The sequence below is a fragment of the Pelodiscus sinensis genome, chromosome 6 (genome assembly GCF_049634645.1).
Source record: "Pelodiscus sinensis isolate JC-2024 chromosome 6, ASM4963464v1, whole genome shotgun sequence".
In the NCBI taxonomy this organism is placed as follows: domain Eukaryota; kingdom Metazoa; phylum Chordata; order Testudines; family Trionychidae; genus Pelodiscus; species Pelodiscus sinensis.
This window is the reverse complement of record NC_134716.1, coordinates 98,861,789-98,933,877: the sequence shown is the minus strand read 5'-3', so window position 1 is coordinate 98,933,877 and position 72,089 is coordinate 98,861,789. Positions and strand designations below refer to the sequence as shown.

The window sequence follows — 72,089 nt, the reverse complement described above, 5'->3', positions numbered from 1 at the left end:
AATAACTTAGAGGAAGGGCTTAAAAAACAACAAATAGTCTAGCAGCACTTTAAAGACTAGAGAACTGATTGCATCTTGTTCCGGAACCAATTTCAGCTGGTGTTCAGAGTTCAGGTGTGAAGCTGTATTAGGGTTAGAGTGCTCATTAAAATTCAATATTACCACATTCTAGTACAGGGGTGGGCGATAATTTTGGAAGGGGATGGGCATTCCACAAATTTCGGAAGTGGCTGTGGGCCAACCCGGAAAGGTCAGGGCCTTGGATAGAAGGGGAGGGTTGAAAACTACCCTATTGGGTACAGTAACCTTATTTTCTGAACCAGCTGCAGCTAGTAAGAACAGTTTACTTTAAATTATGAAACAGATTAAGTGTTTTAACTTCCTTATGTTAGTTTATCAAACTTCATTTTAAATAAAGTAAAATATTGTGTCCAAGACAAAGGTTTCAATGTTTTCTTTATTTATGGGAGGTATGGGGAATCCTTTTTGGGTCTGGGGCCCCTGCCCTACAAAAAATCAGTTGGGGACCACACAAGTACAAAGCAAAATCTCCAAAAACCCCAATGCTCATTGATGTGGCCCCAACTGAGACACCTCATTCCTCTGGTGCCCCAGCCTCACGGGGTGAAGGGATGGGGTATAGGGTCTGGGAGGGAGCTGGGGTGCAGAAGCAGGCTGGGATTTGGGTGTCTAGCCAGGTGGAGGGAGAAGGAACAAGGAAGGGTGCTGCATTTGTCCAGAGGAGAGGGTGCAAGAACAAGGGAGGGTGTGGGAGCAAGCTGGGGGTGCTGGGTCTTGGGGAGGAGGGAAGTGACAGGATTGGAGTGGGCATGAGGGTGAACCTTACCTGGCTTCATGCTCTTTTGAAGCAACAGCTGCAGGCACACTGTTGCGACCACCCTGGAGGGAGTCCAAACTGCCACAGCCACATGGTCCTGGAGGCCAGAGACACTGCTGCCGCAGCCATGTAGTCTGGGGCTGGCCCAGAGGCACCATGGCCACAGGCCGTCCCGGAAGCCAGAGGTGCCACTGCTGCGGCCACAAGGCCTGCCTCCAGGGTCAGCGGTCAAAGGCTGCCCCGGAAGCACTGTGGCCCAGGGCAGGCCCCAGAGGTGCCACTGACACTGTTATGCAGCTTGGGGCAGGCCCCAGAGGCCCCATAGCCACAGGAGACCCCCAGAGGTGCCACAGTCAGGCATCCTGGGGCCACCCGGGAGGTGCCAAGGCAGCAGCACCTCCAGCCTCCCGGCCGGCCCCAGGCCACGTGGCCCTGTTGAGGAGCTCAGCCCCAGAGCTGCCTCCTCTGCAGTAGCTGTGCGGGAGTGGAGGGGTGGGGCTGAGCTCCTTCCCCCTCTTTGCACACACTCATTGGGGGCAGGGCCTGTAATTGCCTCTCAGGCCAGATCAAAGCCCAAAGCGTGCTGGATTCAACCCGCTGAGAGGCTTTTGCCCACCCCTGTTCTAGTAGATGTTTTACTGGTAAACCCGGAATTATGAAAATCTCATGGGATCAGCAGTTCTCAGGAAACATAGAATCATAGATTCATAGAATACTAGGACTGGAATGGACCATGAGAGGTCATCGACTCCAGTCCCCTGTCCTCATGGCAGGACCAAATACTGTATAGACCATCCCTGATAGACATTTATCTAACCTACTCTTAAATATCTCCAGAGATGGAGATTCCACAGCCTCCCTGGGCAATTCATTCCAGTTTCTGACTACTCTGACAGTTAGGAATTTTTTCCTAATGTCCAACCTAAACCTCCCTTGCTGCAGTTTAAGCCAATTGCTTCTTGGTCTATCCACAGAGGCCAAGATTAACAAGTTTTCTCCCTCCTCCTTATGACACCCTTTTAGATATCTGAAAACTGCTGTCATGTCCCCCCTCAATCTTCTTTTTTCTAAACTAAACAAACCCAATTACTTCAGTCTTCCCTCATAGGTCATGTTCTCTAGACCTTTAATCATTCTCGTTGCTCTTCTCTGCACCCTCTCCAATTTCTCCACATCTTTTTTGAAATGCGGTACCCAGAACTGAAGACAATACTCCAGTTGAGGCCTAACCAGCACAGAGTAGAGCAGAAGAATGACTTCTTGTGTCTTGCTCACAACACACCTGTTAATGCATCCCAGAATCATGTTTGCTTTCTTTGCCACAGCATCACACTGCTGACTCATATTCAACTTGTGGTCCACTATAACCCCTAGATCCCTTTCTGCCCTACTCCTTCCCAGACAGTCGCTTCCCATTCTGTATGTATGAAACAGATTGTTCCTTCCTAATTGGAGCACTTTGCATTTCTCTTTATTAAACTTCATCCTATTTATCTCAGACCATTTCTCCAATTTGTCCAGGTCATTTTGAATTATGACCCTATTCTTCAGATTAGTCTCAACCCCTCCCAACTTGGTATCATCTGCAAACTTAATAAGCGTACTTTCTATACCAATATCTAAATCGTTGATGAAAATATTGAACAGAGCCAAAACAGACTCCTGCGGAACCCCACTTGTTATGCCTTTCCAGCAGGATTGTGAACCATTAATAACTACTCTCTGAGTACGGTTATCCAGCCAGTTATGCACCCACCTTATAGTAGCCCCATCTAAGTAGTATTCACCTAGTTTATTGATAAGAATATCATGTGAAACCATATCAAATGCCTTACTAAAGTGTAGGTATACCACATCCACCGCTTCTCCCTTATCCACAAGATTTGTTATTTTGTCAAAGAAAGCTATCAGATTGGTTTGACACAATTTGTTCTTTACAAATCTATGCTGGCTGTTCCCTATCACCTTTCCACTTTCCAAGTGTTTACAGATGATTTCCTTAATTACTTGCTCCATTATCTTCCCTGGCACAGAAGTTAAACTAACTGGTCTGTAGTTTCTTGGGTTGTTCTTGTTTCCCTTTTTATAGATGGGCACTATATTTGCCCTTTTCCATTCCTCTGGAATCTCTGTGGTCTCCCATGATTTTCCAAAGATGATAGCTAGAGGCTCAGATACCTCCTCTATCAGCTCCTTGAGTATTCTAGGATGCATTTCATCATGCCCTGGTAACTTGCAGGCATCTAACTTTTCTAGGTGATTTTTGACTTATTCTTTTTTTATTTTACCTCTTAAAACTACCCCCTTCCCACTAGCATTCACTATGTTAAGCATTCCGACAGACTTCTTGGTGAAGACTGAAACAAAGAAGTAATTGAGCATCTCTGCCATTTCCAAGTTTTCTGTTACTGTTTCTCCCTCTTCCTGACCAGTGAGCCTACCCTCTCCTTGGTCTTCCTCTTGCTTCTAATGTATTTATAAAAAGTCTCCTTGTTTCTCTTTATTCCTGTAGCTAGTTTGAGCTCATTCTGTGCCTTTGCCTTTCTAATCTTGTCCCTGCATTCCTGTGCTGTTTGCCTATATTCATCCTTTGTAATTTGTCCTAGTTTCCATTTTTTATTGGACTCCTTTTTTATTTTTAGATCATTCAAGATCTCGTGGTTAAGCCAAGGCGTTCTTTGGCCATATTTTCTATCTTTCCGACACATTGGAATAGCTTGCTTTTGGGCCCTTAACAATGTTCCTTTGAAAAACTGCCAACTTTCCCCAGTTGTTTTTTCCCTCAGTCTCAATTCCCATGGGACCTTACCTATCAGCTCTCTGAGCTTACCAAAATCCGCCTTCCTGAAATCCATTGTCTCTATTTTGCTGTTCTCCCTTCTACCCTTCCTTAGAATTGTGAACTCTATGATTTCATGATCACTTTCACCCAAGCTGCCTTCCACTTTCAAATTCTCAACCAGTTCCTCCCTATTTTATTTCAGCCTTCTGAAATAAAAAGTTGTCTCCAATGCAGTTCAAGAACTTATTGGATAGTCTGTGCCCTGCAGTGTTATTTTCCCAACATATATCTGGATAGTTGAAGTCCCATATCTGGATAGTTGAACATTTTTCATGTCCTAATATTTTGACTTCATCCAAACTGGAATTGGAAAATATGGTCTATATTATTTTGGATCAGACCTTTCCCAATGGGCCTTGTAGCCCTTCTTGTCACCATAAGCACTGCAGCATCTCTACTGTGATATATCCTGCCCTTTTCCTCTTATAACCTAAGGTTTATCAAGGTAGATGTATTGCATCCTTGATCTATGTCATTACTTTTTTCCTCAGCCTGCAGTCCCTATATCAGTTAACCTGCACCTGGTTATTCATTAATAAATTATTATTTTATTCTGTAGTACCTATATAGCAGCTTTATTCTCACAAACCTCTAGATTTTAGTATCACCAGTGGGTAGCCATTAGGTAAAAGGTCTGTCTTCTAATAGACATCTTAGGGTATAGAATCATCAGGTTTTATATGCTAGATGAAATTTCAGCATGGCTCTCTAAAGCTTGTGAGTATTTCACTTAAGATGATACTTGTAATTTTAACAGGGTGGGCTGATTCCAAACTGCTCTTCTTGATATAGGAATGTCAGCCTCCACATCTCTTCACTTCTCTTTCCAATTTTGCTTTCCTCCCACCATGTACAGGACTGATCTAGAAGCCACAAAATTCTATAGCATCCACCTCATGATGAAGGGGGTGATTCATTTACTAGAGGACATCCAAAGAGTGGAATGACTCCAATAGCAGAACCAGCCATTTGGGGGCCAGTAAGTCACTGCTCCAGGAGCCTTGGCAAATATATAACCAATGGAGATTGCATAATTTCATGAGTAAAATCTTCAAATCCTTTTGCCCATCTCAAACTTAGCAAATTTTTCACTTGTTTTTCACTTTCAGAAGGCTGTGTATTATAAGACTAAATAACTGATGAATCTTTGGGTTAGACAAAATAAATACAGAAATTATCTGCCAGAAGGTAAGTACTGGAAAAAAGTGGACTAGCAAATGCTTCCTCTTTAAAAAAGGAAAACATGGTAGCTAATTGTCCCTACCTACCTCCTTTGCACTCCCCAGCACAGGTTCTCTATTGTGCCTTATTGCTAATAGTTTTCTGCAGATACTGGGCCCAAATCAGACTTAGTTTATACTGATACAAATTCAGAATAGCTCCATTTCAATTAACCATTATTTGGTGTAAATTTAAGTCAATGAAGCTACAGCAATTTACATCAGATGGGGATAATGACCAATTAGATGACCACAGTAGAGTTACTTTGGGTTCACATGGTAATACTTCATATCAGATTGGCCTCAGTCTGTCAGTTTGATTCTTCTAAAACTTTGCATACCTGGGATACTAGGGATGTAGTACTATAGTTGATTAACGGATTAACCAATAAGCATAATCTTCTCAGTTAATGCTAAAGACTACATGCATTTCCTCCCCACCCCCCGCCACCTGCCAGTAAATGTTTTAGCAGATTGCACCAGGTCTGGAATCTACTCCTACTGCGGCTCTGTATTTAAAGTATATTAGGAGCCGAGTGGGTAGGCAGCCCGGCTCAGTCCTGGCTTGTCCCATTCTGGGACCCACCCTCATTGCGACTCTGCATTTAAAGTGTATTAGGTGCCAGGTGGGCAGGCAGCCTGGCTCAGTTTCATCTCACATCAGGTCCAGGAGCTCATACCCACCTCGGAAAGGAGCTGCTGCCACAATGCACTGCTACTTCTGTATCAAAGGCTGCAGCACGGGGGAACGGCAGTCGGTCTGCAAGGGGAGCTGGTTTTTAAACTGGCTCCCCTCATGGGAGTATCTGGCACTCTACGCTGCTGCCTCTGACACAGGTGTGGTGTGGAAGCAGCTCGTGTCTGGGGGCAAAAGCAGCAGTGCAGAGTGGCAGGGGGCTCCTTGGGAGTGGGGCTGGAGTGCACTGGCTGCTGGCCCCACCACTGAAGACTATAGACTAGTCGAATAATGGTTAAGAATTCACAATGTTAATCAATTATTCAATTAACCGATATTTAACATCCACATGAGACAGATATAAAATGTGATAGAATGATTCCATATCAACAGCAGCCTTTCCATTGTTATTGTTCCTTTTATTTTTATTATGGAGTATGATTTTTACAAGCTCTGATTCATTTTTTCCTGCTACTTGAAGAATAATAAAAAAAAGGAATCAGAGCTAAAGACCATTTCCTGCTCTGTTATTTTTCTGAAAAGTCCAGTTTATCTTCCAAAACAGTTAGTCTGTTGCTGACAAAAAAGGGACAAAAAAGGATGACAGTAATCATTCCACAGTAAGATATTGACTGGACAATATGCATTGTGTCACCTGTGAGTTATTCCACTTGGTCATTGTTGTCTTGATTTTGCTTTAAAGACAATGGAAGAAATCTTATATCAGTGTCAAAGCCACAGATGAAAACACAATTCTGTCTTAACTTTCTGATGTCCCTTTTCATCCAAACAGCCCAAATATATTGTTGGCTGAGGTTGTGAGGTTTATTTAGTAAAAGTCTTCTGTAATTATTAGCAGTTTAATTAATGTCTTTAGTTATCCTTTCACTTGACGGTTCTACAATGACCTTTGTAGGGCAAGTGAAATGGGCTGTGACCTATTTTTCGATTAAGCTTAGGAAACAATAAGAAAATATAATTAAGGAACAACATGAAGGAATTCTTCTTTCAGCTCAAGTCAACTGCTGAACTCATATTGACTTCAAAGGGAGGAGGATTGGACTTTATGAGTGGGAGCTAACTATCTTGCCTTCACAACTGTGATTCACAGATATTACAGGGAGCTGCAAAACTGTTCTAATAAGGTGGTAGGCATACATAAGCTCTCTTTAATATTAAATGAATTTCAGTACATTATTGCCTATATAAAATGGAACACATAGCTGGCTAGCTGCTTGTTTCCTGTGGGAACACTGATTTTCACACAAGTGCTCATACACAAAATTATTAGCCAGGAGGACATCAGGATCACAGTAGAGCAGGCACACACTCTAGCAGTGATCACAAAACTGCAGTCAGTGCTGATCACTATAATGGTCCAAAGACCACTTGCTGGCAGGCTGCAGAGAATATGCTGCCCATATGGTGCTGTCTGTCCTTTTTCCTAGTTGTTAAAATGCATTAGAAAAAGCTAAAAGTGAATTAAATACTTTCCTGATATTATTTTCTATGACAAAAAATGCTGGAGTTGTCACAGAAAAGTTATTCATTTACCAATAGGTGAGGTGCAGTCTGCATGAAGGAGGGATGACTCAAGAGACTTTTTTTTCTATTTAGGTATGGCTCACACTACAGACTCTTTTGAGTACTGGCGAACTGCATCATAAGATACAGCAGTGACAAGCATGGTGTAAGAATCTGAATTAGAATCAATGTTTACTAGAGCTGTTGGGAAAAATCATTGAAATAATTGAAAATGTGGTTTTGATGAAAAACAAAAATAACAATATTTCTGTGGGAAGCTGAGATATTTGGATTCATAACTGGTGTTAAATGGGAAATATGGTATAACTGGGAATCCCGACTGATAAAGGAAAATTACAGTTCTCATGAGATAGAATGGTGGAATTCCAGAATCCAAAGAGTTCAGTTTTTTTGTCAAATACCTGATTTTTTTTGTTAAACCTGATTTTTTAAGGTTATGAAGCATTCAGATTTTGACAAATAATTATTTTTTCTGCAGAAAAAGAATACTTTTCAAAAAATGTATGAATAAGAACCCAATTTTATATAAAAAACTTTTCAGCTGATTTTATCTGGCCCTAATGTGTATCCCAATGGAAAGGAATCCTCGGAAACCCTAAACATGTTATTAGACTGAAGTTATTAGACTTAAAGTAGAGTTTAATATCAGAGCCCTGTTCGAAAAGCTGAATTTTGATTTGCAGTGCAGCAGAGGAAAGGCTGATTCTGTGAATTGTTATCCAAGAAGAAGCAACAATATTTACAAATGCCCTAGAAGTTTGACTCTCACAGGGTACGTCTACACTACAGCGCTAATTCGAACTAACTTAGTTCAAATTAGTTAATTCGAACTAAGCTAATTCGAACTAACGCGTCTAGAACTAAAAACTAGTTCGAATTAGCGTTTTGCTAATTCGAACTAGCAAGTCCACATTGAGTGGACCCTGAACAGGGCTTAAGGATGGCCGGAAGCAGTGCCGGCAGGGCATCAGAGGAGGACTTAGAGCATGGAGATGCTGTCTCAGGCTAGCCGAGGGCTGCGCTTAAAGGGTCCCGACCCCCACCCCGGACAGACAGTTCTAAGGGGTGCCCCGCTTGCAAAGCAGTCCTGGCTTGGATTGCCCGGAGTACCCACACTGGGCACATCACACCACTCGGCCATCAGCCCGACTGCACTTGCCGCAGGCTGTGATCTGGGGAGAGGGGGCAATCGGGGGGCTGCAGGAGAGCTTCCACCCCCAGAAGCCCGCAGAGCCAGCCCAGTCCTCCCCATCGGGGGCTCGTACCCCATTCCTCCCTCACCTCCTTCCACTTACCCTTCCCTAGCCCCCCTTCTTATTGATGTACAAAATAAAGATAACGTTTCTTCCAACATTGACTCTGTCTTTATTGAACAAAACTGGGGGAGACTGGGAAAAGGAGGTGGGAGAGGGGAAGAGAAAGGATGGCAGAGGGGAGGGCAACTACAATGATCAGGGGTGGGAACAGGTCCCATATGAAGAGAGGCTAAAGAGACTGGGACTTTTCAGCTTAGAAAACAGGAGACGGAGGGGGGACAGGATAGAGGTCTCTAAAAGCATGAGTTGGGTGCAGAGGGTGCATACAGAAAAGTTCTTCATTAGTTCCCATAATAGAAGGACTAGAGGACACCAAAGGAAAGGAATGGGTAGCAGGCTTGAAACTAGTAAGAGAAAGTTGTTGTTCTTCACAAAGCAAAGAGTTAACCTGTGGAACTCCTTGCTGCAGGAGGCTGTGAAGGCTAGAACTGGAACAGAGTTTAAAGGGACATGAGATCAAGTCATGGAGGTTGGGTCCATGGAGTGCTATTAGCCAGGGGGTAGGAGTGGTGTCCCTGCCCAAGGTTTGTGGAAGGCTGGAGAGGGATGGCACGAGACAAATGGCTTGGTCACTGTCTTCGGTCCATCCCCTCCAAGGTCCGTAGGGTTGGCCGCTGTCGGGAGACAGGCTACTGGACTAGATGGACCTTTGGTCTGACCCAGGACGGCCATTGTAAGCTCAGGGCTCAGGGTCGGGGGTCTCAGTGGACCCCCTTGATTTTCATTCACACCTGCTCCTGGGTGGCCAGGCTGGCAGCTCTCCTGCCCTAGCCGGCCACTTTCCTGTGCCTAGTGCGGAGATCATGGACGAAGTCCACAATGTCCGCACTAGCCCAGGCGGGTGCCCGCCTCTTGCGGTCCTGGGCAAGCTCCCAGCCTGGTCCCGGGAAGAGGGGGTGGGCTGGGGGACATCGGGTGGGTGGCTCTGTGCCGTGCCAGGTGCAGGGTCTGCTGGCTGGGTGCTGGCAGGCTTGCACCTGGCACGGGCACCATAGCCAGCCCGTGCCCCTTTAAGGGGTCCGGGGCCGGGAGGGGGGCATAGAGTTTCCCTGGTGTTGGCCAGAGTGGCCACCAGGGAAACCTGGGGAGGGCTAGCCTCCCACTAGTTCAAATTAAGGGGCTACACACCCTTTAATTCGAACTAGTAAGTTCGAACTAGGCTTAATCCTCGTAAAATGAGGTTTTCCTATTTCAAACTAAGCGCTCCGCTAGTTCGATTCAAATTCGAACTAGTGGAGCGCTAGTGGAGCGGCTATGAATGTTAGTTCGAACTAACGTCCGTTAGTTCGAACTAACATTGTAGTGTAGACATACCTACAAGAAGGTGGAGTCAAAAGGTTTATTTTGCACTTTCAGAAGTTAAGCAAAACTATAGTAGAAGGAGAAGAAACTTCAGCGATACCCTTTGTCATGCAATAGAAGTAGAGCCAACCATAATTAGGCAGGAATGGTGGGATTTTCAAAATAGTTCAACACTGGCATGAATCTGCTCCCTCTGAACTCCCTGGAAGTTTTATCATTTACTTCAATGAGGCAGAATTAGGCCCATGTTGAATGCTTTTCAGAATCTCACCTCAGACAATTAGACGGAATGAGGTAAGTATGGTATGAATAACTGTTATACAGTAAAAGTAAACTTGTCTCTCCTCTTTCCTTCTCACATCCTGTCTTCAGATCTCTCACCTTATCTCTATACTTATCAGCGCTGCAAGTTGTGCCAAGTCAGTCCTAAGTATGGTCACTAGGGGTGTGTCTAAACTACACTCCTCTGCTGACTGAGGGATGTAGATTAAGCACTTTGAAAGTGCAAATGAGCCCAGGATTTAAATATTCCGGTCTTAATTTTCATACTCACGTTCGGGCGCTGTGCTGATCACGCGCCCTTTCGAAAGTGAAAGTAAAGTCTAGCCGTGGCTCTGCCAACAGTGGGGAGCTTTTTCAGCAGATCCTGTACTCATCATTTCCCTTTTTTAAAGCTTGACTTCTTTTTAACCTGCAAAATGTTTTGGCTCAGACAGTGTATCTTCAGCAAATGGTATAGCTTCTGCATTCAAATTCAGAACAATGTGCACTGTTGTAGTTTCCATAACCCTCCTCCAGCATACAAAGAGAGAAGAGTTTGGTGGCATTTACTCAAGGATACACAGTTATTCAAATTATGTTTTTCCCCAATGACATGTTTTAATAGAGCTCTTTTTTTGAGTGTTACTGATTTTGCTTGAGTGCTCATTTTTGGTTGCCTAATTTAATTAGCCACAGTAAGTGTAGTTTCTTTTATTCATATCTAATTCAGTTCATGATTTAATGACACACATTCTCTGCAACTTTGGTTAACTATAAACTTACAGTCATCATTGTTGGGTGGAACAAAAATGCCTCATTAAAACTATTATACTATTTCTGCCCATGTGCATCTTTAAAGGAGATGTCTTGTGTATAGGGATGTGCACATGTGAGAATGAATTCAGTGTTTATGAAAAGCACTAAACTAACATATTTGATGCAAACAAAGCATTGACATTCTCAAATTGAAATATTCCATTTTGTTTCAATTCTGAAAAAAAACCTGTATCCTGTGGAAATTTTGATTTTGTAAAAAAACGAATTTTCTGTTGAAAAAAGATTTAGATGGAAAATTCTCCCATATGCACAACAATAAACTGTTCCACTCCCCACAGACTTTCGTGTGACTTGGTTCAAGTCACTGACTCTCTGTGCCATGGCTCCCCATGTTTAAAATGGGGAAAATTGTATTCTTTTCTGAAAAGGAGTATGTTGAAGATAAATGGATAGACTGTGAGCTGCTCAGACATTATGGTAATGGACACATTATAAACTGTAGTTGGGGACCCCAAACTGAATACAGTACTCCAGAAATGAATAATCAGTTCTTGCAATTTGCTGACAATGCTCCTACTAATGCAGCCCAATGAGCTGTTAGCCTTCTTTGCAACAAGGGCACACTGTTAACTCATATCCAGCTTCTCATCCACTGTAATCCCCACATCCTTTTCTGCAGAACTATAGCTTAGCCAGTCAGTCTCCAGCCTACAGCAGTGCATGGGAGTCTTCTGTCCTAAGTGCAGGGTTCTGCGCATGTACTTGTACTTGTTGAACGTCATCAGCTTTCTTTCAGCCCAATTCTCCAATTTGTCTAGGTCACTGTGGACCCTATCCCTGCCCTCCAGTGTATCTACCTCTCCCCTCTTCAGCTTAGTGTCATCTGTGAAATTGCTGAGGGTGCAATCCATCCCATGATCCAGGTCCTTAATGAAATATTGAACAAAATCAGCCACAGAACCAACCCCTGGGGCATTTCACTTGATACTGGCTTAGACATCAAGCCACATTTCTATCCAAGGGTATGTCTACACTACAACACTAATTCGAACTAGCTTAATTTGAATTAGTTAATTTGAACTAAGCTAATTCGAACTAATGCATCTATACCTAAAAACTAATTCAAATTAGCATTTTGCTAATTCGAACTAGCATATCCACAATGAGTGAACCATGAAACGAAGTTAAGTTCTGGCCGGAACCAGTGCCAGCAGGGCATCAGGTTAGGGCTTAGAGTATGTCTACACTACAGCACTAATTCGAACTAACTTAATTCGAATTAGTTAATTCGAACTAAGCTAATTCGAATTAGTGCATCTAGACCTAAAAACTAGTTCGAATTAGCATTTTGCTAATTCGAAGTAGCATGTCCACACTGAGTGGACCCTGAACCAAGGTTAAGGCTGGCCGGAAGCAGTGCCGGCAGGGCATCAGATTAGAACTTAGAGTGTGGAGTTGCTGTCTCAGGCTAGCTGAGGGCTGTGCTTAAAGGGTCCCGACCCCCACCCCGGACAGACAGTTGTCAGGGGTTCCCCGCTCGCTTGTCTAACTTGATGAGGGACAGCAAAGCAGTCCTGACTTGGAGTGCCCTGAATGCCCAAACTCGGCACATCACAGCACTTGGCCATCAGCCCTGCTGCACTTGCCGCAGGCTGCCATCTGGGGGGGGAGTGGTCAATCGGGGGACTGTCAGGATCTAGGAGGCCCTGCAGGAGAGCTTCCACTCTGAGGAGCCCTCAGAGCCACCCCAGTCTTCCCCATTGGGGGCTTGTGCCCCATTCCTCCCTCACCTCCTTCCACTTACCCCTCCCTTGCCCCCCTTCCTGATGTAAAAAAATAAAGGACGTGTGTGTTCAAAAATAGAAACTCTCTTTATTTAACAAAACTGGGGAGGGGGAATAAAACTGAGGGGAGACGGGGGAAAGGAGGGCAGGAGAGAGGGTGAGAGAGGGGAGGGGGAAACCTGGGAGGATGGAGCTGGAAGGGGGAAGCAAGGAGAAGAAGGGGGAGGGGAAACTCAGGGATCAGGGGTGGGAGTCTCGCCGGGTCAACCGCCTCCCATCACAGCAAGGAAGGGGTCCTCAGCATCCCCGGGGGGATTGGCTGGAGGGTGCGGAGGTTGAGGAGGAAGAAGTGGGGGGGCAGGAGTGGAAGGACAGACAGTTGTTAGGGGGCAGCAGGCACAGGACCAGCACAGGGCACCATGCTCTGCAGCAGGGCCTGCAGGTTTGCATTTCTGGCTCGGTCCTCAGCCAGCTGCTCCTGGCGGAGCTGCAGGTCTGCCCGCATCCAGGCCTCCACACTGAGGTACAGGTCTCGAAAGAACCCCAAGTGCTGGTCCCAGTACTCCTGCTCCATGGTTGTGGTCCGGAGCAGGCCGCGGGTGCGGGAGCATGTCCAGGGCGGGGTGGTGGCCCTGTATGAGCACCTGGTGCAGCTGTAGAGAAAGAAGAGAAGTTGTCAGTTCTCCCTGGGGACACAGTGGATGATGCCCAGCTCCCTCCCTCCCCCTGCGACATGAGGGTGACCGTGCCCTACACCGTCAGAGCCATTGTGTTTGTACAGAGGCCATGGTCAGGATGTCTGGCTCTCCCCGGAACTGGGAGCTGCCCCAAGACCGCACCCATGTCCCTGTGCCATGTATAGTGTGGCCGGGGCGGTGGGGGGAAGGGGAGATGTCCCCTGCCTCCGAGTAGAGGGGGTACGTGAAGGGAAAGCATTCTGCTGGGTCCTGCCCCGGAGTCGGGAGCATGTCAGGTCTCTTCACACACGTGTGCCTATTGGGCCATGTCTCCTGGGTCTTACGCAGCTGGAGCCACCTGCCCAAGGGTGGCATGGCACGTGCTCGCACGTGCACAGGTGGCTGCGTGATCCGTGGGAGGCATGGCCCATGTGAACGGTCCCTGGTCTCCCTCCCCGCTTACCCCCCCCTCTCGGGCAGGGGACAGTGCTGGCACTTACCTGGTATGGCCTCCCCGGATGACCCTGCTGACTCTGGCGCTGGAACTCCTTGAGGTGGCCCCTCCGGTGCGCCCAGGTCAGGGCCCTCTGGTCCTGGCTCGCTGCCTCCCAGGCTGGCACGGACTGCCCCACCCACCCAAGAGTTGGTCGAAGGTGGGGAAGCAGGGGTAGGTGGCAGCCCCTGCTGCAGCACTGCCCCTAGTGGCCCTGGCGTATGCCTGCTGCAGCTGTTTAATTTTCAGGCGCACCTGCTCTTGCATGCGCCTGTGTCCCTTTTGGGCCATGACGGCCGCTATGTGGCCGTAGACGGCCGCGTTCCTCCACCTATTGCGGACATCATGGATGTTGGGGGCCTGCCTCCAAACCTCAATGAGGTCCATGACCTACGCACTAGATCAGGAGGGCGCGCGCAGTGTATGTCCCCTGGATGGCCCCTGGGTGCTGGGGGACTGGGTGGGGGACGGCTGGCTGTCGCTGGCTGCCTGGCTCATCCTGCGGCCACTGGGTCGAGGCAGAGACTGATGGCAGGGCTGGCTGTGGGAAGTGCCGTCTGGCAAGAGTCTAACCCTTTAAGGGCCCCGGGGCTGGGGGAGAGGAGAGGAGTTTTCCTGGTTTGGCCCAGAGTGGCCACAAGGGGGAACCTGGGAAGGACTAGCCTCCAGCTAGTTCGAATTAAGTGGCTACACCGCCCTTAATTCGAACTACTTAATTCGAACTAGGCGTTAGTCCTCGTAGAATGAGGTTTACCTAGTTCGAATTAAACGCTCCACTAGTTTGAATTAAGTTCGAACTAGCGGTTTGTATGTATAGACGCTATGAAAGTTAATTAGAACTAACGGCTGTTAGTTCAAATTAACTTTGTAGTGTAGACATACCCCAATTTATAGTCCATTCATCCAAGCCATACTTCTTTAATATAAAGGCAAGAATGTAGTGAGAGACCATATCTAAATCTTTGATAAAGGTATAGTATGTCCTTCACTTTTCCCATATCCACAGAGCCAGTTATCTCAATTAGGCAATTAGGCAAAAAGATAATTAGGTTGGTCAGGCATGACTAGACCCCAGTAAATCCATCTTGACAGTTCCTGATCACCTTTCTCTCCTCTAAGTGTTTCAAAATTGATTCCTTGAGGACCTGCTTGATGATTTTTTGAGGGACTGAGATGAGGATGACCTGCCTCTTGTTCCCCAGATTCCTCATCTTCCCATTTTAAAAGTTGGGCACTACATTGGCCTTTTTCCAGTTGTCCGGGATCAATCCTGATCGCCACACATTTTAAAAGTTAATAGCTAGTGGCTCTGCAACTACAGCAGCCAACTCTCTCACCACCTTCAGATGCATTCGATTCAGCCCCATCAACTTGTGCATGTCTGAAAGATTAGATACTAATCTAGGATGTTAAAAAACATTGTAGCTCTTGTTGTTATTATTTTCAATTGATTTTAGCATCTCTATAGATTTTAATTGACTTCATAGATGATATTTAACTAAGGGGACTGATAATTGTGCAGAATGCATTGTAGTCCATTGGTAATTATTACTAGTTTAGGTGTATGGGTCCAAAGCCTTAAACAGAATGAAAGGCAGTTGGAAGCTGTGAGCCTTAATTAGGATTTGAAATCTAAAACTCTCTGCTCCTTGGTCAAGCTGTAGCCAGAGGGAGGAGCTATCCATAGAAAATCATAGAATAATAGGACTGGAAGGGACCTCGAGAGGTCATCGAGTCCAGCCCCCCGCCCTCAAGGCAGGACCAAGCTCCGTCTACACCATCCCTGACAGATGTCTATCTAACCTGTTCTTAAATATCTCCAGAGAGGGAGATTCCACCACCTCCCTTGGCAATTTATTCCAATATTTGACCACCCTGACAGTTAGGAATTTTTTCCTAATGTCCAATCTAAACCTCCCCTGCTGCACTTTAAGCCCATTACTCCTTGTCCTGTCCTCAGAAACCAAGAGGAACAAATTTTCGCCTTCCTCCTTGTGACACCCTTTTAGATATTTGAAAACCGCTATCATGTCCCCCCTTAATCTTCTTTTTTCCAAACTAAACAAGCCCAGTTCATGAAGCCTGGCTTCATAGGTCATGTTCTCTAAACCTTTAATCATTCTTGTCGCTCTTCTCTGTACCCTTTCCAATTTCTCCACATCTTTCTTGAAATGTGGCGCCCAGAACTGGACACAGTACTCCAGCTGAGGCCTAACTAGTGCAGAATAGAGCGGCAGAATGACTTCACGAGTTTTGCTTACAACACACCTGTTGATACAACCTAGAATCATATTTGCTTTTTTTGCAACAGCATCACACTGTTGACTCATATTCAACTTGTGGTCCACTATGACCCCTAGATCCCTTTCCGCCATGCTCCTTCCTAGACAGTCGCTTCCCATCTTGTATGTATGGAACTGATTGTTCCTTCCTAAGTGGAGCACTCTGCATTTCTCCTTATTAAACCTCATCCTGTTTACCTCTGACCATTTCTCTGTTTACCTCTGACCATCAGGAAGGCCAGAGCTTTATAAGCCCTGTGAGGAAGTGACCAGGGCAATTGCTAACAGGAAGGAGTTTTGAGAGGAGCTCTCCTGGTGAAGGAGGGAGCAATTTACAGCACCTTGGGGTAAGTGCCTGTCTGGAGTGTGTGGGTGTTTGTGTTTGGGGGTTCTGGGCTTGTGTTTGTTTGTTTTGAGTTTTTAGTGCTGAGCTGTTTGTTTTGAAAGGCTGTGTGCTCAGGCTGGCAGTTGGAAGCTGTGAGCCTTAATTAGGATTTGAAATTGGAAACTCTGCTCATTGATTAAGCTGTAGCCAGAGGGAGGAGATATCTGTAGCCAGAGGGAGGAGATATCAATCAGGAAGGCCAGAACTTTATAAGCCCTGTGAGGAGGTGACCAGGCCGATTGCTAACAGGAGGGAGTTTTGAAAGGGAAGTTTAGAGGGGGCGCTTAGAGGGCACTAATTACTTCTGACCTTCTTTAATGTAAACTTTTTATAATCTAGATCCCAAACACTTAAATAAAAACATTATCTATAATCAAATTTATTCATAGGAGAAAATGCAGATAGAAGCCAGCAGCAGAGTGGGGGCTATCCTGTTTATTGCATTGAGTGTAACATGTATGATGCCACCTGCCCACAGGGCAGGTAATATGTGTGCACCTGGTGCAAGGAGCTCCTGACCCTCAAAGACCAAGTTCAGGCTTTGGAGGCCAGGGTGGCTGAACTCGAGGAGCTAAGGCTGGCAGAGAGGTGTGTTGATGAGGCTTTCCGGGACACTGTAGTACCATCCCACCTAAAGTCTGACCGCCCCAGCGCTGTTGAGGATGAAAGATTCAGGGAAAGAGAGCAGTCAATGGGAGCAGAGGGAAACTATTCCATAGTTGGGCCCTCCTTCCAAAGGATGTCATGCTATCCTCTCGCACTGAGGATATCTCTCCAGGGCTGTGTCCAGACTCCATGCCTCCTTCGACGGAGGCATGTAGATTAGCCACATCGGAAGAGGGAAATGAAGCCGCGATTAAAATAATCTCGGCTTCATTTAAATTTAAATGGCTGCCCCGATCTGCCGATCAGCTGTTTGTCGGCAGATCGGGAGAGTCTGGACGCGATGCCCCGACAAAGAAGCCTTTCTTCATCGACACAGGTAAACCTGGTTTCACGAGGCTTACCTGTGTCGATGAAGAAAGGCTTCTTTGTCGGGGCATCGCGTCCAGACTCTCCCGATCTGCCGACAAACAGCTGATCGGCAGATCGGGGCAGCCATTTAAATTTAAATGAAGCCGCGATTATTTTAATCGCGGCTTCATTTCCCTCTTCCGATGTGGCTAATCTACATGCCTCCGTCGAAGGAGGCATGGAGTCTGGACACAGCCCAGGAGAGGGGAACATCAGTTGTTAGGAAGAGGCAGGTGTTAGTAGTGGGTGATTCAATCATTAGAAACATAGATAGTTGGGTTTGTGAGGACTGGGAGAATTGTATGGTGACTTGCCTGCCTGGTGTGAAGGTTGTGGATCTCATGAGGCATCTAGATAGACTGATGTGTAGTGCTGGGGAGGAGCTGGTGGTCGTGGTACATTTAGGTACCAATGACGTACGGAAGGGTAGGAGAGATGTCCTGGAAGCCAAATTTAGGCTGCTTGCTAGGAGATTGAAATCCAGGACTTCTATGATGGCATTCTCTGAAATGTTTCCTGTACCAAACGCAGGGTCAGGTTGGCAGGCAAAATTTCAGAGTCTCAATGCATGAGTGAGATGATGGTGTAGGGAGGAGGGGTTTAGATTTATTAGGAACTGGGGACACTTTTGGGAGAGGGAGAACCTATACAGGAAGGATGGGCTCCATCTAAACCAAGGTGGATCCAGACTGCTGGCACTAAACATTAAAGGTCATAGAGCAGTCTTTAAACTAAGAAGGGGAAAAGCTGATTTGTGCAGAGGAACAGGTGGATCAGACGGAGACTCTTCTTAGAGAGTCAATTCATGGAGATTCTCTAGTTTAGTCAGAAACCGAGGAGGGGAGATGATGAAGTATGGGCCAGATCAGACAAGAAACAATCACATATACAAGAATCTAATACATCAGGGAAGGTCAGACGAATAAACAGTGGCAATTTTTTAAAGTGCTTCTACACAAATGCTAGAAGTCTAAATAATAAGATGGGTGAACTAGACTACCTCGTATTAAAGGAGGAGATTGACATAACAGGCATCACAGAAACCTGGTGGAATGAGGATAATAAGTGGAACACAATCATACCGGGATATAAAATATATCGGAAGGACAGAATAGGTCGTGCGGGTGGTGGAGTGGCACTATATGTGAAAGATAATGTACAATCAAATGACGTTAAAATCTTAAATGAATCAACATGTTCCATAGAATCGCTACAGATAGTAATTCCATGCTCTAATAAGAATATAGCAGTAGGGATATATTATCAACTACCTGACCAGGACAGTAACAGTGATGTTGAAATGTTAAGGGAGTTTAGAGAGGCTATCAAAATTAAAAAAAAAACTCAGTAATAATGGGGTATTTCAATGATCCTCATAGTGACTGGATACATGTCACCTCCGGACGCAATGCAGAGATAAAATGTCTTGATGCCTCAAATGACTGCTTTTTGGAGCAGCTGCTACAGGAACCCACAAGGGGAGAGGCAATTCTCAATTTAGTAGTGAATGGAGTGCAGGATCTGGTCCAGGAGAACTATTACAGGATTGCTTGGGAATAGTGACCATAATATAATAACATTTTACATTCCTGTGGTGGGAAGAACACCTCAGCAGTCCAACACTCTGGCATTTAATTTCAAAAAGGGGAATTATGCAAAAATGAGGGGGTTAGTTAAACAGAAATTAAAAGGTACAGTGACTAGAGTAAAATCCCTGCAAGCTGCATGGAAACTTTTCAAAGACACTATTATAGAGGCCCAACTTAAATGTATACCCCAAATTAATAAACATAGTAAGAGACCTAAAAAAGAGCCACTGTGGCTTAACCATGTAAAAGAAGCAGTGAGAGATAAAAAGGCATCTTTTAAAAAGTGGAAATCCAATCCTAGTGATGTTAATAGAAAGGAACATAAACACTGCCAAATGAAGTGTAAAAAATGTAATAAAAAAAAGCCAAAAAAGATTTTGAGGAACAGCTAGCCAAAAACCTCAAAGTAATAGCAAAATGTTTTTTAAGTATTAGAAGCAGGAAGCCTGCTAAATCACCAGTGGAGCCCTTGGACAATTGAGATACAAAAGGAACAATCAAGGACGATAAAGTCATTACAGAGAAACTAAATGATTTCTTTGCTTCAGTCTTCACAGCTGAGGGTGTTAGGGAGATTCCCAAACCTGCATCATCCTTTGTGGGTGGTGAATCTGAGGAACTGTCCCAGATTGAAGTGTCATTAGAGGAGATTTTGGAACCAGTTGAAAAACTTAACAGTAACAAATCACCGGGATCGGATGGTATTCACCCAAGGGTTCTGAAAGAACTCAAAGGTGAAGTTGCAGAACTATTAACTGGTTTGTAACCAATCCTTTAAATCATCTTCTGTACCTAATGATTGGAAGATAGCTAACATAACACCAATATTTAAAAGGGCACTAGAGGCAACCCTGGCAATTACTGACCACTAAGCCTAACATCAGTAACGGGCAAATTAGTTGAAACAATGGTAAAGAACAATATTGTCAGACATGTAGAAGAACATAATTTGTTGGGCAAAAGTCAACATGGTTTCTGTAAAGGGAAATCAGGTTTTACTAATCTATTAGGGTGTGTCTACACTTGCTCCCTATTTCACAATTTAAATATCCCATGCTTAATTAGCATAATTGCATCTGGCCACCATCTTGAATTTGTATTATTGTGAAATAAAATGCCCCATGTAGCCACATTATTTCAAGAGAAAACCCTTCTCCTGAAATAACTGTCAATCCTCATTGTATGTTTGGGCAACAAAATGGCAAATGAAATTTAATGCGCATAAGCGTAAAGTAATGCACATTGGAAAAAATAACCCCAACTATACCTACAATATGCCGGGGTCTAATTTAGCTACAACTAATCAGGAAAGATCTTGGAATTATCATGGATAGTTCTCTAAAAACGTCCATGTAGTGTCCAGCGGCAGTCAAAAAAGCAAATAGGATGCTAGGAATTATTAAAAAAGGGGCAGAAAATAAGACGAATACCTCACTGCCCCTATATAAAACTATAGTATGCCCACATCTTGAATACTGCGTATGGATGTGGTCTCCTCACCTCAAAAAAGATATTTTGGCATTAGAAAAGGTTCAGAAAAGAGCAACTAAAATGGTTAGGGGTTTGGAATGGATCCCATATGAGGAAAGGCTAAAGAGACTGGGACTTTTCAGTTTAGAAAAGAGAAGACTGGGGGGGAATATGATAAAGGTATATAAAATCATGAGTGGTGTGGAGAAGGTGAATAAAGACAAGTTATTTACTTGTTCCCATAATATAAGAACTAGAGGACACCAAATGAAATTAATGGCTAGCAGGTTTAAAACTAATGAAAGAAAGTTCCTCTTCACAGAGTGCACAGTCAACCTGTGGAACTCCTTGCCAGAGGAGGCTGTGAACACTAGTCCTAGAGTTTAAAAAAGAGCTAGATAAATTCATGGAGGTTAGGTTCATAAAAGGCTGTTAGCCAGGGGGTAGGAATGGTGCCCCTGGCCTCTTTGTCAAAGGATGGCAGGAGACAAATTGCTTGATCATTGTCTTCAGTCTACCCCCTCTGAGGCACCTGGCACTGACCACTGTTGGCAGACATGATACTGGGCTAGTTGGCCCTTTGGTCTGACCCAGTATGGCCATTCTTATGTTCTTATCTTATGTTCTTAATGTCACCAGCTTTGGGTGTGTTTACTGATGTACAGCTAACTCAATTGCAGTACAGCCTAGTAACAATGCAATGTAAAAATAAGAGCTTGGAAAAGCGAGGTGAGTCACAGAACATATTCAATCGCCGATGTCATGAAAATAAACAAGCAGTTCATTAGCTTGTTATTGCTGGCCCTAAATGCATAAAACTCATAAGGAAAAAAACAAGGCAGGATTATCTCAATCTGTCTTAGGTCTGTTAAAGCCAATCAAAATTAGTGAAATGTGCACCTGGCTGCTGTGAGACAGAGGAATGCAAGTGCAGCAACAAGGCCTGAGTAGACCTACACAGCCTATTTGAAACCTGCTGATGTGCTCTAGTCACTTAACGGCATCTTATAAAACAGCTGGTCCTGAATGTTCAAATATTGATTCAGTTTATGGAAATCTGGTATTACACTATTGCTGTCTCTAGGCAAACAACTTATATAAACAGATCTGACATGATTGTACCATCTGGTTTTATTTCTGGAGTTCTTTGGCTACATTTTTTAGGGGGATAGGGATGATTAATTGGAGTGATTTATAACTCCCTCTTGCTTCCTTCAAGGTGGATGATGACAAAGCTGTAAAAGCTACAAATTTTGGTGTCCAGGATCATGAGGGTTTTTAGTTAATGGTTAACTGCCTGACAAATCTCTGCTGTGCATTCATGTGTGACTACAAATGAGTGGGTGATAAGACCTAAATCCTACATATCGTACAAATGCGCAGTCTGAGAAGGATGTAGGTTTTACAGGCAATGTGTGCTTTTACTATGCCACATTTACCATACATTAGCAAAGGCAAATATGGTGAAACGAGAGGTTTTGAAGAGATAAACAGGTTGTGGACCTTGTGCAAACATCAATAACAGCTTAAGTACTGTAGATGGATAGAGACTGTAGCTGGAGCCTATGAGCAGGGTATAAAGTCTGTGGAATTCAGTCAGTGAAAAGATTGCAATTGCATTCCTCCCTCACTAGCCTGCTTCTTCTGTGTACTGCAAACCCCACCATCCATCCAAGGTCATCTTACAGAATTGCAATTCACTATGAGAGGGTCCATTGTTTGTCTGGCCAACTAATCCAAAAACAGTGTTGATGAACATTTATTTGAATTCTTCATAGTTGTTTGGATCATCTTGTTTTTATTTTCTCTCCGTGAATGTTTATACAAATAGATTTTAGTTCACGCAAATGACTGGGCAAGAAGGCTTTTTATTTATGAATGTAATTCACCCCTGTGAATTACAGAACAAAACTTTGACATCTAAATGCCATGTAAGTCCCCTTATTTTGTTTGCATTTCAACAAAAACATTTTTAGGAGAAAAGATTTTATTGTTTGTTGTTAACTATTTATTACGCATTCTGTATTTACCTTTCACTTTTCTCCTGTTTCAAAAATTTCATTGTGAATTTTCCATCTTTTTTATTGAATTACATTTATTTTTTCTTGTGTAATGAGAGAAGTTGTAGTTCCTGATATATTTATCATTGTCCATTATGTCGTATACTTTTATCCTCTCCTCTTTTATTCATCTCCTTTCTAAGGTAAACAAGGCCAGTCTTATCAAGCCTTGCAATATGCGAAAGGATTTTTAATCCTTTATCATGCCCATCACCCATCTCTGAACCCCATCTACTGAGGCTATATCATTTTAGAGATGAGGTGGTCAGAACTGAATATAATATTCCAGCCAAGGCCACAGCATTTATTTACATAATGAAATGACACTTACTTTCAATATTTTCCATTCTACTCATTACGCAGCCTAACACTTCCTTTCTGCTTCTTTTGTAACCAATACTACAGAATAAACAGAGGTCTAAAAAGCAGACAAAATACTATTTATTTTCATTTAATATTTTTGAATGACTTTAGTGGGACATTCTCTCATGTCTGTATTTTAATTTCTAGATGTATTTCTGTTTGCTTTGGTTTGCCAGTTTTCTTTAAAACAACAGAAAAATCCCATTCTTAGTGTTGTGGGGCCATCACCAACTCCTTGAACTGAAATATTTAGGCATATAGAGTTTAAGAGTTCTATTAGCTTCAATTTGAATCTTCATTATTTGCTCAGATCCCATTCCACTTTAAAGGTTTGTTCAAATCTGAACTTCCAAGGGAACAAAACTCCAAGTTTTATCCAGTTTCCGTCCAGAACCATAAATTGTCCAAATCTCAGATAAAACTCAGTCAAGTCTAGCCCTGGTTGGGGTCTCATTATGTAAGAGATAGGTACAAAACTTGGCCTCGATTTAACTAAAGGTGTTACATTAAACCAATGTAATTAAGTCAATGCAATTTTATACAGAGACCTGGCTTCAATTTCACACATCCCTAAAACTGAATCTGGAATTATAGGAAGGCGCCTTCTTCCATATCCATCCAGTATCCCTGAGGGTAGCACACCGAGTGGAATTTAAGCCACAATGTGTAAGATTTAGGCCATTGATGGTGCATTCAAGATCTCTGCACATACAGCATTCTGTTTTAACCAAAGCTTAAAATATTTTCCCCTCTTACTCAATAGTTTAAGTCTAGATATTATTGTCATTTACCTGGCAGCAGGCTGAGCAGGTGGCAAATGGAGTCGGAGTGAGAGTTCTACAGCTGAGTTAATTAGTAGATGGCAGTTTGCAATGTTGTCAACCTGCCAGTGAGAACTGTCGGTGCTTCTGGCACAAGTATGAAATGATGATCTCCAAGGCTCATAATATTTGTTTCTCATACTGTGGATACATTTTGTTTCCAATAGCATACCTTTCAGAGGCAATTATTACAATTAATATGTAGATGACTCTTTTAATGATGGGAGAATCACAGATGGAAAAAATGTGGATATTTTTATAAAATTGATTTCACAAAATTAAGGGTCCCCAACTCTGGTTATCACAATCCCCCCACAAGCTTCATTTTCCTCTATCCCTATTTGACTACAATAGGCCCACTACACCTTAAGTGGCTTCTACCTCCATCCCTAACATTCCAAGTTCTTTCTCAATCAGCAATTCTCCAATGTGCTCACCAATTCCAGAAGAATTTCTTCTTTCCCTTCTACATCACTGATTTAGCTTTTGCAGACCCTTGGGGCTACCCACTGCCTCAGACCATGTTATTCTTCAGCAGCCAAGGAGCCCCAGAGAACACAGGATTTTTAAAGGGAAATCATCAGAATGGAGTTGAGCCAGCTGACCCATCAAAGGATGTAGTAGAAAGGGGAGTGCAATAAACTCAGTTACTAGTGTACTCTGTGTACACATTTTATACTGATTTATTGTTTGTGTTTGAGCGGTGGTCCACATAGTTTGGTAGAGGGTGCTTTGTAACTCATGGGCTACCACTTCAGAAATAACCTCCAGGCTTGTGGTTACAAGTATGTGTGGGCATATATTTGCAGGAGCAATAAATTCTGTCTACAAGCTTATCCTTTCAGATTATTAGCTACCTCGACATATTAAAAATGGGGTAATAATTTCACATCCAAATAAATGGAGTTTCAAGAACAAATAATTTGTTGAAACTTACTTGCAAGTAAACACTGCACTAACAATGTTGCAAGATCAGTTGATTTCATGAGTCTGTCAATAGTACTGAGTCAAAATCTTGAATTGTTCATGAGATTTCAATGTCATTGATACTAATCATATGCATTATTCCTTGCTAAGTCTTTAATTTTAATTCTAAAGGTAAATCAAAATATAGTCATGTAAAATTATACTAGGTAGAGGCCCAGGGATTGGCAATATTTAGTTCAGGACCAATTTTAGTTTTACTCTCTTGATTTCTTGTTCTGACTAGCATTATAGAAATCTGTTTTATGCTATGGGAAATCTAGACTTTCCAGTGATATATGGTGTTCATTTTAAGTCATAGCTCAGTCTATTACAGAAGTTAAAACAGCAATATTCTGATTTATGGAAGAGTTAATTTAAATCATTTTCAATAATATATTCCCTGTCATTCACAAACCGGTTATGTACAAACCATGTGTGTAATATTTGGTGTGGTTAAGTGTGTGGGAGATATCTGGAAAGTTTAAAAAACTGAAAATAAAATCACTTATTTGTCTCACTTGTAGTCTCCTTAGGTTAGTATTCACAGCAATACACTCAGAGGCCTGTATAGATGGGACACTTTCACATGAGAAGAGATCCGTAAACTTGAGCCTATTGCTTATGTCTGTTTAATTTAGAGAAGCAATGAGGAAGAGGCAAAATGATTGTTGGGGCAGGCATCAGGGGAGCCATAAAGTGCATATTTCTACCTGTCAGATATTAGAAAATATACCATACTGAGAAGCATATATATTGAATGGCAGGTCAGGCAATATTTGCTTTACTGAATAGCAGCACTACTCATGTTCTGCAGCCTATTATTCAGTTCACCCATGAATATACAGAACAAATGGTTTCTGGTTTCATTTTCAACATGGGATGTATGTTTCTAATAGATGACGTCTGGTTGACTATACTGCATAATCATGTTCTATGCTCCCATTGAGCTAGAAACTTGAAATATGAAATACTCCTCCATTACAGAATTATAAAGGCAAGAAGATCACCCAATCTAGTCTCATCTCCTATAAATCACAAGCCACCAACACCCATAAACCAAATTTAGACCAAAGTATCACAGGAGAGTAGATGATAATGTGCCACAGGCACCAGTGCCTGAAACTCCCACAATGGCAGGAAAATGATCTCAGGTTATTGGTGAGAAAGAAGGAGGAGTGACATAACTGATATTTTTAGCATAGGACACCAAAATGCCATCAATGTAACAAAATATGTGAAATATATACCATCAGTTGGTCATGTTAGGTACAAAGTCTATAATATCAGTATGCTGAGAGAACCTGAAGTTACCTGGTGTGTATCAGATTTTAGATAAGAAAGGTGTCAGAGGAGGTAAGTGTGCTGCCCACACTAACATGGCAGTCAGAGACACTGCCCTGTGTTGGATACCATAAGAGCAACACATGTCTATATTTTAAGCTCTAAACCACTGATTCTCAACTTGCACCCCAAGAACTGTGTGTAGCCCAATCAGCACAACTGCAGCCCACAACCTCCTCGGGCCCATAAAGGTAGAATATACTTGTGTGGATACAGCCCACATGTAACCCACAGTGCTAAACAGATTTAGAAACCCTGGTCTGTACTGTCAATGTGGATTCTCCTGAAGGAAGACAGGCCTCCTTTTGAAGTGATGTGATTTGATTTTTGACCTCTATTTTAAATGGCAAGTTCTGAATAGGCATGGTATGCTGGACAGTGACAATACTGTTTTTCAGTGTGATTCTTACATTTGAGAGAAATCACATAATTGAATAAATGGCAAACTTTGTTTGGAGTTTGATTTGAAGAGTTCTGAAAACATCTGCTTTCTGATAGGGTAGTAAAGTAGAAATAATTCTGCTGATTAGTACATAGTTATCTTTAAATTATTTGAATACCTTACGGGTACATCTACACTATGGCGCTATTTCAAGATAATTCTAGTATCCTGAAATAGCTATTCTGCATCTTTTTAACAAGCCCATTATTTCAAAATATAACAGGCTTACTGTTCCGATGTCCCTGTAACCCTCATTCCAGAAGGATTAAGGATGTTTTGGAATAGAAGTTTATTTAGAAATTTGGTGCTGTCTACACAGCATCAAATAAAGAAATAAGCTATTTTGAAATTAACTCAAAATAAGCTATACAATTTGTGTAGCTCAAATTGTGTAGCTTATTTCAAGCTCAGGGTGCATCCTGTGGTCATTGAATTAATTTTAAAACTTTAGGATACTCATAAGAAAATATTTCCTTACTCTTGTATACAGTAACATTTCATGGCTGTAATACTGAAGCTGGAAAACATAGCCTTCTGGTGATGAAAGAGCTGTATAATTGAATTTTTTTCTTTTAAAAATGTAGCTTACTCTGCTAAGTCAATAGTGTGTTTGACAAGAAAATAACAAGCACCTACAGAGAGAACTTAATGTCACAGCATCCATCTGCTCTTTAGCTACAGGACTAGACATGGAAATCAGAACATGAAAAATGTTTCACATCACACTAAGGTATCTCATGAGCTAATTACATTACTGTTTACTGCATTTCTATTTACATTTCCTATATTCTTTGCCTGAGATTCAAAAGACACTTTGCTATTTCAGTGAGTCACTAATACACTCAAACCTACTCATGAAAACAGAACACCAGGTAAAGGAGATATAGTCTAATTGTATCCGCTCCTGCTTCCATAGGTTCCCTTTAACTGTCAGGAAAAAAAAACGTATTGTTGGCTGAATCTAGAGATATTAATTCTATACATAAATCAGATTTTTTTTTTACCCTAATTCTACTTGCTTTGTGCAGCTAAGTCTGTACAAATCTGATAAGCAGCTACACCAGAGGGACTGGTGAAGATTCCCTCAGCAGAGGAAAAGTCTCAGGTAGTCTACAGCATGGCACCGTGATCTATCCAGTTTCCAAAGGGAGGAGCAGTACCACTGCAATTGATGCAATTTAAATCAGTCCCTAGGCTTTTAAACTGTTCTGGTGGCTGTTTCAGCTTCCTACTTGCAAAGTGTCTACACTGCATGTGCGTTCTTGCGCAAGTGAATTTACAGTAAAGCATCGGAAAACAGGGCTTCTTGCACAAGAGTTATTCCTCTCCCCACAAGAATAAGCCCTCTTGCGCAAGAGCTCTTCCACAAGAAGGCAGTGTAGACAGGCAACAGGGGTTTCTTGCGCAAGAAAGCCCTATGGCTAAAATGGCCATCAGAACTTTCTTGCACAAGAGAGCATCCACACTACCATGGATGCTCTTGGACAAAAGCACATCTCTTCCACAAAAGCACAGAAGACCTTTTGGAGAAGACCTTTTGCAAAAGAACTCTTGTGCAAAACAGTTCTTGTGCAAGAAGCCTGCAGTGTAGATGTAGCCAGAGTGAAGACCGCATAGTATGATCTTTCCTTGCTGCTCTTCCCAAACACACAACAGGCTATGTCTACACTGCAGGCTTCTTGCGCAAAAATGGCTGTTCTTGTGCAAAAACTTACGGCGCATCGGGTATGTCTACACTACAAAGTTAGTTCGAACTAACGGACGTTAGTTCAAACTAACTTTCATAGGCGCTACACTAGCGCTCCGTTAGTTCGAATTTAATTCGAACTAACGGAGCACTTAGTTCGAACTAGGTAATCCTCATTGCACGAGGATTAAGCCTAGTTCGAATTAAGGGCTGTGTAGACAGTCTAGTGTGGACAGGAACAGGGGTTTCTTGCACAAGAAACCACTATAGCTAATATGGCCATCAGAGCTTTCTTGTGCAAGAGAGCGTCCACACTGCCATGGATGCTCTTGTGCAAAAGTACGTGACAGTGTGGACACACTCTTGTGCGAGAACTTTTGCGCAAAAATTTCTTGCACAAGACACCTGCAGTATAGACATAGCCACAGACTAAATCTGCTATACTGGAGAATCTGGCTTATAAATGGTAAGAAACCTGATTCCTGCCACCTGGTAGCTCAAAACACACACACACACACACACACAAATTACAAAATACATAAGGTTTCAGGTGTCAATTTTTTTCTTCTGAAAATTAATTAGCATATCAGTATTTTGTGGCCAGCTTGACTAAGCTGCTTTAAACTAATGAAAATCAGATTCATCTGGGAAACGTAACCCAACTAGAATAAATGTTAAGTTTCACTTGAATCTTCTGAGTTGTTTTATTCCCTGTAAAACATTAAATCTGACAAACTGTTTTCACTTATTTCACAGAAACTGTAGCATACCAGGCTAAGTAGAATATTTAATCTGTAGAAACCCATGGTCTAAAAATGCATAGCTCTTTTAATACATTCTCTCCCACTTCTCTAACTTTTTGTCATCTTGTTGGCAACAGCTTCTTTTCTATCAATGTTATTTTAAACAAGAGATAGCTGGTGCCATCCTTCTAGAGTACTGTGGGTCTGTTATCCTCCTTTTTTCTTCAGAAATATGAAGTCTCTAGTGTTTCATCAGGCAGGAGATTTATCTGAGCAATCAAACTTTAAATTTCAGTGTCACTAAGCAATACCCAGCGAAGCTAGTGGTAGTCTTTTCATTGGCTTCAAAGGCAGTGAAGTAAGTCTTATGTAGGATGACCATATTTCCCTATGCTGCATGTGGAATACCTGCTAAAATTACTCTCATTCAAGAGAATTCAATGACAATCAGTCAGAACTATGCAGTACAACTATTCAAATTAACATCACATTGACTGAGAGTCCCTGTTAAAACAGAAATATTACATGTCTTGAGTCTTCTTATTTACTTTCTTATCTTTATGGTTTGCAGGGGAGAGGTGACAAACACACATTCCCGTACCCCTCTCTCACGTGTATGGGGGGGATGATAGATTCACCTAACCTAATCCTCCTTACACATTGCTCTCAGCTTTCCATACCTGGGTGGGTCCCTGGATATCCCTCTCCTGATACTTGGTGCCATGGTTTCTCAAGGCAACACCTGGGGAGCACACAGGGTCATTGGTCTCCCTCCTCCCATTTCTGTCAGGTTTCACAGCAGAATGTGGCAAGCAACAGCTTTTCAGCACTATGTGGGAGAGAAAGGATGGGAGTGACTTCCAGACAAAAGGCGATGGAGGTAGGGGAAGAGATGACCTGGCTTGTGTTTTTCCAAGAGCCATCTTTTTCCTCCTTCCAACCCCCCTGCTTCCCTCTGGCTAGAAGCAGCTTGTCCCTTCTGCCAGCACAGTGGAGAAAGGCAGCTAATATCTCCAGGATGCTGCTGGACAGTCACATAACCCAGCTAACTTTTGCCCCCCGGCTACAGTGTGAACAAGAAGGGAGTAAGCCCTAAAGATTGCACTAAGCACCAGAGCCCAAGGAACCTGATTGCAGGGCAGGGCCTTCCCTACCAATATGAAAAACATGCAGCTGCATAGGGCACCTCAAAATTTGCGGCACCAAATTGCCCCAAATTTCATGATACCAAGGCAGCATATGAGCGCTGGCGGCCACCCCTACTACTGGCCGGCCTCCCCATTCGTGGATTCTGCAACAGCGTTGGTAGCCAGCCTCACCCTTCACCAGGCCCCTTTGCCCTCCCGCAGGCTGTACCCAGTCGCCGTTCTCAGGGCAGCAGTAAGTGGCATGAGCATGGGCTGAAGAACTCTGGAGAAGCAGAGGGAAACTGTTCAGCTAGCTGGAGAGAAGGAGCACTTTGAAGGGGAAACCACTGGTTCTCTCAAGTTATGCAGCCACCCTCTAGTCCTCTGGCCTATCCTCGTGCCACTTGCCACCACCTGCACATCCTGCCTGCTCCCCTGAGACTGTTAGGCGAGCCTCCCTCCCTACCCTGCTTCTGTCTTGGATTGCCAACTCTCGTGCCAATAATAGCAGGTCCGTCTGGTCTGGGAGAATTGGCATCCCTACTCCTGCCCTCCAAAGCTTCTATTCTTCTCTTCCCTCTCCTCCCCCCCCCCCCCCCCTGCACACACACACAGAAGAATCACTCTCCCCACAGGGGGATGGTGTCAGCGTTGGGCTGGCAAGGGCACCAGCATTGGTAGGGATGGCTCTGCTGCAAGGGGGTCAGCGAAGCTAGCCAAAGAGGTGGCACAGCAGGGGAGGATGCCTAAGGGACAAAGCAGCTCACACTCCTTGGCACAGGACCTCAGGAGGGACAGTACATGAAGAGTGTGCTAAGCACCCTGGCTTGGGGAACTGAAGAGTCAGGATGCAGGCAGGCTGGGTTCTTCCCTGCCACCACAGAGCTTAGCAGAGGGGTGGAGAAGATTCCCCATACCAGTGCTGTAGAAGGCTTTGGCACATGCAAGGCTTGGCTCCTCTTGGCTAAATCTCTGGGCTGGAGGATGTTGAGCTTTCCCTGGGTGCCAGCCCAGCCAGAGATAGTGGGGAGGGAAGAAGTTGCCAGCTACTGAATGATCCAACCAGTGGCTGGTTCTCTTCACAGCACTGTGATTGGGATGCACCCCAATAGGGGATATATGAGGGGCAGTGGGGTTAGTGGGGTGAATGGTCATAGCAGGGAGAAGACAGTGAGGGGAGGAAGCTTGTAAAGGACAGCAGAAGTGACACATAACTGGCCACTGCCTGCCTGCACTCACCAGTCTTCAGAACAAGCAGCCATTATTGGCTGGAAATGGGGCGGTGTGTTGAGCCTGCTGGTCAAGAGCTAACATGCAGCAGGAACTGCACTGACAGACCAGCAGGGGGGAGCAGCCGGTCCTGCACAATCCAGCTTTGCCTGATCACCTTCCTTACATACTAACCCCATAGTCAGGCACTGGACATCCTCCATTCACTGCTGCCGGGTGGATGGCTGTTGAGCAAGGATCTGGCTAACTGTTGACAGAAAGAACTGATAGGAGGGGAGAGTCAGAAAATACAGAGCAGTTTGCCTATTTTTTAAAAAGCGTAGGGACACCTGTAAGAAATGTTAAATACAAGGCTATCCCTTTAAAAGTGGGACATCTGGTCACCCTAGTCTTATGTGCATAAAATGCTGCTACAGGCAGTCCCCGGGTTACATGGATCCGACTTACATCGGATCCCTACTTACAAACGGGGTGAGGCAACCCCGCACTAGCTGCTTCCCCCCAGCAGACCAGGGAGACGCGAAGCTAGCGCCCCACCCAGCAGACCAGGGAGACGCGGAGCGGCTTTTCTCAGCAGACACCTCAGCTTGAGAATAAAGGACTGAGGGAAGTGAGGTGTGGGAGAATAAAACTGAGCTCTGGAGAAATGTTTGGCTAGAGTTTCCCCTACAATATGTACCAGTTCCGACTTACATACAAATTCAACTTAAGAACAAACCTACAGTCCCTATATTGTACGTAACCCGGGGACTGCCTGTACTTTAAAATGGAAGAGTAGTTGGTATGCCCAGAAATCTTACTATGCTATAAAAATTCTTCTATATTCTGACATCATGCTGGAGTGCTCAACCATTCAGTCATATGAGAAAGCCAAATACAGTGACATTCTGTTCTTCCTTGACACGACATTGCCAAAAATACTTAGGCCAACTGGATGGGCCCCAAAAAAAAAAAAAAAAAAGAGAGAGATAAGATTAGGAGCTGGAAAGAATGACTTAAAAGATTAAAAGAAGTCAGTATGTATAACTCTGCTAATAGGGAACATGATTACACACTTCCATACAGCACCTCCTAGCCTGCAAACAAGACCAGGCAAACCTCTGAAAAGGTATAATTTTAACAGAGTTATTAATACATCATTATTAATACACCATTATATATCAATCTAATGGGAACGATATCATGCATGATATTATTTCTAATTCCCCCATTATTGTAAAAGGTTTGTTTACCACGGGCTGTTACAGGTGAAAGGGAACTAACTACAAGCAGCCCTGTACATCAATGAGCATTGAAGTTAATATAACTATATTGAGGGTGAAACTAGACCATTATCTTTCCATTACTTTTCTATTACGTGCTGATTAGCACAAAAGTTAAATTAAAACTTTGGCTACTATGGTTATTAATTATCATGCTATTAATTAATGACAGCCAATTAATTTCTTTTCTCAATTGTTTATCCATTTTTATTGGCGATAAACTAAAGAGCAGAGAACTAGTGAAGAAAATTGGCTGATGTAGGTTATCTGCTAGTTCCTTGGTCAAAAAGGTAAGAACTTTAACTTCATTTCTAGCCACACTGATAAACATGTATGAAGTTCTTCAATATTATCTGGAATGAAAATATATGTACAGGAACAGTGTTCAGAGGAAACTGTGCTTCCAGGGAAACAATTGCTCAGGCAGGTTCAGCCTGTGTGTATGTGTGTGTCTCTCTTCCACAGGGTATGAGAGCTCAGGAAAATGGGTGAAAGAAAGGAAAACTACATGTGACGCTACTTTTAATAGGAATAATAACCAATTTGAGAATTGTTGCTTTGTGTTTTAGGTATTCTTAAACTGAGCAGAATTTTGAAACGTGGTTATTTATGTTGAGAATGGATGTGTGGGTGGATCTCTGTATCTGCCTTTCTAAACAAGAGCTGCAATACTCTATCAAAGTAAGAAAAACGGCAGCCTGACAAATAAATGATGTGTTTGGTGTTCTGTCATTTACTTAAGAAATTGATGTCATTTTGATGTGACACGTTTGGTGGTACAAAGCGGGTGGGTAGCCAGCCACTGGAAGTAGGTTTCAATGTGACTTCTCCCTGAGCAAAGGACTTCTCCACACTTCCGTCACACTAGTGAAGAGGAAGATTTGTCTATATTATTGGTTAAATGTTTGGTTTTTATTCCATTGTGCAAACTGATGTGTGACACCTTAAATTCCTTGCCTGGGATAAGTGCCTAAACAATCAGGGTTCAACATGTCAAAGTGGCAAAGCTCTCCTAAAACCAATTTATATTTGGGATCATATAAATTTGGGTTAGAAGAGCTTTGCCACTCTAAGGTATTTAATGGAAATAAAATCAAGCACCATCATGTGCTTGATGGTGGCATGATCTGACCTTCAATATTAAATAGTAATAGTCACATGTTTTGTGCTTTATTTTATTTTAAATATTTTTTGTAGAAAATGGTTTTCTTGACCTTTTTGCTGGAAAATCAATACACAACATTTTTCAAGTAGAAACTGAAAAAAAAAATCTGTTTCCAGCCCAAAAACCTCAGGTTTTTTTGCTGGAAAAATAAAAAAATTCCATTGGGAAAAATATTCCATTTTAAGGTCACTTTAAAACAATCTAATTTTGTGATTTATATAATCTCTTTTCTAGTTTCATCTGGAGAAGTGGGTTGTGCCCATGAAAGCTCATGATAGTATCTTCATGTTTTGTTAGTCTTTAAGGTGCTACTAGATCATTTGTTGTTTAAGTTTTTCTCTTTTCTTGTGGTTTTCCTATTGGTCATCCTGAGTTTTATGTTATTCAGTTGGATTGTTTTATATTGATGAAATGTATATAAAAGGTTAACAAGAGGCCTTCGTTGATCTTTCTTCATTAAACACCATGGCTATGTCTTGACTGGCAAGTTTTTCCACAAAATCATGTGATTTTTTGCGGGAAAAACTTGCCAGCTGTCTACACTGGCCGCTTGAATTTCCGCAAAAACACTGACAATCTCATGTAAGATCATCAGTGTTCTGCGGAAATACTATGCTGCTCCCATTCGAGCAAAAGCCCTCTTGCGCAAATGATTTGCGCAAGAGGGCCAGTGTAGACAGCACAGTACTGTTTTGCACAAAAAAGCCCCGATGGCTAAAATGCGATTGGGGCTTTTTTGCGCAAAAGCGCGCCTAGATTGGCACGGACGCTTTTCCGCAAAAAGTGCTTTTGCAGAAAAGCTTCCGTGCCAATCTAGATGCTCTTTTCCGAAAATGCTTTTAACAGAGAACTTTTCCGTTAAAAGCATTTCCGGAAAATCATGCCAGTGTAGACGTAGCCCATGTTAAAATACTGTCACAGCAAAAAGCTGCAGACTGCCATGAAAAGCCAAAACCAGTTGTGGCGACACAGTAAATATTAAAGACACCCTCTCGAGCTTTTTGTTATCAATAGGCTCCACAACTATAGAAGATGTTTGAATATTTCACATAAGATGCTGATAAGTGTATGAGAAATATTCACCTCACCAAAGATAAAAAGCAGAAATTAAGGAAGGGGTTAGTATACTCACACTCATACTATACTCACACAAGGAAATTAAGTCATATACTCACCTGAAGTACAATGCTGAGTTTTGATCTGGAGTTTGATGTCCTTCCCTATGTGCAGGATCAATCTCTGTAAATATAAATATTTAGTTTTACAGCATAGGGGCCTGTTTTCCCTTTTTGCTCAGAAAACAACTGACCTGAAAAAGCTAAGTGAGGCATATTCAGGCAATGGGACAAGTTTATCTGTGGGGCAACTCACTGGAAATACACCAGGGCTAAATTTGGCCCATTGTGTACAAACAAAAGTAACTAAAATGTGCAAGTGTTACTCACAGAGCTAGATCCAGCAGCAAGTTAGAGGAGAGCAGAGGGCATCAGCTTGAGAGGTAATCAATATGTGTGGGAGGTGGAAAGGAGAAGCAACACCAATGTTGACAGAAAGTCAGAGGGAAAAGGGCTATCAAAGAGGAAAGCAGTAAAATAAAAACTTTCAGGTTCTTCCTGGATCAATCAGTGCATTTTCTCTTTTTTCTTTTAAATCATTTAATTGCTGTGCTGGTGGTAGGAGGAAATGATCAGGAAAGTGTTGGGCACAATCCAAGCTGGGGAGAGGAACCATCATCCTGCCTTGTTTTAAAAATCTGCTGGCAGTTCTGACCATGCAGCACAAACCATGGCCTACAAGTGTGGTGTTATAAAAAAGTACGGTGTACGGCTAGTCATCCAGCTGGAATCACATAGGCTGCCCTCAGAAAGAACTTGCTAGTAGAAGGGATCAGGACAACACATTGCTCCTGCTCCAAGAAACAGTAACAGCTAGTATGGCAGGAGGAAGGGGACTTCTAATAAAGACACGCACACATGTCTGCAGGATTTGGCTGTATGTATAGTGTGAAGTGCTATATATAGTCAGATTCTCAGCTAGTATAAATCAACACAGCTTCACTGAAGTCAGTGGAACTCTGCCTATTGACACCTGTTGAGGCTCTGACCAATAATATCTCTCCAAAATATTTCCAGGTGTCAGAAGATCAAATAATAAAAACACTGAGCACTATAAAAATGAGTATTCTCCACTGCCCTGTATTTTGTGCTGTCATTGGTAAAAAGAGTAAAAAAGTGAAATACAGGTGTAAAATTATTGCAAAATGTGCAGGGCACTAGAGAATTAGTCCCAAGATGTTAGGATAATTTTAGAACCAACCATATTTGACCGGATGAAGGGGCTGAGTTACTTACATTACTAGTTATTGTTTGATTTTTTTATTCCATATTGCAAATTGTTGTGTGTCACCGTAAGTTCTTTGCCTGGGTGAGGTGCTTAAAGAGCTCAGCTCTTCGGCTGATGCAAATTTATACCAGCTGAGACCAGCAAGGCCGACAGCCTCCTTGGACCTGAGGCAAGGTGTGTGTGTGGGTGGGGGGAGGACAGCTCCATGCCCCTGGAAGGATTGGTGCCTTGGACAGAAGGGGCAGAGTGGGGGCAGTCAGCCCTTAGCACCAACTCGATCGCAGTGCACCTCCCCCCTCCAGCCCTTGGCGCAGCACAGATCTGCAGAGTAGCACTCGGGCAGTAAATCAAAGGGACCTGCGCTCAGCTGCTGCAGTAGCAGTGGTGGCAGCCAGGAGCTCCAGGTCCCTTTGAATCTCTGGCCTTTAGCCCCCCCTCTATTAGTGGGCCTGCATGAGACTATGGATCAAAATTGTTATGAAAAGTTATTAATGATTAGTTATTCCGTTTTTACTCAAATCTGCATTAGTGTCAGCTTTGTCCTTCTCTCCAATTCAGAGCTCTGCTTGTCCATAGCAGTTCTTCACATCTGGCTGAACTGTTCTTTTTACACATGAACTGTGATGTTTTAGATCTGATGTGTAATTGCTTTAGAGAATTGTTCAGAATAAAGCACAGAGCTTAATTCACCATTATGTAATTCCAGTTTTAAGCTGGTGCAGCTCCAGTGAGCTCTATCAGTACATTAGCTAGGTAGAATCATAGGGCTAAAAGGAACTGCAAAGGTCCTCTCCTGAGTCTAACCCACTGCCAATATACAGGATTTATTGTGTTTAAGCCATCCAAAATGGGAGACCATAGTCTTCTTCTTTTGAAAACCACCAGTAAAGGACCGGCCACAACTTCCCTGGGCATCTGTTCCATTGTTCTTACAGTTAGGAAGTTTTTCCTGGGATTTCTGTAATTTTAACCCATTGCCTCTTGTTCTGCCCTCTGTGTTGAGAGAGAGAGAACTCTTTTTCTCAATCTCTTTTATAGCAACCTGTCAAGTACAGGTTAGACCTCCCAAAACCAGGACTCCCTCATCCGGCAACATCTGTCAGCCGGTGTTCCTGGACCAGTGAGTCCTGGCACCAGAGCCCCAGTGGTGCAGCAGGAACCATGGCAGGGCCATGGGATGTGGCAGCCATGGTAGTGGGGTCAGGGCCAGAGACACAGCAGATGTAGCAGCCCCAATTGCAGACACAGTACCCGTGGCAGCCCCTGTAGTGGGGCCGGGGTCAGGGACACGGTAGCCCCGATAGTGGAGCTGGGGTAGGGGCAATCCAGGCTGCTGGGCCCACAGCAGCATGGCAGCCCAGAAGGAGGGCAGCTGGGGCTGGCAGCAGGGAGAGAAGGTGGTCTGGAGAGCTGGTAAGAGGGGACCTCCTCTGGTCCAGCAAATTCTCTCATTCGGGACTGGTCAGGTCCCAAAGGTGCTGGACCAGAGAGGTCCAACCCGTACTCAAAGCTCACCATTATGTCCCCTCACAATTTCCTCTTTTCCAGACCAAACATACCCAGTTCCTTTAGCCTTTGCTCATATGGCTTGCCTTCCATCCCTATGATCATTGTTGTTGCTTCCCTCTGGATTCTTTCCACTTTCTTTGCATCTGTTCTATACAGGCAGTCCCCGACTTATGAACTTACAAACGGGGCTTTCTTACCCCGTAGCTCGCAGGCAGTGGTCTGCCACCTCAACCTCCGGGGCGAGAAAAGCTGCTCGCGGTGTCCCTGGTCTGCTGGAGACCGTCCCCAGCAGACCAGAGGTACCGGGAGCAAAGCCGCAGCGGTGTGGGGTCCCGCGCCAGAGCAAAGCCTCAGAGGCGCGGCACCCCGCCACTGCAGCTTTGCTCCCCGTGTCCCTGGTCTGCTGAGGGGAGGGTGCAGCTAGTGTGCCCCCCCCAGCAGACCAGGCTTTTGTTGTGGACCCTGGGGAAGAGCAGCTGGGGCGCTGCCGGTTGGTCCCGCAGCGCCGCTCTGGGCACTACTGGACCAACCCGGCAGCACCCCAGCTGCTCTGCCCCAGGCGTCCCCGATTCAGCCGCTGCTGAAACTGACCAGCGCTGACTACAGGAAGCCGGAGGCACAGTTGCTCTGCCCCGGGCTTCCTGGAATCAGCCGCTGATCAGTTTCAGCAGCAGCTGACTTGGGGACTTGGGGTTCTTAAGTTGAATCTGTATGTAAGTCAGAACTGGCGGTCAGTTTCAGCAGCGGCTGAATCTGGATGCCAGTTCCGACTTACATACAGATTCAACTTAAGAACAAACCTACAGTCCCTATCTTGTACATAACCCGGGGACTGCCTGCATATTGGTGACCAAAAGTAGACACAATATTCCAGCTTAGGCATAACGAGCATTGAGTAGACCAGTGCTATTACCTCCTGTTACTTGCTTGCTATGCCTCTGTTAATGCAACCTAAAATTGCATTTGCTTTTTTGTAATAGCATTGAATTGCTGACTCATGTTGAGTTCATGATCCATCATTACTCACAGATCTTCCCAAGCAGTGCTCCTGCCAAGTCACTTATCATCCATTCTGTATTTGCGCATTTGTTTATGATTTGTTTCATTTGTCTTTGTTGCATTTCATTTTGTTGTCCTTAGCCCAGTTCTCAGATTTATTGATATCCCTCTGAATTTTAGCTCTATCCTGCAAAGCGTAGGCAGCCCCCTAGCTTTGTGTCATCACTATCCTCTATATTCCTATATCTAGGTCAATTAAAAAAATGTTAAACAACATTGGACACAGAACAGATTCCTATGGAATCCCACTTGAGACCTCCCTCCAATCTAATACCATTCCATTAATAAAAGACAGGACTATGTAGCACTTTAAAGACTAACAAGATGGTTTATTAGATGATGAGCTTTTGTGGGCCAGACCCACTTCCTCAGATTAATATGTGGAAGAAAATTATTAGTTACTCTTTGTTTGTGGTTGTACTGTATTGGCAATACATTAACAGGGAAAGTTAACAGCATAGGCTCCTTTTTCAGCGTCCCTCCTCACCAGCTCTCTTACCAATAGTTATATATGTCTGTTTCCTGCAATTTTCTGTTTTCTTTCACACACATAGAAAAGGTAAGACATTTGCCAAGAATCATATTGTACCTCAGTGGTAAAAAGATAATTGCAGGGATTTCACCAGTTTACACCTGCTGAGGATCTGACTATGTCTCCACACTTCAACTTGAAATTCAATACACTAGTGCCAAGAACTACACTTAGGGAAGAGAAACTAAATGTACAATTATAAAATGGAAAAATAACTGGGTAGGGGGTAGTACTGTTGAAAAGGATCTCAGGATTATACTGGATCGTAAGTAGACTATGATCCAAAAATGTGGTGCAATTGTGAAAAAGGCTAATGTAATTCTAGGGTTTATTAACAGGAGTGTCAAATGTAAGACATGGGAGGTAACTATCCTACTCTCCTCAGAGCTGGTGAGGCCTCATGTGAAGAATAGAGTCCCATTCTGGGCTACACACTTTAGGAAAGATATGTATACATGCTAGAGAGTCCAGAGGAGAGCAACAGAACTACAAAGATTTAGAAAACCAGACCTATGAGGAAATGTTAAACATCTTAGCATATTTAGTCTTGAGAAAAGCAGACGACTGTGGGAGGATCTAACAGCTTTCAAATATGGTATGGGCTGTTATAAAAATGGTGGCAGTCAATTGTTCTCCATGTTCACTGAAGGAAAGACAAGAAGTAATGGGCTTAATCTGCAGCAAGAGAGATTTAGGTTAGCTATTAGGAAAAACTTTAAAATTTATAAAGGGAGTGGAGCTCTAAAATAGGCTTCTGAAGGAAGGTGTGTAATCCCCAGCACAGGAAGTTTTCATTATCAGGTTGGACAAACACCACTGATGGTCAAAGTGTAGTTGGTCCTGCCTCAATGCATTGGGCTGGGCTCAATGATTTCTCAAGTCTCCTCAAGCCCTACATTTCTATGAGTCTATAACCAGATCACTAATTCCCCCAAAGCATCCTTGTGTTGTAATTTCAAAAATGAGGTCTCTTGGATATAAGTGAGTGTAAATACTTATACATACAAGAAGGACTACACAACCACTCACCTTTGTTTGCCTCAGTGTCCTCAGCTGTAAAATGGGGAAAAGGATACTCACTGTTTACTGCCATACACAAACTCTCAAAAGAAAATCAGTCACAAACAAAAGTATTAAAAAGAGTGCCTAACAAGAAATATATATTTTGTAGATGTTTTGGAGAAGTTCTACCTACGCATGTTCAGAGTCTTAGTTCACGCAGTTGGAACAGGTGCTGGGCACACGTATGAAGAAAGGAAGGAGTGAAGAAGGAATCCTTTTTGTGGACTATGAAGTGACTACAAAGTGGCTCTTCAGAGACTACTGTAAGAGGTTTGCTGGAGTAGTGTCTATGGTCCCTTGAATGCAGGAATGAAGATCAAAGGAGATGGATACGAGCAGATCTTCTGATTTTTGAACTTCCCCATATGCACTCATGTCCTGCCTCAGCCTGTATCCCACCAGCCTCATACTGGTGTGTCAAGTTCTTACAGAACAGGAATCCCTTCCCGCACCAAATCCTTCCCTCCCCGACTAAATCTTGCTCCTCCATGGGCAATGGAACAAGATTGCTTTTGCTACTCAGGGACTCACTTCAGAGGCAGGAGCAATCCCAATGTATTCTGTTGCACCACCACAAGCCCTAACCACATCTGCTGCTACTGTGGCAGTGGTGGTGACCGGAGCGCAGGCCCTTTAAATCACCACTGGAGTGCCGCACACTCTGTGTGGCTCTCAGGGCTGGAGGGGGCGGGAAGGAGACTGCATTCCGGGCAGCACAAAAGACCAGCTGTACCAACCCTGCTCCTTCCTCCCAAGGCCCTGACTTTTCCGGGACCGTGGAGCTGGGCCCACCTCTACCTTGCCCAAAGGCCCATGGAGGCTCTCCTGGCCCTAACTCAAAGTTTGCAATAATCTTATCAAGAAACAGCAACCAACGATCAGTGCAACCTTTCTATTTAAGGGTTTCACACATTTTCTTTGCATGTGTCTGTTTGGTATCTCAATTTCAAGCTAACACATAAGGAGTAAAAAGCAGCACCACAAAGGGCCTCTTCCCAAAGCCACTCCAAAATGTTGCTCTCTCATAGGATTTGGATACCACTTTTGGCATTGCAGCACCTCTCTCTCTTTCTCAGTGCTGTCACTTGGTACCATCCATCAAAACAACACCTCCAGAAGTACAGTGTAGTGTCAGTGCTGGCTGCCAACCTGAGAAAATCAGCCATAATCATAAATACCCAGGGCCCTTTGCTTTCCTTATTTGTCACTGAACAATCTATACAGGACACACTGGCATTGAAGCATTCCTTGTGGGGACGTCTAAAGGTGCACATATTTTGGATTGAAGTATGTGTAAATTTAACGGAGCGGTTTGATTCAGCTGTCCCATGTGCAACACAATCAGCATTAAAACCCATGAGTATTCAGAGCTTCAATAGCTTGATATAAACTGTTTCTGCTGCCTCTCACATGGGAACACTCTCTTCTTGTCTGAACAACAGAAGATGGTTTCTAATGGAATGGCTGGATAAATGTCATTAGGGGATATTTGCTGTACAAATTACACTTGACATCAGTAAGTAAACATGTCTTTGAACTAAAATGACAGAAAACTTTGGGACATCTAGGGTACGTCTAAACTACATGGCTCCATCGACGGAGCCATGTAGATTTGTTGTTTTGGCAAAGGCAAATGAAGCCGTGATTTAAATGATCGCGGCGTCATTGAAATTTACATGGCTGCCGCGCTGAGCCGACAGACAGCTAATCAGCTGTTTGTCCGCTCAGCGCGCTAGTCTGGACGCTCCCCTGCCGACATCAAAGCCCTTTGTCGGCAGCCCCGGTAAACCTCATCCCACGAGGAATAACGGGGCTGCCGACAAAGGGCTTTGATGTCGGCAGGGGAGTGTCCAGACTAGCACGCTGAGCGGACAAACAGCTGATTAGCTGTTTGTCGGCTCAGCGCAGCAGCCATGTAAATTTAAATGAAGCCGCGATCATTTAAATCGCGGTTTCATTTACCTTTGCTGAACAAACAAATCTACATGCCTCTGCTGACAGAGGCATGTTGTTTAGACGTACCCTCAGAGTCCAGGTTTCTGCTGGAGCCCAGATGTCTACACTGCCATTTCATAACCCCACAGTCCAAGCCCCACAAACCTGAGTCAGCTAGTCTGGGACAGTTGCAGCCATACTGCAGGTCTTACCACAGTGTAGACATAACTTAAAGGACTTAGGATAAAAAGTTCAAAAGTGCCTTACTGACTTAGGAACCCAAGTGACATTTTAATATCTATTCTGATACACCTACTCTACACTCCCACATCTCCTGTTCAGCTAGTTAGTTACTTAGTATCCTGTATGGGAAAAAAACATTTCTACAATGCTGATCAGTTTAGACTTAGTTACCGTGCCGTAAAGGAAAACTGGAATCTGTATTAAAAGGCAAACACTTCCAGAAGGACATCAATAAGGCATATTAGGATTGACTTTTCAAAAGCATTCAGCAGTGACCTCACTCCTTCCCCACTGAAGTCCTTGAGATTTTTACCATGGATTTCAATGATAAGTGGCCAATGCTGTGGACTTAGGAAAATTGTTTTCTCCACCTTTTAATAAGTTGTCAGACCTGTCCCATCCATAGGATGGTTCAGGGCAGTCACCCCAGACACCACACTTCGGGGTCCCTGCAGGGGTTGCCTCAACCGTCCTATGGATGGGGCCCTGGGATAGCCTGGAGATTACCAGGGAGGTTGTCAAAGGGCATCAGCAGGGGTTCTCCCTTCCTTGAACCCAGAGTCACCCAACAGCCTGCTCCATTTGATGTCCCACATTTTTTGGTGCCCCATGCAGCTGAGTGCTTTGTGTATTGGGAGGGCCAGTCCTGTTCAGGAGCACAATAATCCTGTGCACACTGCTTTGAAGGACCATTTTAGATTTAAGTACAACAATCAAATTTATTTCACAAATTTAAATCTCACAGGGCAACCTGATTTTTACCTGCTTAATGCAAGGGCAAAAAATAGGTTTTATTGGCTTGAGCCCTATAATTAAACTAGCTGAGTTTTTAGAGATTTACAGAATTAATCACACATTGATCAGTTGGAAAATGTAACACTGCATGGAAATTCTTCTACTTGTGAATCTTCATATTGGTGTAGTGTGTGACCCAATGGGCTTTATACCCAACTACAAAATTCTTTCCTTCAATGTGATTATTAAAAGAAAATGTAAATTTACAATAAGGACTTAAAGTTTCTTCCCCCTTAGTGAGTAAAATTGAGACAGCTGAACTCCAAGTTGCAACTTCCCATCAATTTTTTGCAACTATATTTTTCTTTTAAACACTCTTTTTGAAATGTTGAACACAGGGAAGATTGCACAGATGCTGACTCTGTTTGCAATGGCCTAAAAAAGCAAAGCACAAGCTTTAATCTGATGTCTAGGCTGCATTTAAAAAATTGGATTGAAAAGGATTAGATTAGATTAGACCTTCTGGATTTAAAAATGTTAAAACTCCATTTATGCTTTAACATAATCTCTTTCCATTCTCTGGAGCCATCAAGCTGAGCACTGGCCCTTGCTAGTATTTTTATTATTATTATTAAATTTGCTTCTTTTTTCATTTTAGCATCCTGGTTTCATATTTGTAATAGCAAGAAATCCTCTGAGACAGATCTAAAATTTCTTTTTTGACCTGGTGAATGGAAGGGCAGGCACTTAAGCCTCTTGCTTTTACAATGATTTTATATATTTGTGCAGAGTCACAAATGTAAATATTAATAGCTAGTTTTTAAAACCAAATAAGAGTGAGTGCTTTTAAGGACTTTGAAGGTTTGTGAAAGCATGATCATGTTTTATAGCACAATTTATTTATAATGCATTATTATGAAGAAATGCTCAATTTAAAAAGCAATCATGCACTTTACTAAACCTGAAGTACCTATTACCTACAGCATCTGTAAATAAAAAGGAATTATAATATTTGCTACTACCTTGTAGTTCAAAATTCAGATAGGTTTGCATTGTGCATAAAACTGAAAATCAAATATTATTTGTGGTTATAGGACAATGCATCTCAGGAGGAAAAATTGAGAATATTAATATCCTTTACATGGTCAATATGATATTTAGAAAAGCAATTGTAAAATTCCAGCTATTTTTTTTTGAAAATTCTATGGTGCATACTAGATTACCAGTTTTTCATTAAAACCTCCCCACTGATAATGGCCATGGGACTCTGCATTAATCTCTACAAGCAACTCTTAAATGTTATGGAGCCGTTGACATCCTTACTTCTGGAGGAATTCTGCACCACTTTGCATGTGCAGAATTCATGTCTTTTGCAGATTCTTTTTTCTATGCAGAAAATACATTCTGCTGGAGAGACTATTGCAGTTACACCTTTCACCCAACTGGGTCTTGTGTGGTGATACAACAGAGGGCAGCAGGAGTAGTCTTCCCTGGCGAAGAGAGAGGGAGGAGTAGATGCTGAGTTCCTCATAGATTCTTGCCTGCAGAGCAAGGTAATGGAGCATGGGATACAGGACGGGGACACACAGTGCAGGGCACATGAGGCTTCTGGGTGGAGATAGGAAGGGTTATGTTGATTGAAATTTGGAAGGACTGTCAGGAGCAGGGACTGAATTGGAGTATGGTGCAGGGATGCATGTGGAAAGGAGACAGAATAGGTGTGGGATGCATGGACACATGAGAGTGGAGGGTGCAAGGACTCATGGGGATGGAGGACAGGAGCTGGCTGAGTTGAGGTGCAGTGACACATGGGAATGAGGGTGGGGTACAGGAATACATGGGGATGGGGAATGGGATGCAGGAATACATGCGGATGGAGAGAGGATGGCTGGCTGAGGGTGGATGCAGGGACATATGGAAACAAGAGCAAGACTGACTAAAAAGGTCAGCCAGGGCCTGCATGGGTAGTCTCCCCAGCTCCCTATCAATCTTCTAGCCCTCCACAAATTTCATACATCTCCCACCAACATCAACTCTCTGGTTCATTCTCAGGTATCTTCCCAGCAATTGCTTCCTTTTACCACTGCTTCTGAGGATTGTAGGGAAATCTGTATTGTAGTTGAAATGACTTATTACTCAAAGGTCTGTATTAATATGCCCAGTAAGGAATCTATTTATCATAAAAACATTCCTGAATCCTTTTTGTTGCCTATATTGTTACAAGCATATTTGCAGACTGGCATTTTGAAATAAATTATAAAAACAATTGAAATTGTAGTAATTATATTGCATTATTTTGATGAGTAAAATATGCAGAATTTTGCTGATTTATAAAATATTATGCACAGAATTTTTTATTTTTTTGGTGTAGAATTCCCCATGTGTAAACAAGTCCTATTTCTATTCTGAAATTGTTGCCAGCCCTTATTAAATACATACTAGTTCAATTTTTCCTTGAGTAACTTTGTGCGTTCTCTTCCCAATGAAGTGCTTCCTGGAAAGATTTAAAGGTCAGCCTTCAAATCTCTTATTTAAAACTCATCTCTGCCTGGATAATTATAAAGCACTTGACAATAGATGGGCAATTGGTTAGCTGACTCCACCTATTGGCTCTTGTTCTCTACTTGATAGCCTTTTGGGGGAGGGATGCCATGTTTTTTAATGTGTATAGTACCTTTACCACGGGGCTTCTAAGTGATAGTGTTATACAAATAATAAAATACATACAGTCATCTGAAAAGCTGATGTGGAATGTTAGCAATTCTTGTTACTATGTTCTAGTTTCTGTATACAGAAATATTTAACTATAAACTAGTTTATAATGTGGTATATACATTCTGACTACTATTTATGACTAGTCATGGACAAGTCAGGTTATTTTTCACTCAGACATGAGATATAAACACGCCTATAAATCAGAGAAACCCATAGGACAGCATTAGTTTACTTAAGAAGAGGCTACACAAAATTAATTGCAGCATAACTAGTAAACTAGGAATATATAAATATAATCTGAGCAGTATTTATGTTATAGAAACATTGGTGGCAATACTTCAGTGTGAAAAGGTATATCTCATTACTGTTTTCAGCTGACCATGTAGATTTCTCAGACATTTTCCTTTGAGGCTGAAATTTCAAAAGGCTGGCTTCAGCCTACAAGTTTGTGTGCTCTTTTATTCATTCTTTCACTTTATTCTTCTTTCTTTTGTGTTATTTGAGAGAAATTATCTGTTATTCCTGAGTTTGAAAAAATGGGGGGAAATGTCTACATGTTAAAAATACATTTTCCAGCTCAAAATACTTAAAACAAAACAACCTTGACACTTTCCATATGGGTTGATTTAGTTGGGATTGGTCCTGCTTTGGGCAGGGGGCTGGACTTGATGACCTCCTGAAGTTTCTTCCAGCCCTATGATTCTATGATTTTATGATATTCTCCAAGAGTTTTCAATGAGAAATGCAACCCATCTACTTTATTTTTAAATTAATTTGCTAATTTTAAAGCTTAAGGAAATGATTCAGGAAACTAGATGCCTAAATTTATGCCAGTGTGTAAAAAGTCCCCTAGTTGAAAAGTGCTTAACATTAGGCTCATATTAAAAGCACTTTGCCTAAGGGCTAAATTTTCTTCTAGAGGAGAATACTCTGGTTGCTGTTCAGAACTGAGCTCTTTTGAAAATCAGACTTTTACTTTCAGCCAGGACTGGAAATGTAAGTTGAAAACATTGTAGGAAAGGTTGTTTCAAGACTAAAATTATTAGCTGTCCTGATGGCTAGCAGAAGGTTTATGTAATTTAAGTGCAATTTAAACTGATTATATTTACAAACAGAATTCCCATTCCAGGAAAAATTCCAATATTTTTACAATGTTTTTTTGATTAGGGACAAAAACTAAAAAATTTGTAATTTTAAATGGACTATAAATTTCCACTTAGGTTTCTGTGTTTGTCTGAGACATTGCAGTGCCTTCTGTTTATGGTAGTTTTGGGTGCTTCATAGTCCTGTTCACCCTGATGCGCTGGGCCCCCATATGGAGGAAAAAGGGCCCGGAGGCTCTGGAGGGCACACTGCAAAATTTGATAAGTGTTTGGGAAGGGTCTCATGTTACAAGTTTGTACTAGGCCCGAAAAAATTTATGCATGGGTCTTGATGATGGCCAGTGCTCCCCAGCTGAATTGCATCTCCTGTTATGCATCATGGTGTCTTACTACTGCAGAACTGCCATGATAAATCTTCAGAGCCCCTGTGGTGCATCATGTGGGTACTGTTTTTAAAAGCCTGTTCCATAGTATCAGCCATAGCTGGAAATAGAAGTCTGGTAACACAGTAGGAAATGCTATTGAAAATTCAGGGATAAAATTTCCCTCTGTACTGAGGGCCAGCACAAAGCCTTTATGATTTAAAATCCATTTACAGTAAGCATTATTTTTAAGGCTTAAGTTAGATTTAAATGTAGCGTAGGCCTTGAGCTGAGATCTTTGTAGAAGGGGATTTTTACCCAAATTTCCAGATGTACCTTTGTACATCTTACAGGCGATATCCTTAGCAGTATAAATTAAAACAGTGCCATTAGAATCAATGGACCTATGCTAATTTACACTGGTTGATGATGGTCTGGCCCATTCATTTTAAAAAGCTTTAGTAAACATTAGCGTATTAAGAGTCAGTTATCATTTATCACTATTTTTAAGAGAGTGGGTATATTCACAAAATAATTTACTTGAACATTCTTGTTTTTTACATGATCTGAAAGTGTTCCGTGGAATCACTCTCAGAGAAACACATTAACTGGCTGCCCTGGTTTGTTTATTTACCGGTGCAGTGGCCACGGAGTTTTGCGACTCCCATTGGCTCTGTTTTGTCCTTTGCAGCCAAAGGGAGCTGAGGGAAGTAGTAGCCCAGCCCACGCCTCTTCCCATTGCTCTTGTTGGCTGCAAAGGACAAAACTGAGCCAATGGGAGCCGTGAGGCTCCGTGGCAGCAGCACCGGTAAATAAACAAACCAGGGCAGCTAGTTAATGTGTTTCTGAGAGTGACTCCATGAAACACTTTCAGAACCACTGTTATAAAGCATATCATAAATGCCATGTGATTTAAAAGATACATTACAGCGGCCTTTATTATCCTCTTATTTATACTGATGTAAATCAGAAGAATTTCCTTTAAAGCCAATAGAGTTATAGTGGCATAAAACAAATGTAAGTGAGAAGGGATTCATTATACTTAAATTGAACTTCATTCTAAAGTGTGACATATTTTTATAGTGTTTACACTATTAAACAATTAAAAATACTCATCTAGACAGCTGCACTGGATTGGATTTCCTTAGATAATATCTTTTTCTAGTCAATTTCACAATCTTTTAATTCTGTCCTGTGTTTTCTGGTCAATCCTACAATCTTCTCCTTCCATCTTCTACTCAGTTTGCTAACAGATATTGATTGACTAAACTTAAAATAAATACTAGAATAGAATCTTACAAAATTCTAACAATGGGATATAATTATTATACATTTCTAAAAAAACCAGCAAGCCTACAATCTCTATTCTGCTATTGATTGCTGAAATTATTGAACTGTATTCATCTGAATTATAGGTTGCATTTATTATATGGAAAGGATGCTAAGTTAAAATCTATAAGAATCATCTTTAACTATGCTCCATTTTGTAAATTAACATACTTCAAAAACAAAAACAAAAAAAATCGCAGAAGAAAACATTCCAAACTATTCATTTTACATTTTTCTGCTGTCCGTGAAATGTTATGTGCATAGAGCAGCATTTACAAGTGGTGCACTTCTTACAATAGAACAATGCTGTAAAAACTATTTTGATAATGATTTAGCACAGCCAATGTTCTGACAATTTTACTTTTCCTTAATCCTCAGACAACTTGTCAGACAGTTGGATTTTATGAAATTGCAGAGCTATTCCTCTGACTCGTGCTGACAGACCAGAAAGATCTCAACTTCAAACCTCCACTTAGAAAGATGAAAGGCTGAGTATCTTTTGGAGATGAGAGAGAGAAAGTATTTTAGAGTCCAGGAGAAGCCCTAAGAATAGCCAACCTGGGAAGAAGCTAAGGTTTAGGACAATCCTCATAAATACAATTGATTCTTTTTGCTTAAATTAAGTCTCTGAAAAAAACAAAGAGAAACAACAGTAGGGTGGTGAGTTTTAACAATAATCTATTGTGTTGGCAACGATTCAGAAAATCTGCAGTACAACCATATTTTTCTAATATTCTTATTAATACAGTTTCTGGGGGGTTATAAACCAGCTAAAAGATTAGATCCAACAGTTTGGACTTCATCCTTTTGCAACAGAAACTTCAGGTCTAGTTAAAATGACAGTTCATTAGAATTAATATAAATTACAATTATATTGTATAGCAAACAAGAACAAATTCTAGCCCACAAAACTTGGTACCCAGAAAAACCTCCCGGGGGCTATTTTAAATAGAGTAATATCTAGTCATGACTTTAAATCCAGAAATTGTCTTCCTAAGGGATGGAGCTCTTATTCCTCACATGTAGTTCACATGATCAGCTTTACCTTAATTAGTCTACTAATCAGGAGACAAGATGTCTCTGCCTTCCCCTGTCTTCCCAGGGATATAATGTCACTAGCAATGTGGGTATATAAATATTATCTTAGAAGCCCCATAAGGGTAATAAGCTTTTTCCAAAGCAAGTAAATTTCATTTTGAAACCGGTAACAGAGATTAGAGAATAATAGAAGAGAATCTACCCCAACTATCTCTCTCTATATAACTAGGGCTCCAATTCAGAAAAGCAACCCTAGTCGGGAATGCATTTAAGAATGTTTAACTTTACATTGCGCTTTCCTTGTCAGAAACCCAAGTTTGGTGCATAATATATTACAAAGAATCAAAGACATAAATAGGTTTGGTCAAAAAAATTCCATCAAAAATGTTTTATGACAAAAGGTTGGGTTTTCATATTTTTGGTGAAAACTCTGTTTTTCATGGAAATTTTCAGGTTTTGGTTGAGAGAAATGAACACCCAAACACCAAAATATTTTGATTTTGATATGCTGATGCTGTGACTCATGGAAGTTGTAGTTCAATTACCTACTATTGCCATTCTTCTCCCATTCTTCCTCATCCAGTCTACATTTCCCTAGATAAACTGTGTCCAAGGATACCCATTAAAATCTCAGAGGAGTGACTATGGCGTATCATGTAAGCAGCAGTATGACTCTGTTCCCAGCCTTTAGAGAGAAATAGGACCATAAGTTTCTGCAGCAGCATTTCCAAATACGACATTTTTATTTGTTTGAATTTTTGTCAAAAACTGAATTTTTCCACAAAACCACACTCCCTCTGTTTTTCAACTACCTATAAACTTAATTCTCTACCGCTCTCCATATTTAGGGCTCCTCTCTATAAGATTGTTGCAATTTGATCTGAATGGTTAATTTAGGTTTATCTTAAATCAATGAAGAACAGATTTAAGCAATATAAATGTGTTCACACTGTCTTTTAAAGTGATTTATCTGTATTGGTTTAAAAACAGATTCAAGTTATACTATCATAACTTATGGACAAGCCCTTAATAATATTCCTTTGTGATACAAACTACTCTTAGATGCAGTCTCCAAAACTCTGTTATTATTCCAAATCTTACTTTCTTTTGTATATATAATATAAATGGTTTAGCAAATGATCCTCGTAAATTCCATTGGTGATCTGTTTATTGTGGGTAACATTCACAGAAAAAAATAAGAGTACTGAGGCTATGTCTACACCTCCGAGGGTTTTTTTCAGAAAAACAGCCGTTTTTCCGAAAAAAAGCTTCACTTACGTCCACAAAGAAAAATCAAAAGAACAGAGGGTTTTTTTTCCTGATATTGGTAAACCTCTTTCTATGAGGAAGAAGCTTTTTTTCAAAAGAGCTCTTTCCCAAAAAAGGTGTGTGTGAATGGGGAAAAGAGAGTTCTTTCAAAATAAGAGGAAAGAGGAAAAAGCACAGGTGCCCTAGTGGCCACTCTGTCCATAGTAATCACAGCTTAAATGAGAGATAGCATCTACACTGAATGGATGCTTTCTTTTGGAAGAAATTTTCTCCGAAGATCTCTTTCGGAAAAGCTTCTTCTGAAAGAAGCCTGCGGTCTAGACATAGCCTTAATCAGTTTACTTGTACCCTAAAAACTTAATGAAATGAGAAGTATCTGTGTCAGAAAGACAAAAAACTCCTCCACATAACAGAAGAACCCATAAATGACCACTCTAAAAATATAACTTATATTTTGACCTATGACTCACTCCATGACATTAATTCTTCAATGTGAGGAATTAATGTACTGAAGAATCAATATGCTTTCAGAAAGATACTACATCAGTATGTTTCTTTGCTGGTCAGCATTTCTATTATTAACAATTTATGTTAGCAGCAGCCTCCGGGCATTGGGCAGTATTTGAATTTATTTTCCCATTGTACTATTCTTGGCTGAGCAATACTTTGTGGAATCTCATGTAGGAGACCACAATCAAACCATGTTCTTGTCAACCCAAGATTATAAAAACAAATCACATAATAAACAGGTTGTTGAAGTTAATGGGATCGGCTATGATACCCGAGGTTTCCTCATCTATTGTTGCTCTGGTGACCTGGACTGAATCAGAGATTCCGATATAATACTAATTCTCAACATTAATATTTCAACTGGGTTTTTGTGTGTGCAGTGTGCATACATCCTATATCAGGTTGAAATGTGATGATAGCTGTTAAGTTGGATGTGGCTTTTTTCTTAAAACAAAACTGATTGAAAAGGTTATTCTCAGTTAAATTAACAGAAATGTTACTTGAACTTCAGGGAGAATTCCTATAATAAGTACAATGGATGTGAGCTTTTGTAATATGACAGAATTAATTTACAATTGACTTAATATATTAGAATGGAATAAGCCCAGCCAAAAAGGTCAGATCAGAATCCTGTTCCAAATTTCTCCAAAGACTGGGAATATATTCCTGACCAAAAAAAAAACCCTCTAAAAAGAGTGGGTGGCTTTATTCCACCTTTGTTATATATGGATTTTGGGTGGCTGTCAGTACCAAAAAGGCCCCACATAAAATGCAAACTCCCAGAATCTTTGTAGTACTGAATGCTATGATCCTGACACCTCCCAGCACTGAACTTCTTAGCCCCAGAACACTCTACAGAGAGGCCTATGAGGGAGACAGTATTGGGCTGCCATTAATCATGGGCTGAGGTAACTCACCCTATGAAGCTTGCAGCTCTTTTATACCGTTTCTATATACCACAGAGTGGGGAAAAGAATTTAGCCCCTGGATATGTTCAGATTTGAAGTTCTGATTCTTCAGTAATATGACCTTGATTAACATAGTTGCTAAAATCTTGAGCCATTGGTGCAAATACTGCAGCTCCACTGGTGATAGCCTCACTAGGAGTGCACCACAGATTGGCCACCAGGGTTATAATTACTTTTATCACCTATACCAGTAGTTCTCAACCAACAGTACATGAATCCCTGGGGGCATTGCAACTCTGAAAAGGGTCATGGAATGGGTCATGGGGAAGTTGCAATTGCAGGGATGGCAAATAGGGCAACTGCCCAGGGCCCATGCTGCAGGGGTCCCCACAAAGCTGTTACATGCTTCAGCTGTGGGAGGTGGGACTCTGGCTTCAGCCCTGCTACCTGGGCTCTAGTTTCAAACTAGGCAAGTGAAAAGTAGGCTGTCAAGTATAACACTGAACTGTAAGTACAATATTTATACGGGCTGAACCTCTTAAATCCAGGACCTTCTGGTCCAGCAACATCTGTGATTTTGTTAGACCAGAGAGCCCCAGAGCCCGGGAATGTGAGCCAGTCAGGGAGTCCAGCAGAAGAAAGCCCCACGATCAGAGTGGTGAGCCCTGACCCCAGAAAGCACTGGCCAGGCAAGGCAACAGCAGGATCAGTAAGCCCCGTCCCTGTGGCACCCCGTCCTAGTGTGGCAGCAGGGAGACAGACACGGAGCCCCAGCCCCGGGGAGTTGTGGCAGGGCACGGCAGCAGTGGGGCCACCGGCAGCCGATGAGCCCTGTCCCCAGGAAGCCCCAGGCAGCACAAAAGTGGGGCAGCCATGGAGCCCCATCCCAGAGAAGCCTCAGTGGGGCAGAGCAGAAGCAAGACTGTGGCAGCTGGAGAGCCCCAGCCACGTGGTGGCAGTGTGCCAAGCCCAAGCCTTGTAACAGCAGGGCTGAAGTCCAGTGGCAGTGGGGCTGGAGCAGAGCAGCCAGAGGGGAAAGGCAGTATTTGAGAGACTGGTGGCAGGGGACCTCCCCTGATCTGGCAAATTCCCTCATTTGGGACAGGTCAGGTCCCGAGGGTGCCAGACCAGGGAGGTACAACTTGTATTCCAATCAATTCAGCCTATAATTATCTGGTAAAATGACAAAGTAAGCAGTATTTCATTAATGAGGCGCTGTGATACTTCCACATTTTTATGTCTGATTTTGTAACTATGTAAAGACACTAAGGGTACGTCTAGACTACAGGTTTTGTCGACAGAAGTTTTGTCGACAGATACTGTCGACAAAGCTTCTGTCGACAAAGAGCATCTAGACTACATTCAGTTCTGTCGACAAAGCAAGCTGCTTTGTCGACAAAACCCTGTAGTCTAGACACAACCCTACATGTAGTAACACCTTCTGTTGACAGAACTCTGTCAACAGAAGGCATTATGCCTAGTAAAATGAGGTTTACCAGCGTCAACAAAACTGCTGAGTTCTGTCGACGTTATGTTGACAGAACTCAGCGGTAGTGTAGACGCAGGTATAGTTTTGTCGACAAAAGTCACTTTTGTCAACAACTCTGTAGTCTAGACACACCCTAAAAGGTAGCTTTGGATATGATTTTGTTGAGGAAAAATTACACAAAATTCAGAGATCCTGGGAAAAAATGTACAAAAATCACAGTATGGTCCTGGCAGGGCTGAAGACGAAGCCATAGCCTCACAGTCTGGGACTGAACCTGGAGCTGGAGCAAAGAAGTTATGGAGATCTGCTGAAGTCACAGAATGTATGACCTCCATATCTTCCTGATTAAATCGTATCCTTAGACATCATACATGAGGGCTGCATCTATACTGGCATGATTTTGAGCAAATACTTTTAACAGAAGAGTTTTTCCATTAAAAGTATTTGCGCAAGAGAGTGTCTATACTGGCATGTGCCTTTGTGCAAAAGATTTGCTTTTGCACAAAAGCATCCGTGCCAGTGTAGAGGCTCTCTTGCACAAGAAAGCTCCGATGGCCATTTTAGCCATCGGGCTTTCTTGTGCAAGAAATTGATGTTACCTGTCTACATTGGCCTCTGGCACAAGAACACTTGCACAAGAGGACTTATCCCTGAGCGGGAGCGTCAGAGTATTTGCGCAAGAAGCACTGATTTCATACAGTAGAACATCAGTGTTCTTGCACAAATACTCGCGGCCAGTGTAGACAGGCAGCAAGATTTTGCGCAAAAGCAATCACTTTGGCGCAAAATCTTGCCAATGTAGACAGCCGAGATGTTTCTGTGTTTCAGTTTGAAAACCCTGGCTGACAATGGATCAAGACTGACTGATATAAATATGTGGGGGCCGACCTTGAGCTCACTTATGTCTGCTTCAGAGCAATGTAATTTTGTCTACTTCATCTGACAGTCCTGATTTATATGCCTTCTGTCTTACTCATCATGTTTTACTTTGCATTTATACAGGCAGTTAACTTCTCTGAGGATTTGTTCCATACTCAGAACATGAGCAGCAATCTGAAACTAATTAAAAAAAAAAAACAGTGTCAAGTACCTCTGCCCAAATGGATGATATGTGGCGGGAGGGTCTTCTCTTTGCTGAGGGCTCTTTCGTTGGATTAGATTAGGGTCTCATTTAGTCGTCTTAAGCAGCTACTGATTGCTTAGATTGTATCAAATGCAAAACAATATTGTCATTGAGAATTGATTATCGTAGCTTCATTTAGCCATTCAGGGGAGCAAGAAGGAGGAAGGACACCACCTCTCATTTCATTGATCACATTGAGATGCCAGGCTTGTGCTCTGAGTAGAGGCTCGTAGCTCAGTACTCCCCGCTCATCCACCCCTTACTCATCAACTTTTGAGGTGCAAATGAGTTGCTTCACAGAATAGGTGATGGTAATTTACTTCTCCCTCAGCTCTGGACAGGAGCATGACTCTGAGGCATAATTCAACTGCTGGTTTGTTCCTCAGACAGTGGCAATTTGTACTGCCACTTACTCAGAGCTGATTGAAAAATTACAATATAGCCCAGGGTTTCCCAACCCAAATATAGGTCGCCATTACATTTCAAAAGGGTTGCCAAGTGTCCCCCCCAGGTGGCTCTGCTCCCCCTCCTCCCCCCATTTTTGAATTGTCTTGGGTCACCAAGTCTTCCTGAATTGTCAAAATGGGTCCCCATCTGGAAAAGGTTGGGAACTGCTGATCTATCCCAAGATAATCCTTGTCACTCAAGGGAAGACTCCTTCACTTAGCCCATTTCTAAAATACATCCAATTGCTAATTCTCCTAGCTCTCATGCCTGCCTCCATGCACAAATTCTGATAGATACATTTTTCTGTTGTTAGATTTTTCTGCTGTCAGAACTTTAACATTTGATACAGTATATTACTTCTCCCCCCTCAACACAAAGAGTCACAGTCTTTGAGTTTATTCTCCTGGATCTCTCCGAAATCACAATTTGGTGAATTTTTCCACCCTATATGACTCTTCATTAAATTTTAACCTGCTCTCTTCTGTATCTGTCTGAAAATTCCATTAGTTTTAATTTCTCATTGAAGCCCCTGTGTCACAGAGACAACCAAGCAGTTTGCATTCTGTGGAAATTTAAATTAGAGGAAATAGAAATGCATCTGTTAACTCAAGATTGCTTAAATAATTTTTAATCCTTATTCCAATTGGATAGGAGAAGGGTTCCAATGGAGGGGAGACTAGCCATATAGTTCACTTTAGATCTGTTCCATTGGTATACCAAGACAATGATTGAAATAGTTCCAATTATGAGCGAGCAACATCATTGTTAGCTGCAAATAAGACCACTTCTTAGTGTTCAGTAGTATTAGTACAAGTCATATACAGGTCTTGTCCTCCCAGTCTTGCATCATCAGGGAGAAAGAGATGACATACACAGATGTGTCAAAGTAACACACAGTAGAGAGAGAAAAAATAAAAGAAAGGGAATATGGGAAGTAAAAACGAACATTTAAGCACACACATCAATGGCATTCATGGAAGAGAACATTCAATTCTTATTCCCTATGGCCATGTCTATACTAGGAAAGCATTTTGAAATTCCTAAATTCAACTTAATAACTCCCTATTTAACAAACTTGAACTTGTATGTCCACTCTACAGGGAAGCCTCAAAATTAGCCTGAAGCAGGTTCCATTAATGTAGATGCATCACCTCAGACTTAGGGCTCGTCTAATCTAATCTGAAGTTTCGAAAGAGGATGGAATTTGCATATTTTTTTCTGATCTCTCTTTTGAAAGGTCTGCTTTCGAAAGTGAAAGTAGTCAGGATGCAGGTTTTTTTGGCAACCTCCCTCCCTTTCGAAAAGCCATGTAAATCTCATTTTTTAGGAAGAGCGGCTTTTCAAAAAAGGGGGGGTACCCAAAAAACCACATCCCGACTACTTTCACTTTCGAAAGTGGATATCGGAAGAAGATATGCAAATTCCTCTTTTGAAACTTCAGCGAAGTCTAGACATAGCCTTAGAGTCCCAGGAAGCACTGAGTAATTAGTTTCTTGCAATTTCAACCAGAAAGGACACTGTCTCAATGACTTAATCACCTGCATCCTGCTCCAAAAGCCTTTTAAATCTGCACTTGAAAGGGAATCCTCTGAACTGTCATTCATGCTAAAATTCGACACTCTACGCCTGAGTCTCAACAAAGACTCTGGGTATCTTACCCATTACAAAGATAGCTTCCCCAATTATCACCTCTAATACCATTAGCTCACAGACATCTACCTTCTCCCCCTCCCCCCACCCCTCCACATTCCCCTTCTGTTCTGAAATTTGATTTGTCCTTTTCATATGTGTTCATTTTTTTAACTGTATCCTTTAGTATATATGTTTGTGACAATTTTCTTCCAATATTTGATCTGAGGAAGTGGGTCTGGCCCACAAAAGCTCATCATCTAATAAACCATCTTGTTAGTCTTTAAAGTGCTACATAGTCCTGTATTTTGTTTCAGCTACACCAGACTAACACGGCTACATTTCTATCACTATTCTGAAGAGTAATTATTTCAAAATAAAAGCGACGAGGAGTCCTGTGGCACCTTATAGACTAACTGAAGTGTAGGAGCATAAGCTTTCGTGGGCAAAGATCTATTTCGTCAGATGCATGTAGTGGAAATTTCCAGAGGCAGGAATAAATATGCAGGCCAGGATCAGGCTGGAGATGACCAGGTGGATCCAATCAAGGATCACCTGGTCATCTCCAGCCTGATCCTGGCCTGCATATTTATTCCTGCCTCTGGAAATTTCCACTACATGCATCTGACGAAATAGATCTTTGCCCACGAAAGCTTATGCTCCTACACTTCAGTTAGTCTATAAGGTGCCACAGGACTCCTCGTCGCTTTTGCAGATTCAGACTAACACGGCTACCCCTCTGATATTTCAAAATAGCCATACCAGAGCATCCTAACTTGAAATAGCTATTTTGGAATTAAAGTTACTCCTGGTGAAAAGCAGGAGTACAGAGTTCAAATTCCAAGACCCATTATTTCAAATCACGGGCTTGGTAGTGTGGATGCACCATTTATAAATTTGACCTTGGGCAGTTAACTCGAAATGAAGTCCAAGTGTAGACCAGGGATACATAATTTTAGAACTTTCTGCTTTAGGAGCTATTCACCTAAACACGTGGATAGTGCCTAGTAAGATTTACAAAAGCAGGTTAGGCACCGAATTCCAAATGAAAACATTGACTTTGAATTATAAAGGACTTAAAAGATTTATAAACATGTTTACTTTTAAGCACATGCTTACCTCCATGGAATTATACTGTCAAATTTTCAGAGAGCTCAAGTGCTATCCTGAATAGGGATAGTATTAAAAGCATACTTACGTGCATCTGATAGGCTACGTCAACACTGCAGCAATTTTTCAGAAGAGGAAATGCTAATGGAGCGCTCATTTGCAAATCTCGCGCTCTCCTTTGCATATTCTCTTCTGATCCTTTTTGCAGAAGAGGTTTTTGTGATAAAAAGCTCTGTGTAGATGGGGCCATCTGTCAGAAAACCCCCATTTTGCACAAGAACCCTTATTCCTCCAAAAATGAGGCTAGACTGCAGGAGCTTTTCCAGGATTCCAGAGATATCCCGGAAAACTCTTTCACATCCAAGGACACGTTTGTTCTTCCGCTTTTTTTAACTCCATTGATGCTGGACTTACACAGGTGTAAAGTGGAATCTGGCCATTCTGTTTACATTTTCTCCTACAAGTTGAATTGCAGCCCAGTACACCTTTCATAAAGCCTTATTGTATACTACTTAGATCTAAGGCTTGCATGTGGCTTGCATGGTGCATTCCACATGTTGTGCCCTCAGTACAGGCATGAATTTCATCTGCCCACAATAAAAAAGATCTAAATCAATTCCTAAAGTACCTTGTTGTATGGTGCCTATTGTCCTCTTCATGTCAACACACTGCTTTTTGCCTCTACCTCTACGTAATTATGAAACATATTTCATTTTTGTTCAACTTTAATCATTTTTCTAGATGCCACAGTATGAGATGCCTTGACTGAGACCCAGCCACCATTCAGAATGTACAGAAAGAAAGTTGTTTCCTTGGCAACAGTGGTAATGTACATAAACAGGTCCTTGCTGCACATCTTGGTTTTTTTATTTGTTTTTCATATAGATTTGCATATGGAATTAAACACGGAAAATCAATTGAGTGACACTGACAAGCTAAACAGGAGGTGCATTTTCTGTCAAAACATTTTGCTGTTTAAAGTAACTTTTGCAACTAAATACAAAATTTAGTTTTTGCTCCCTTACTCTTAAAATATATGTTTATTTTAGTGGAACAGTGTACAGAATAAGATGTTATTATTGCAAGTGAAGGTGCAAGATTCTCGCCTTGAAGCTTACTAATGTGCCAAATTCTACCACCTTTACTTACAATGATCAGTACCTTATCCCTCCAGTAGTTCCATTAATTTCAATGGACTGCTCTTTGGAATAAGGTCTGAAGAATGAGTGTTTTTACTCCTGTACAGAAGACCATCACAAGGCTTATGTACACCTACCGCCACCTGCTTAAGTCCTCCTTCAGGCTTTGAAACCCATGTGACAATTAGTCTCGTCACTTAATGCACAACTGGAGAGTGTTTAGATATTGTGGTGGGAAGGGTAGTATAAGGACTTAAACATAGTATTATCCAGGGTCCCCATAAACATAGTAGAGAATTGTAATATTCAAAAAAGAGAATTATAATATTCAAATGCCAGGAGGCCAGCCTGTGTGACAGGCCAGAGTCTGAAGCAGCTTAACTCAACAGGGAGTCCCACGAAGCAGCCAATAGCACCACCTACATGGCCCAGGGAGCTGGGATAGTCTTTTCTATCTTTATGTGATGTGGTGGGGCAAGGACGTGTGTGTTTCACAATGTTGCACAGCACCAATTGTCAGCAGAAATGTGGTTATAAAAAGTCCCGTTGCTTGAAGGGAGAAAAAGGCCTCCGCATCCTTGTGTGATTAGTTACAAGAAGAGCCATAATTGCACAGATGACATGAAGGCTCTTCTCTCCATCCTCTGAAGAGGGCCTTTGCCACCCTTGCCCTGTGCTGACATCAGAGAAGGGGGTAATATGACTAGGGTACTAGTGAAAATTGTGTATTTTCAGAAGTTAAAATAGGAAAAGAACAAGGTAAAAATTGCTTAGAAAAGTTAGTTGCTTACTCAAGTAACTAGGGCCTGAATAAATGCAGCCTAGAATACTCAAGGAGCTGACTGAGGAGGTATCTGAGCCATTAGCCATCATCTTTGAAAAGATATGGAACACAGGAAAGATCCCAGAAGACTGGGAAAGGGCAAGTATAGTTCTCATCCCTAAGAAGGGAAATAAGGACAACTCAGGTCTAGAAAACATGACCTATGAGGGAACATTGAAAGGACTGGGTTTATTTAGTCTGGAAAAGAGAAGGCTGAGAGGGGACATGATAGCAGCTTTCAAGGACCAAAAAGGGTGTTACAAGGTGGAGGGAGAAAGATTATTTTCCTTAACCTCTGATGATAGTCAAAAAAGAAATGGGTTTAAATTGTAACAAGGGAAGTTTGGGTTGAATATTAAGAAAAACTTCTCGTCAGGGTGGTTACACACTGGAATAAATTGCATAGCGAGATTGTGGAATCTCAATCATTGGAGGTATTTAAGAGCAGGTTAGACATCTGACAGGGATGATCTAGATGGTGCTTGACCCTGCTGTGAGAATCATAGAATCCTAGGACTGGAAGGGATCTCAAGAGGTCATTGATTCCAGTCCCCTGCCCGCATGGCAGGACCAAATACTGTCTAGACCATCCCTGATAGACATTTATCTAACCTACTCTTAAATATAGGGCCGGGGACTGGATTTGATGACCTCTTGAGGTCCCTTCCAGTTCTAGGATTCTATGATACCTAATGGATTATCGCTTCAGTCTCAGACTCCCTTCATAAGTCTTGGGCTTTCTTTTCCTTTTGTCCCATGATCTAAAGGAGAGTTTATAATTAAAATTAGTGGGATAACATTAAGAAAAAGTGAATGTATGTTGCTAGCTTTGTAAAAGGATATACCAGCCTTTGTTTGGAGTGCTCCCTTTGCCTGGATATGAACTTCACCCAGAGAATTCTCATATTAGTGATTTTAGGATTGCACTCTCTGTCTCTGGGAACTGGGACCATCACACAGGTCAATGTCAATCAAATATAGTTTACCTTAAAAGGATACCCTTGAAGACAGTACAGCTAGTCAGATGATGAAAGCTAGCAAAATCTGAGTCTGTGTCACTACCAGGTAGTGTGTGGGAGGATGCTTGCAGTGTGCTGGGCAGGCCTCCTGCTTCCTCCACAAGCTGTGATAATGCTGGAATATGTCTACAATTTCAACACTGAAAAGTGGAGACCAGAAAAAATGGATGGGGAGAAAATTATTTGCCTTAATACACTGGCCTTTCTGCACCATAACCATCTGGCTGCTAGCAAAGGTAGCTCTGTTCCCTTATGATTAGCTTGGCCAGAAAAGGAAAGCATACGGGCATCATGTCTGAAAATAGATTTACAGATGTAAATATAGTGTGTTCTGGGAGTGTGACCTTCACCCAACACAAAGTGTGCATTCAAAGTCCTTTTAGTAACCTAAGACCTTAACATGGGACCTGAGAGATTGAAAAAAAGGACTTGGAAATATTTGGGCAAATCATTTAAAAAGTTATGCAGTAGCATCACAAGTCCAGTGCCTTCACCAACCAGTTGCTTAACAAGACAACCCTACACGGCTTTATCAAATGGAGTTGACTAATAAAACACAATCCCTTGACTAGCAGCACTGATTAAATCCACTTTTTCCATGGTAACCTGATAAACTGACAATGTCTTGTGATTGGTAATAGAAAAATAATTTTATTAGAAAATACAATTAGATTCTCATTTGAGGAAAAAAATGAGTATTTGGATGGGGTTAATTATATAATACCGTGAGAGGGTATATACCCAGGCTGGGTGAGAGAGAGTTAAGTGGAGCCAGAGAGCAATTAATGTATCAGGTTGCATCTGGAGGGTAGTCCAGGGCCAATTTAAGATTAGGCCCCAGTGCGGATGAAGCTGAGTGATAAATTAAGGATGAGCCCCAACTGAGAGGAGCACTACTGTAATAAAAGAATGAATTTAGGGCAGTAGGAAGGAGATCCAGGGGATGAGCAGGGCTTAGGATCTGCTCCTAAGCAGGATACACAAGCAAAGGTGCAGAAGAGGCAGTGGCATGCCACAGGAGTGGAGTGAGCTGGTGAGCCACAAGGAAAGGAGACACTGAAACACAAAGGGCAGATGCAGACAGGATCCAGTCTTCCAGGGAGAAAGCTCTAGGAACATTGGTCAGTTGAGGAGCCAAAAAGAACTCCGCTGAGCTCAGAAGGCAAAGCATGTATGGCAGAGTGAGCCCAGAAAGGGACATGAGAAAAGGGTTGAGAGAGAGGCTGAGGTAGGAAGTTGTCTGGGAAGGAAGCAAGGAGTGCAAGAAAGCAGATGTTAGCTACTTTCTCCAAGGTTCCTGCTCTGGAACCCAAAGTAGTGGGAGAGTCTGGGTTCCCTTTCTTGCCACTGAGGAAGATGGTATGAAAGCCCATTAATATAAAGCTGTAAGGAATGCTAAAGACAGAACTGGGCAGAAATCTTGGTGTATAGTCACTGAACTGCTGTTTTATGGGACTTGATTGCCACAAGCAGGCTGGAACTGAATATGGCCTAATCAAAGAGTGACAACACAGGCCACTACAAGCCCAGAGTGGCTGTTGGCAATACACTCCAGAGGAAAGCCTCATATACCATGCCTAGCTTCTAGGGGTGTACTTGCTGGTGAGTCAGTCTTCTGCAAGCACTTTAAAATAGTACTTGATAACATTAGAATAAAAGAAACTGTTGATTGCAAAATGACTCATATTTTAAAAGTAATTAAGAGGTCCAGTGAATTGTTTCTTTACTCAAGCCACTTATGAGTCCTTCATATGCGAAGTAGATTCTGTGTGTGTACATTTTGGTTTAATCAAATGAAACCACAATTGCATTTTCCCTTCTACCATAAATGGCAATTTCAACTCAACTCAAAACCATAAAATATCTGATGAAATTGATTCATTGTACAAAATCCATTGGCTTTAGATTGCTTTCAAAAAGCTGTGCAAAGCCCTAGCCATCAATAATTCAGTGGCAGGCTTGGAACAGATTTGCTTGTACCTAGCACATACATAGTAAATAGTGTGACAGGTTTGGCATTAACACTGAAGTCTTGAGACCACCACCATCTTAATCCAGGTAGTGGTTTATGGCTCAGCTCCTTGGAAACAGAGCATACTTGGAAAGCTAAGAAATGTCATGTGCGTCTTTTGTCAAAAACAAAAATAAATTGCTGTTATCTTGTACATGCTTTCTTGACTAATGGAAGTGTCATTCTGTCCTGATGTTTGCATAAAATGTTTTTACTAATGATGTTCTGCAGTTTTCTATATAACAAAAGAGAATTTCCAGCAGACAAAGAAACAGCCACAAATGTACTATTTTCAACATGGTTAGAAAAGTCTCTGTGTAGGAATCCCTGCCTCCATTTGATTTTGTGCAGTATTGATCCTAGAGAATGAAATAAGAAAGAGTACTAGGTGTTTGTCTCCATTCCCTCAATGCCGCTTCACTGCTATGTATTCTTTAGGGTTTGAAGCAAAATGCAGGACAATGTAGCACTTTAAAGACTAACAAGATGGTTTATTAGATGATGAGCTTTCGTGGGCCAGACCCACTTCCTCAGATCAAATAGTGGAAGAAAGTAGTCACAACCATATATACCAAAGGATACAATTTAAAAAAATGAACAAATATGAAAAGGACAAATCACATTGCAGAACAGAAGGGGGATGCGGGGGGGTGGGAAGGGGGAGGAAGGAAGGTAAGTGTCTGTGAATTGCTGATATTAAAGGTAGGGAGAGTGGGATGTTTGTGAGTTAATGGTATTACAGGTGATAATTGGGGAAACTGTCTTGGTAATGGGTGAGAAAGTTCAAAGACTTGTTAAGTCCTTGTTGGTAAGTGTCGAATTTTAACATGAATGACAGTTCAGAGGATTCCCTTTCAAGTGCAGATGTAAAAGGTCTTTGTAGCAGAATGCAGGTGGCTAAGTCATTTAGAGAGTGTCCTTTCTGGTTAAAGTGGCAAGAAACTGTTTTCTCTTTGTGATCTTGTCTGATATCTGTTTTGTGGGCATTAATCCTTTGGCGAAGTGTCTGAGATGTTTGTCCAATGTACATAGCAGACGGACACTTTCGGCACATGATAGCGTAGATTATATTTCTGGATGCGCAGGAATATGTGTTCTTGATCTTACAACTCACTTGGTTAGGTCCAATAATGGTATCAGCAGAATGAATATGTGGACAAAGCTGGCAACGGGGTTTGTTGCAAGGGAAGGTACCAGGGTTGGTATTAGTGTGGTATGTCCTGTGGTGGTTGGTAAGAATCATCTTGAGGTTAGGTGGTTGTCTATAGGAGACTATGGGTCTGTCTCCCAGAGCCTCTTTGAGTATGGTATCCTGTTCCAATATAGGCTGTAGTTTATTGATAATGTGTTGGACAGGTTTAAGTTGGGGGTTGTAGGTGATGACAAGTGGTGTTCTATTGTTGGTTTTCTTGGGTCTGTCTTGAAGTAGATGGTTTCTAGGTATTCGTCTGGCTCTTTCAATTTGCTTTTTTGTTTCTCTGGGTGGGTAGTTGAGATTTATAAATGCTTGGTAGAGATCCTGAAGCTTCTGGTCTCTGTCAGTGGGGTTAGAGCAGATGCGGTTGTATCGAAGGGCTTGGCTATAGACGATGGATCGTGTGGTGTGTTCTGGATGGGAGCTGGATGCATGTAGGTAACTGTATGAGTCAGTGGGTTTTCTGTAGAGAGTGGTGTCTAATTTTCCATTGTTGATTTGTACGGTGGTGTCCAGGAAGTGGATCTCTCGTGTAGAATGGTCCAGGCTGAGGTTGATGGTGGGGTGTAGGTTGTTGAAATCTCTGTGGAATATCTCCAGTGTTTCTTGGCCATGTGTCCAGATCATAAAGATGTCATCGATGTACCGTAGGTAGAGGAGGGGTGAAAGGGGACGGGAGTTGAGGAAACGTTGTTCTAGGTCAGCCATAAAGATGTTAGCATACTGTGGGGCCATGCGTGTACCCATGGCTGTGCCGCTGATCTGGAGGTATAAGTTGTTCTCAAACCGGAAATAATTGTGGGTGAGAACAAAGTTACATAGGTCTGCTATCAGGTTGGCAGTAGTGTCCTCTGGGATAGTGTTTCTAATTGCTTGTAATCCGTCTTCATGTGGGATGTTGGTATATAGAGCTTCTACATCCATGGTGGCAAGGATGGTATTATTGGGGAGGTTATCGATGTTTTGTAGGGTTTGGTTCTCTTATGTAAAGTGAATGAACTGAAGAGAAGTCCACGACCTGCGGGGAGCCATTCCACAGCCAGTTAGGAGATTTTTTTTTTTAGCAGTCAGGAAGGATGGCTATGGACTGAGCCATGTTCAAATGCTGACCCTGCCACAGACTTCTTGCATTACCTTGGCTAACTCATTCACTCTTCCTATGTCTCAATTTGTAAATTGTAAAAAGTGGGTTTTTTTCTTCCACCCTTCATCTGTACTATCTGTTTCATCCCTGTAATACTTACTTCTAAGTACAGTAAACTTCTAATAATCCGGCACCTTTAGGACCCAGGGGGTGCCGGATTATCAGAGATGCTGGACTATCAGAAGGCGGGGCTATGAGGGGTCTGGAGTGGGGTGGGAGGGGATGCCACCCCAGACCCCTCAAAGCCCCCCCTTACGATAGTCCGGCTCTACCCCATGCGTCCCTGATTCAGCTGCTGCTGGTCAGTTTCAGCAGCAGCTGAATCGGGGATGCCTGCAATAGAGCAGCTGGGGTGCTGCCAGGTTGGTCCCACAGCACCGAGGGGCGGCGCTACAGCACCAACCCAGCAGCACTCCAGCTGCTCTTGGGGACGCCTGGGACAGAGCAGCTGGGGTACTGCCCAGTTGGTCCTGTAGCGCTGCCCCTCGGGGCTGCGGGACCAACCCGGCAGCACCCCAGCTGCTTTTGGGGACGCCTGGGGCAGAGTAGCTGGAGTGCTGCCGGGTTGGTCCCGCAGCGCCGTCCTTTGGCGCTGCGGGACCAACCCGGCATGACCCCAGCTGCTCTGCACCAGGGGTCCCCGATTCAGCCGCTGCTGAAACAGATCAGCGGCTGATTCCAGAAAGCCTGGGGCAGAGCAGCTCTGCCCCGGGCTTCCTGGAATCAGCCGCTGATCTGTTTCAGCAGCGGCTGAATCGGGGACTCCTGGGGCAGAGCAGCTGGGGTCCTGCTGGGTTGGTCTCGGAGCAGCGGCTGAATCCCGACGCCTGAGGCAAAGCAGCTGGGGTGCTGCGGGGTTGGTCTCGTAGTGCCGCCCCTCGGTGCTGTGGGACCAACCCGGCAGGACCCCAGCTGCTCTGCCCCAGGGGTTCCCAAGTCAGCCGCTGCTGAAACAGATCAGCGGCTGATTCCAGGAAGCCCGGGGCAGAGCAGCTCTGCCCTGGGCTTCCTGGAATCAGCCGCTGATCTGTTTCAGCAGCGGCTGAATCGGGGACTCCTGGGGCAGAGCAGCTGGGGTCCTGCTGGGTTGGTCCCGCAGCGCCGTCCTTTGGCGCTGCAGGACCAACCCGGCAGTACTCCAGCTGCTCTACCCAGGAGTCCCCAAGAGCAGCTTGGGTGATGCCAGGTTGGTCCCGCAGCCCCGAGGGGCAGTGCTACGAGACCAACCTAGCAGCACACCAGCTGCTCTGCTCCCGGCTTCCCCGATTCAGCTGCTGATCAGTTTCAGCAGCAGCTGAATGGGGGAAGCCTGTCCGGCTGCCCCAGCACTTCCGGGTTCCTGATGGTGCCGGACCATCAGGAGTCCTGGAGCATTGGATGCCGGACTAATGGAGTTTTACTGTAGTACCTTACTATATGTATGTACAACCCCAGCACAATGTAATCTGATGTTAAATGGAGCCTCTGTGTATTGAGGTAACAAATCAACTAATCAATCATTAAAAATCAGTTAGGGCTATGGAACCCTTCCATACCCCTTTAAAGTGCAAATTAAAAATCAAAATTGAAAAGTCTGGGGCTATTCATTTTACAAAAAAAATGATGAGGAGGGATGTGACAGAGGGCTATAAAATCATGAATGATGTGGAGAAAATGAATAAGGAGGTATTATTTGTTCCTTCCCAAGAAACAAGAGTCATCCAATGAAATTAATAGAGTCCTGGTTCAAATTTAGCATGAGGATGTACTTCCCCACACAACATACAGTATATCTTTTCATTGTCAGGGGATATTGTGAAGGTCAAAAGTGTAACTGGTTTCCAAAAAGAATTAGATAAGTTCACACGGGATAGGTCCATTATTGGCTAATAGCCAACATGGCCAGGGATGCAACTCTATATACCTCTAACTAAACCTCTACTGTCAGATGCTGTGACTGGACCATAGGGGACTGACTATTGAAAACTGACCAGTTATATTCATTCCCTCTGCAGCAGTTAACACTTACTGCTGTCAGAGATGGTATATAAGACTAGGCAGACCGTTTGTCTAACCCAGTATTGCTGTTCTTAATCAGTAATTGGCCTTAATTTTCCTTTTCTAGTATTTTGTGTTTGCATGTAGTAAAGTAGCAAGAAAGTGAGAAATTAATCTTAGATTTGTTTTCAGTATCTTTAAAATATGGACTTAAAACTTTAATAGCAATTTAAATCATTTTTCCTTTTAAAAAAATTGGAATGAGTACCTAAAAACTTGCTTATTTTGCTTCACTCTTCTTTAGCTATAATCTTGCAGGTATAGATCTTGACTTTCAAATGGATATGAAAGTGTCATGCCAACACATATTCTACATCAGTGCTACTATGGCAGGGGGATCCACACAGAGCTGAGTTTTGAATCATGCAAAGTGTGAGAATCTCTTATTTATCTTTGCCCATTGTACAAGGGAAGCCCAACATTTCTTTAGGGCTGGTCAAGATTTATTGAAATTTTCTTTCTTTTTTTATGAAAAACAAAATATTTATGAACATCAAAGGGCTGAAACATTTTTGGTTTTCAGACACTGTACTGACAATTTTTCAATTTTTTTTTCCTTTTGTTGAAAAAAAATGGAAATTTCCCACCAACAAAGTTTAAGCTATACATAAAATTCCCGTTTCTTCCAAACTTTTTAGCTGAAACTATTTACTGCTTTCTGAACCAACTCTGCAGTTCAGCTAAGTTGCTGCTACAAAGAGAAGGGTCATGGTGTATTCCTCAATTAGCTGTTTTTCCAAGGTACTTCTCTTTTAAGCGTATGCTGCAGTTTTGCCAGTCCTCCTGCTCTCTTATCCTTTATGATGTTAATGAAGATGGCTGTCTGCAGATGCTTCATCTTGACCATGAAAGAGAGAGAAGTATTAGTGTGGATGTTCTTAAGAAAAATTAAGATTGTGATTAACAACAGATACTTGGAAGAAGATATTAGCATAAACACTATGTTCAAAGCACATTGAAAAATGCAGAGAAACTCATTAGTGCTACAGTATATGACTGCTTCTAGGATTAAAGAAACATCCTAAAGTTTGTGTCAGCGTTGTTACAAGTGAACTCCCAAGTAAATAAATCAATACGTTCATATTGTTTCTGTCTAATGGTTTATTATAAAAAGCCAACTGAACAAAAAGCTCCTCTCATTCATTCTTGATGCACATTTTCTTTTTTCCTTTATTCTAGGGAAGAATTAATAACTGACCGGTGTGTGTATTTTTCCAGCATTGGTTTCGGATGAGCATTTTGAATCCCATGTACAAGGCAAGTTCTCTGAAGCAGCAGAATACTAAGAATTGGAAAGCTCTTCAACTCAAATGAAAATTGAAAATGAGATAGAAGAAGGGCTAGCAAGAACAAGAAAATTGTGGTTTTTCAAAAATGGAAGATGAAAGGAAACTAGAAGAGCAATATCCTAATTAACCAGAAGTGGAAGTCATACAACCAGAAAACACTTTTATAAATGATGTATGGCTAGAAGACATTAAACCTTCATTTCTGAAGAAAATTTGTGACTACTCAAAACAGGAAATAAAAAGCATCAGGGATTAAATGCATGTCTTGGACTGCAAATTAATGTTATAAATAGCTCATAAGAACAACAGATAAAGGACTGGAAAAAGATGTCCTTGAAATACATACCTAATTTTGAGTGTCACAAAAAAAATGATATATTGACATGAAATGGAAAACTTATCAAAAGGAAAAAAGCTACTATACTGATGTTTTAGACACTTTGTCTCTGTGGATCTGAATATTCTTCATAAACATGAACAACACTCCAGGTGGTACTGTGTGTATTAGCCCATTTTATGATTGTGGGTAACCAACACTAAATATTTCAAAAGTGGCCATTGTGTTTTGGGTGCCTCAATTTTGGGGTGACCAATATAAGACATATAGTAGGCTTGATTTTTGGAAAAGGTGAACCTACAGCTTTAACTGCAGTCTATAAATCCAGCCAAAGGAGCCACAAATTGATAACCTGAAAACAAAGGTTTCCAAAATGGGTGACTACAGCTAACTACTCCCAGGTCACAGACGAAGATTGTGAGAGAGCCAGGAATAGAACACAATTCTTCTGAGGGTATGTCTACACTATAAAGGTTTTTTTTTTTTTTTTTTTTTTTTTAAATGGCCGTCTTTCAAAGAAACATCTCACATCCACACTGCAATCGCGTTCTTTAAAAAAAAAATTGAAAGAACAAAGGGATTTTTCTGACATTGGTAAACCTCTTTCTAGGAGGAAGAACACCTTTTCTGAAAGAGCTCTTTCGCAAAAAGGCGTGTGTGGATGGGGAAGAGAGTTCTTTCAATAGAAGAAGAAAGAGGAAAAAGCACAGGTGCCCTAATGGCCACTCCACCCATAGTAATCACAGCTTACATGCTAGATGTCCAGACTGAATGGATGCTATCTGTGGATGCTCTCTTCTGGAAGTTTTTTCAGAAGATCTCTCCTTTGGAAGAAGCTTTTCCGGAAAACTTACAGTCTAGCCTGAGTTGCTGCTCTCTGCTTAACTACAGGATAATTCTTCCTAATTATATTATGGAGAAATGGATAAAAATAAATACAATAAATATTAAACTGCTTTAGCAGAGGCTGCTGAGAAAGTGGTACAACCATTATATAACTGTGAATGCATTGAATAAATGTTAAACTATACATTTTCTCTACACATCCAAAATTTAATACAGCAATGCACAAAATATCAGTAAAATTTGACTCAAAATCTGCAATAACACTCATTCCTAAGGCAAATAGCAGACAAGAAGGATGGCATAAATTATTCACAAAGAAATGAAGGATTCTTTAAATGTAGAATCCAACAAAATGGTAATAAAACTCCCTCTCTTTTGCTATGCCAAACCACAGTCAAGTATGGCATCCTCTCTTAGAACCACACAAAGTTGCGTTGTTTTTGCAATTGATATCACAAAACTATTTGCAAAGTTAAATAACACAAGACCTAAAGGTTGCAGTTCTGAAAGCAGTGGCATACAACAATGCTAAAGTGAATAAATTAACCTTTAGAACAATGCCACTTCCAGGGAGTCAGGATGTATAAATATGTCAACAAAATCCAAAGGGTTTAGTCATGAAATAAGTAACAAAATGAAAGAAAAAAATGGTACAGAGAAGAGAAAAAAAATATGAAGCCATAGTCTTTTCTGATGTAATTTGGTGCAGCATTTTTTTATTTCAAAGAGGTTGCCACAATATATACACACGGGCTATGTCTAGACTGCAAGCCTCTTTCGAAAGAGGCTTTTTTGAAAGATACTTTTGAAAAAGCCTCTTTCAAAAAAAAAAAAGCAGCTAGACTACAACCATTACTTTCAAAAAAGCAAGCCGCTTTTTCAAAAGAGAGCACCCAGGCAGTCTGGATGCTCTCTTTAGAAAAAGCACAGTTTGCATTACATAGTGCCTTTTTTCGAAAGAGCACTTTTGAAAAAAAGCGTTCTTCCTCGTAAAACAAGATTTTCCATGGTTGATAAAACTGCCACGTTCTTTCGATTTACTTTCGAAAGAACAAGGCGGTAGTGTAGAAGCAGGGGCAGTTTTTTCAAAAAAAAGGCCACTTTTTAAAAAAAAACCAAAAACCTGTAGTCGAGACACACCCAAAGAGAATATGACCTATATTTTTTAGCTTATAAACTTGTCAGGCTACTGACTATGTTCTTTACTTTACAGTACATGAAGCTCTAATATTGATTGGCCTGAGTGCTACATTAGTATAAAATGTTAAATAACCAGAACACTGTGTTAAGCTTTATTTGGACTGATATAAAAATGAGGATCTACCCATATTGTTAGGTGTTCCTATACTAATAATAACTAGCAGTTTATAGACAAGAATTTACCCCTAAGAGCTAGCAGAATGGAGGTCCCTACAAAACATGACGCTTTCATTTGTCACATGACATCTGAAAAAAGACAGGGGAGAAAGATACTGATCCAAATGGTGGGCAACTTAATGCAAGAGGCTCTTACACCACAACCCACTGTATATAGATTGCCTGGAGGGAAAGGAAAGAGGCTGATGCTAATGACAGAATAAACAGCAGGCAGAAATAATTTTGCCATTCTTCCTTCACATCTTCTATCAATGCTGCCACACTAGCAAATTTAATGTCTGTTTCGTGCATCATTGCAACAGCATGGTATAAGTGCTAATGAAGAATATGCATGGGCATTTTCATCACCATGTCATGAGAGCAAGTTTGAGAACTAGCATTTTCAAACAAGAACTGTTTGTTGTCTTTATGTAAACACTACAAATAAGAGAAAGAAAGTGTACAAAACAGATATAATAGGAGACCATTGCCAAAGGGAATGGAGTCAACAATTCCAACAAGGATGAAAGACTGCAGCTGGAAGAAGTTTATACTGTGGAAAAAGGTGAAGCCAGCCAGGGCATAGTCTGGAGTGACAGAAAATTGTGCAAGGAATCAATTCCTGCAGTACTGCACTTATCAGTATTAGTTCATAAAAGTAAAAGGAATTTGTTCTGTTCTCAGATAATCCATGCATTTATTTTAGTAATATAAATACAGAGCTGCAGATGTAACTATTTAATACTTTAAACTGACTGTAGAGCC

The 72,089-nt window shown here is 42.2% G+C and overlaps 1 long non-coding RNA gene across 1 annotated transcript; it reads left to right on the top strand.

Annotated features, from left to right (window-relative positions):
- The first annotated feature begins 16,245 nt into the window (after nucleotides 1-16,245).
- Nucleotides 16,246-69,244, top strand: LOC142829768 (uncharacterized). The gene is made up of 3 exons (XR_012904519.1): nucleotides 16,246-16,360; nucleotides 58,870-58,969; nucleotides 68,676-69,244. It is a non-coding gene; the product is annotated as an uncharacterized LOC142829768 (long non-coding RNA).
- The last annotated feature ends 2,845 nt before the right edge of the window (nucleotides 69,245-72,089 follow it).